Source organism: Dryobates pubescens, chromosome Z (genome assembly GCF_014839835.1).
Source record: "Dryobates pubescens isolate bDryPub1 chromosome Z, bDryPub1.pri, whole genome shotgun sequence".
Lineage (NCBI taxonomy): Eukaryota > Metazoa > Chordata > Aves > Piciformes > Picidae > Dryobates > Dryobates pubescens.
In genome coordinates, this window is record NC_071657.1 from 2,463,794 (window position 1) to 2,535,104 (window position 71,311).

Below are 71,311 nucleotides of genomic sequence, written 5' to 3' on the forward strand. Positions count from 1 at the left end.
CTGTTTGACTAACCTGCCATATCAAATTACAGACCTGAGGAAAATGTGAGACTACAGTGCCAACCAGTATACAATTTCATAACTATCTTGCTTATTTTTAAGTGGCAGTTAAGGCTTCTAATGTGATTGTCAGGCTGTAACTCATTCTTACTTGCTTATTTTACAGCCATCGGATGCTTTGATACTGGGAAAGATAAAAAATGTGGACTGTGTGCTGTTGGCAAGGTAAACGAAGTTTTCTTCAAAGCTGTTTGGTTTTTTGTGGATTTGGTTTTGGGTTTTTTTTATATATATGTATTTTAGGTGAACTGAAGTTTTATTCTGACTTCATCTTGCTCTGTGTGGTTGTTATCCAAGTCCATCAGAAGCCTGTCTTTTGTCTCCTGTACAAACATGATGTTGCAAGGACAGAGATTATAAAAACCACCATCTAGGTTAAGATAAGAAAATCCAGTGGGGTCTGCTGTCCTAGTAAGAGCAGCAAACTGCAAAGCTGCCTGCTCTGCTGGTAGGTGGGTGGTGCCTGATACCCTTAGTAAACCTGTCTGCTCCCATCTCTGGAAATTTCCTTTGTGAAACTGGGAAATGCCCCATTTCCAGATGGACTGTACCTCTGGCACCACTGCTAACTCTTCCAAAGCATTTTATTTGGTTGTTGTATCCTCTAGCTGTTAGCTTTATTGCTTTGGAGGCTGCATCCCCTGTAGTAATTTTTATGCAGACCTCTCTTTCTTGCTGTACTACAGAAAAGACTCTGGAGGCAGGCTTTGCAGATGGGGGCATGAAAATGACACACTAATGTGACCATGGAGAGATGGGACCACTGTGATACTAGATTAAATGCTAACATGGTTCTCAGCAGCTGGACAGCATGGACAAAGCTACCAGCAGCCCTACACAAGTCAGAGTGGTGAACCAAGCCCAGTATCCATCCAGGGATCCCAGGCAGGAGATGGGGCCAGAGACAGGATTGGAGACATGGCTGCAGCATATGTCCAAAGTCCATCGAGAAAACAGGTCTGGAGAGAAACTGCAGCACAGGTCTGAAGGCCATCCAAGAGAATTGTGGGGACAGGAACACTTGTGGCGTAGCTCAGGCCAACCTTCCTTGGGGCCTGAGCTTGGAGATGGGAGCACCTGGGCTCATGGACACCAAGTGTTTGGGTGGAGGCCCGTGGTGTGGCTGGCCAGGACAAGTAAGACCTGGTGGTGCACTCAAGTCCCCAATTCTTTTCATGCCAGTATTTTTCCATTAAGCCACTGACCATTAACCATGTCTGTGACCACCTACCTGTGTGTGGTTTTACTTTTCTTTGCTCATGTATTTTATTACAGCTGGACAACGTTTCTCTCATTTTCTCAAATGAAATACTAAGCCAAGATCTCATAGCTGTGCTGTATCAAAGTAGGCCTTGGACTTCACGTTGGTGAACAGTTTTGACTGTGGTTTGCACAACACTCAACAAGCTTTATTTTGGGGGTTAAGGCACCTGCAGCTCCACTTTGTGTTTTGGGAAAAAGCACAGAGTTGCCTTGAATGACAGATTTTTGTAAAAAAAGTCCTGTATAATACAGAAGAGGATTATGGAAGCAGCTGCAACATTAAACACTAAATCTACAGCTTATCAGACGTGCTAATGAATGCCTGGGAATCCTGCCAGGCAGTGCTTGGTCATGTGTGCAGCTCTCAGTTCCCAGTTGATCAAGTTCTTTAGACCTTTTGGTCTCTGTGGAATTGGGAAACTGAGTTCCTCCTTTCCTCTTACACGGTTGCAAATAATCTGTTTGCTCATTATGTGAGTGATGTACCTCTGTAGTGATGACAGAGATAACACAAAAGCTTGTGCTTATAAGAAAGACTAAGTATTTCCTGCCTTGGTGAAAAGAAAAAAAACACTGCAACAGTGTGAAGTCATTCTTCTAATTTATGAAAGCTGTCAGATCCTTTTAAGAGCAAAGAGAAAAATGTGATGATTCTACTGTTTGCTTTGGGAAGGCCAGAGATTAAAGCAGTGTGTTCATTCTGGTCTTAATTTCCTGTGATGTGTCCCTGTTTTCCGGGTGGCAAAATACAAACAGCACTTCTGAGCTGAAAATTTGTAGAGATCTGAGCTGAGAATTTGTAGAGGTGTATAGAAATCTTACAAATTTGTTGTGGTGTATAGAAGGTTTAATCTGCTATACCTGGGATGTCCGAGTCTGTGGAACTGACTTAGGAAACTCAGAGAAGAAGAAGCTGCTAAAATATATTTGGATTGTATGATCAAGGTTTTCATTGCAGTCTTGGACTCAAAAAGACTTGCATTTAGAAAGAAAACTACACCACTGCTTCTTAAATCAGTAGTTAGGAAAACAAGCTGCACCAGGGGTAGCTGAAATGATCAGTTCCACTTCCAGTGTTGTTAGAGAAATTACACTTCCTGGAATTCTCCTTATCTGGAAGAAGGAAGGTGATTTCAGCCTGGTGGTTTGGGTTGTGTTTTTTTACTTCTTCACTCTTTTGAAACACATGTCTTTGCAGGCATGGAAGGCATCACACAATTATGCCATCAAATGTCAATTACCGTGCCAATATCTGGGCATTAAAAGAAGAAAATTGTTCACATGTGTTAGTGACTACTGCCTGTGGTTCCTTACGAGAGGAAATACAACCTGGTGATCTTGTCATAATTGACCAGTTCATTGACAGGTGAGTAATGTTTAATTGTCCTTAATTTGGGGGGCAGAAAGAAGGAGACGGGTGGGCTTAAACTGTGTAATGACATAGAATCATAGAATCAATAAAGTTGGAAAAAACCTCAAAGATCATCAGGTCCAACCTGTTACCTAATACCTAACACCTCATGACAACTAAACCATGGCTCTGCCTACTGTAAATCAGTTCCCTCAGGTCCCTCTCTGGCTGCTCTCCAGCCACTCTGACCCCAGCCTGTAGCACTGTATGGGGTTGTTGTGGCCAAAGTGCAGCACCTGGCACTTGGACTTGTTGGATGCCATCATACTGGACTCTGCCCATCTGTCCAACCTGTCAAGGTCCCTCTCAAGAGTCCTTCTATCCTCTAGCAGATCAACACCTGCTCCCAGCTTGGTGTTGTCTGCAAATTTAACTGATGATGGACTCAATCCCCTCATCCAAATCATCAATAAAGATATTGAACAGGATGGGGCCCAGCACTAATCCCTGGGGGACACCACCAGTGCCTGGCTGCCAGCTGGATGTGGCACCATTCACCACCACTCTCTGGGCTCAGCCCTCCAGCCAGTTCCTCACCCAGCTCAGAGTGCTGCTGTCCAAGCCACGAGCTGACAGCTTGGCCAGGAGTTTGCTTTGGGGTACAGTGTCAAAGGCCTTGCTGAAGTCCAGGTAGACTACATCCACAGCCTTTCCCACATCCACCAGGTGGGTCTGTGGTGATAGCCTCAGTTCTTAGGCAGAGTGATTGATACAAAAAGTGGTAGGAAGTAGGAATGAGATTACATTCACTTCTAACAGACATGGGAGAAGTACCAGGCTTTGAAGAATGGCCTCAAATAAGCTGAAGTATAGCTTCTTTTATAAAGTCTTGTCAGGAGATCTCCTGTCCTCAGATGTGGTAGAGGAACATGGATAAGAGCACAGGCTGAAATGAGATGGAGAGGTGCAAGAAAGCATAGGAGGAGGCAGGTAGGAAAAAAGCAGGCCTGTACGGAAGAAAGATCAAAAGTAAGAGTGAGAAAAGAGAGGAAATTGTTTTAAACAAAGATAGATGCTAACACCATTTTTTATTTCCTAAGAGTCATAAGGAAGTACATTTTCTCCAAAGTCTCTCTGTTCCAGTTCTCCTCCTTGATTGTCTGATACTTGGAAAAATTCAAGCAAAGTATTGAGGCTGAACACTTTTTTTTTTTTACAGATTAAATCATAGTGATCCTTGTTCTGCCAGCAGTCCTCATGAATGAGTATCTGCAAATGGGAGGAGGATGCTAATGTGGTTATTTTTAATTTCCTAAGAATCATAAGAGTTTTTCCCAAGGGTATCTACTCCAGTCAGTCCTCACCTCTTTTATTATCTGATGTCCTAGAGAAATTCAAGCAAATGAAAATGGGGGGAATGCACATTTAACATCACCAACTGCAGCAAGTATTTTGAAAATATAGTTGCACCTTTTGAAAGGTAAATTTTTTATGAGTGCTTTATAAATGAGCTGTATCTGGAAGTCCTGTTGCACCCAGTTTTAAGTGTTTGGCATGGTTTATGGAGCTTCTCTGAGCTTTTCACAGAATCATAGAATGTGAGAGGTTGGAAGGGACCTCCAGAGATCATCTAGTCCAGCCCCGCTGCCAAAGCAGGATCACCCAGGGTAGTCCACACAGGAATGTATCTAGATGGGTCTGGAAAGTCTCCAGAGAAGGAGATTCCACAACTTCTCTGGGCAGCCTGCTCCACCCTCGCTGTAAAGAAGTTTCTCCTCATGTTGAGGTGAAAGCTTCTACATTCATGTTTGTATCCATTGTTCCTTGTCTTATTACTGCATACCACCAAAAAGAGCTTGGCCCCCTCCACTTGACACCCACACCTCAGATGTTTATACACATTGGTCAGATCCCTTCTAAGTCTTCTCAAGACTAAACAGTGCCAGGTAACTCAGCCTCCCTTCATAGGGGGAAATGCTCAAGTCCCCTAATCATCCTCATGGCCCTCTGCTGGACTCCTCCCCAGAAGATTTCTGTCTCTCTTGAACTTTTGTGGGGCTGCTGGCAATATTTCTTTGCCAACTGAACATGCATACCTAAGTTTGTTCTCTTCAGGTTTTGACTTACTGGCTTTTGTGTGTGTGTGTATGCTTTTTCTTGTAAGAGACAGTAAGTACAGTGTATCTAAATGACTAAGTGTCCTGGCAGGAGCAAGCCCCATATAAAGGGCTTCCTGTTATATTAGAATTGATTTATGAGTGGAGAGCAGCTGTGTTGCTGACAATGGTCTTTTTTTCTTTCTTTTTTTCTCTTTTTTTTTTTTTTTTTCAAGTGTAAAGGTATTAAGGTTGATCACAGATTAAATCATAATTACCCTTATTATGCCAGTAGCACATGGAAATGAGTAATTTTGGTATTGATACTGGTCTTCATGGAAACATGGAAGACTACAGGGTTTGGATGATTTTGGGTAAAGCAGCAGTTATTTTGGCATCATTATCATCCAGCAGGCTCCTTGGTAGGTGAAGGGAGGCAATCTCTGCCAAGCTGTGAATTGCACATGTGGCAAGAAGTAGCTTCTGTCCCAGAGAGCCCGCAGCTCTAAACAAGAAACAGCTGGAATGATTGTAGAGTTATTATCTGCAACGGATGAGGGGTGGAAGTATGGAGAAACTAACTCTTGCAGAGGTCAGGCAGAAAGACATTAACAGAGCCAGGAAATTAACCCAGATATGAAATCTGAGACCATCCTTCACCCAAAATGTCATTATGAAAATCAGCAATTCATTTTGAAGCAACCTAATCTCTTCCCACAGCTTTAAGTGCCCCAGCGCTTGCCAGTCTGCATCATAGCTTGTGAGATGGAAAGGAAATCACAGAGTCACAGCATGATGGGGTTGGAAGGGACCTCTGGAGAGCTAGTCCAACCCCACTGCCAGAGCAGGTTCATTTAGAGCAGGTTGCACAAGACGGCATCCAGGTAGGTTTTGGGTGACTGCAGGGAATGAGACTCTGGGCAGCCTGTTCCAGTGCTCCACTGTCCTCACAGCAAAGAAGTTCCTCATGTTTAGATGGAACTTTCTATGTTCAAGTTTGTGCCTGTTCTCTCTTATCATGTCACTGGGCACCACTGAAAGCAGACTGGCCTCATCCTCTTGACACCCACCCTTTAAGTACTGATAAGCATAAATAATGTAAGTATTTATAATCATAAATGCCATAAATTATTTCAGTGGTTGCACTCAAGTAGGCATAGTGTTACTGCCCAGAAGGACCTAAACAGACTGTGTTGAAAACTGTGTTGTCTCCTGCTCTGGAACTTGATGTTCCCAAAGCAATATTCATGCTGTAGCTGACATTTTGCCAACACCCATCACAGCCACATGGCAGTAGAAGTGTTCTTGTGAGCCCAGATAATCAGACTGGATGAAACTTGGGTTTTAAGAACATGTAACTTCAAACAAGAAGGAAAACAAAAAGGGTTATAGAAAAAATCAGTGTATTTAATGTGAAGGTGAGTGAAAGGACAGAGATTTTTTACAGTGCAGCATAGAATCAGCATAGAATCAATAAGGTTAGAAAAGACCTCAAAGATCATCAAGTCCAACCTATCACCCAACACCTCATGACTACTAGACCATGGCTTCAGGTGCCACCCCTCTTGAACACCTCCAGGGATGGTGACACCACCATCCTGGGCAGCACAATCCAATGGCTAACAACTCTCTCAGTGATGAACTTTCTCCTCACCTCCAACCTAAACCTCCCCTGGCATAGCTTGAGACTGTGTCTTGTTCTGGTGCTGCTTGCCTGGGAGAAGAGACCAACCCCCTCTTGGCTACAACCTCCCTTTAGGTAGTTGTAGATAGCAATAAGGTCTCCCCTGAGCCTCCTCTTCTCCAGGCTAAACAACCCCAGCTCCCTCAGCCTCTCCTCATGGGGCTTGTGCTCGAGTCCCCTCCCCAGCCTCATTGCCCTTCTCTGGACATGTTCAAGAGTCTCAATGTCCTTCTTAAATTGAGGGGCCCTGAACTGGGCGCACAAGGCAGTAGTATCTTGAACTGCATTAGCAGGGGTGTTGCCAGCAGGTTGAGGGAGGTGATCATTCTCCCCCTTTACTCAACACCAGTGAGGCCACACCTGGAATGCTGGCTACTTCATTGGTGTTGAATTATCAACAAGTCATCAGTAATTAAAGAACAAAATATAAATTCACACTGACATCTGTATAAAAAGCAATCTCAGCGTGCCTTGCCTCTTCATGGACACTGAAAGAAAATTCTTCACAGAGAAACTTTAGAGGGTTTAACAACACAGTAATAACTCTACTGGTCTGTGTGACAAAGAATTTTCACAATAAATTTGGCAGCTGTTACAGGATTTGTTTTATGAAGCTATTTTCTGCATCTTCCTGACAGAGCTGAGTCACCCAAGTTAAGTACTTAACTTCTCACTCTTCTTTCTGTGGCAGACAGCAGCAGCAAACTGTAAAGAAAGTATTAAAACAGCCCTGACGAGTCTGAGCTTGCCAGTTGAATAACAGCACTGTAATAACCTATCAGGAGTTAAAGACATGAAAACATTTCTTCCAGATACTTTGTTTAGTTGCCTGTTTCATGGAAGAGAACGATTGTAGCCTGTAGTAGTTATTTCTGGATTTGGAAGTAGGGAAGATACCCTGTAAATATTTTAGTAGTCATTAACAAAATATATATTCTGTGGTTAAAAAATACACACTAATAGGTAAATGTGAAAGAAGCAAAATCACACACACTAGGAGTGATAAAGATCTGCAAAATCAAGCTCTCAGAAATTTGGAAATGCTCTTCAGTATCCACCACTATAAATCAGATCTGTGTCCTAATCTAGACTGAAGTCTGTGTACTGAGGTCCTGTTATGAATGCCACAGTATGCATGCCCTAGGGGAGCAAACTGCAGGTGCTGCCTACACCTCCTACAGCTTTCTGCTCAGTTCTACCTCCTTTCCCAGTCTCATTCATTTCTGCTTCATACCTGAAAGGACAATAATGATGTGTTCCCTGTGGAGAACTAGAGGCACCCACAAGGCACTGATTGGCTTGAGTAAATCCTTCCCACATAGATCTTTACCCTGTGTAGTGCCTGGCATGGGTTAATCACTACAGAAGACAGGATACCTTTCAAGAAAGGTAACCAATTGTTTTTGCAGCTCTAATCAATACTTTATGCATGAAAAAATACATGCCCATTTCCCAGGAAAGATATCCCATTTCTCCTGTAGCACCATGCACTGTTTGGCACAGAGGCCACATGAGGGTCTGGTGGGGGTTGTCTATAGAGCTCTACAGAGGTTAGATGGCCAGCCAGAGCTATAACAGCCCTGGTTCTTAGCTGCTGGCTTGTTACCAGTCCGGTGTTTTCATGTGCTGCTTCTGATCTGCCCCACTGGGAGCATCTCTCTGCTTTCCCTTGATGAAGTTTATGCATCTGGATTATGCACATCTACTATAAACAGCATGGCTATAGGCAGGCACTTGGTGACTTCTATTTTACTGTAAGTGGGCAGTTGTATGACATGCAGCAGCGCTCTGTTGTTAAGCATCCTGTCCTGATAAGAGGGCTGCATACTTCTCCACATTTAAAACTCTGAGATCTAAGGAGGGGATTGTCTTTGAGGAGTGGCTGTTGAGTCCCTTATTTCTTGTTTCCTGCTGGCTTCATGAGGAGTCATTCAGGGTACCTGGGGATGGTGTTGAAACTCATATAATGAGAGGGGCCTTAGGCAGGTACTATTGTTTGCTCTCTGTCTCTTGGTCTTCATGAGACTAGGGCAAGAAAAGCATCCATGATTCTGCAACCCTCATTCTGTCTGCCAGGGATACAGAAAAACTGTATTGCAGCATTGAAAAATTCCTGCTGTTGCACTGTACCTCACAGTTAGGCAAGCAGGACAGATCAGGATGGCCAGCTCCTGACTTGAGTAGCAGGACTGTAGAATGGAGAGGCTAAAAGGTTTTCCTGTGTGCCAGGCATCACTTCACAGATAGCAAGAACTGGAGATTGGTTCAGATCAGCCTAGCAACTTACAGACACATCACACCCTTCCATGCAGAAGAGAAATCCTTGCACTCCAGTGCAAACACTTGTGGTCCTTTGCTTAAAGCAGTCATGTGCCTTACAGTTGTTACTTATTCCCATACACTTGGAATCACAGAATGCATTGGGTTGGAAGAGATTCTTAAAGCTCATCTTGTCCAACCTCCCTGCAGTGAGCAGGGACACCTCCAACTAGATCAGGTTGCTCAGGGCAGGGCCCCATCCAGTGTGACCTTGAATATCTCCAGGGTTGAGGCCTCCACCACATCTCTGGACAACCTGTTCCACTATTTGACTACTCATTGTAAAGAACTTCCTTCTTATGTCCAACCTGCTCCAGTTTCAAACCATTGCCCCTCTTCGTATCACCATAGGCCCTTCTAAACAGTCCCTCCCCAGCCTTCCTGTAGGTTTCCTTCAGATACCGAAATGCTGCTATAAGGGTCCCTGGAGCCTTCTCTTCTACATAATCCAACTCTCTCAGCCTGTCTTCATAGGAGAGGTGCTCCAGCCCTCTGATCATCATTGTGGCCTCCTCAGGACCTACTGCAGCAGGAAGCTAAAGATAGTGGGATTTCTTAATTAGGCCATGCAGTGAGGTGACTGTTCTCTGCAAAGGACACAGGGTGTCTGAAAGGGATTGGTGTTTATGCATGTGTGATCCTTCCTTAGGGCTTTTCTGAGTGAAAGCGACAGACTAACAGCATCTGAAATATTGCAATGCAGGAAGTGGATAATAACTTTTCCCATTTCCTCCAGTTCTAAATAATTCATTAGCAGACATTGGGGGTAGTGGGGGGAGAGAAAAGAAAAATCAGACATAGCAGATTTGCAGCACTTAACTATCCCATAAAGGAAACTTTAATACTAGGATTCCAACTGATTTTAAAAGCATTTTGCATGTGTTTTTGGTGGGCTGATCTCTTTTCCTATTTTATAATATCCTTAAGGCTAGCCTAATGGTTTGTTGGCCTTTTCTTGTGTATTTGTTTTTTATTGATCTGTTCTAACATGTATTTAGAATCGTAGAATCAACAAGGTTGGAAAATATCTCAAAGATCATCAAGTCCAACCTGTCACCCAATACCTCATGACTACTAGACCATGGCACCAAGTGCCACATCCAGTCCCCTCTTGAACACCTTTAAAGCCCATGTTTAAAGCCCTTTCTGTAAATATTTGCAGGTGAGGAGCCACTGGAACAGGTTGCCCAGGGAGGTTGTAGGTGCTCCCTCCCTGAAGGTATTCAAGGTCAGGTGGGATGAGCCCTTGAGCAGCCTGGGCTGGTGGAAGGTGTCCCTGCCCATGGTCCCTTCCAACCCAACCCATTCTATGAAACTGTTGTGTGAGCAGCATTGCCAGTGGAAATGTATTTTCACTGTGGGCTGGACTTAGTTCTTGCCTAGCCTTTTTTCTATAAAGGACAATATGTAACACACTCTGAGGGAAGAAAGGAACATCTCAAAGGATTTCATTCAAGAGGGCTCTTGCCATGCAGTTGGCTGCATTAGCTCGAGGCAATGTATCACAGTATCACAGTACATTAGAGGTTGGAAGACACCTCCAGAGATCATTGAATCCACCCTCCCTACCAAAGCAGGATCACCCAGGGTAGTCCACACAGGAATGCATCCAGGTGGGTTTGGAAGTCTCCAGAGAAGGAGACTACAACCTCTCTGGGTAGCCTGCTCCAGTGCTCCGTCACCCTCACCGTAAAGAAGTTTCTCCCCACGTTGAGGTGAAACCTGTGTTCAAGCTTGAGCCTCTTGTTCCTTGCATTATTACTGTGAACCACTGAAAGAGCTTGGCCCCCTCCACTTGACACTCACCCCTCAGATACTGAAAGACATTGATCAGATCTCCTCTCAGTCTTCTCAAGACTAAACAGCCCCAGGGCTCTGTGTCTTTTCATAGGGGAGATGTATTTGAAGGTAAAGCAGTAGTGAGTAACTTGTCAGGATGGCATGTGGGATGGGTGGCTTCTGCAGCATATTCAACCATTTCCATGCAAGGAAACAATTTCTCAATTGAAAGAAAGGAGAGAGGGGAGAAAAAACAAAGGATTCTTGTGCTTGCTAGTAGCCAATGCATGTGTGTCATCTTTCTGAGAATATGAAGACATCCTGTTCTAGTGTTTTTTTTCTGGTTGAATTCACACACTTGGTTGTTGGTTGTTGTTTTTTTTTGTTCAGGAAGCTCTTTCTCTCAACTTCCACACTTTCAGTGCAGGAATGCAATGATAGGAACAAACTCAATTTTGGCTAGCTTTGTGGTAATTCAGACTTGATTCCTGCCCTCCCTGGAAGTTTACTGTGCTCTTTATTTTTTCCAGAGATTACTTGCCTGACTTCAATTTAGCAGATTTCTTTTGGGTAGAATCACAGCATAATGTGGCTGTTTGTGCCACTTTGGAAGAAATCAGCATTTTAGCATGTTGTTAACAACAGGTTTTCTCTTATTCATTGACAGTGCACTGCTGGAGTTTAACACAGTTTTATGCACTTAAACTCAGTTCTTAAAGGTTTGTACAAAGGCAAAATAGGATTACCAGGTGGTCACTAATATCATACTGATACGTTTTGTTCCCTCCCAGGAATGCTGTGGGTTTGGATTTGTGTACATTTCTTGGTTTTTAATGTTGTTTTGTCCCTGTTCATCTCTCTGAGCGTGTTTTCTCCCTTTTTAGGACAACTAAAAGACATTGCACTTTGTACGATGGGCAGCATTCCACTCTTCCAGGAGTATGTCATATTCCAATGGCAGAGCCGTTCTGCACCAAAACCAGAGAGGTTAGTGAATGTTGTGTTTGTGGCTAGAAATGTTTTTGCTTATGGCACTTATTCATAACATCATAGAATCATGGAATGCTTTGGGTTGGAAGGGACCTTAAAGACCATCTAGTTCAAATCTCCTTGCCGTGGGCAGGGACACCTGCTAGAACAGGTTGCTGAAGGCCCAATCCAAGCTGGCCTTGAACACTGCCAGGGTTGGAGCCTTCACAGAGGAAATCTGCATCTCTTTATTCCTGTTTCTCAGGTATGTTACAATATTAAGGAAAAATCTAACGTTTGGAAAGGCATGGGGAGTAAAAGACCTTGTGTCTCCCTGAGGGAGATAGAGAAGATGTCAGTTAGCAACTTAGATTTCCCTGGGGTCTTAGTAACAGGGCAAAAGGTTTGTATTTATTAGGTCAGAAACCAAGAAAGCAACGAAGCGGACAAAGCAGGAAGGTAGAATTGGGTATTAGTTCCTTTTTCTGAATAAAACTACACCTGTGGTAGAGGCTCTCTGCATACTTAATACAAAGGATTAAATAAATAGGACTTTAGCATTCATAAAAGTTACGATATTGGATTTATGCTTTCATGCATTATAGCAGTGGGTGGAGACTTATGTTAAATGATGATAAATGTAGAAGCAAGCCATATTACAGCAGCCCTTTTATTCTTCTGTTTTTGGTCTTGGTTTTGTCATGTCAAGCTTTTCAGGCTTCAAAAATGTGTTTTTCAGCACCTCTGTAAGTTCCTGGCACAGGGGTGTGGTGAAATATGCCTCTGTTCTTAGACCTGGGGAAGGTGGAAGATTGAGCTCTATATTTTATACTGGTGCTTACAGCATTCCTGTGATCCTGGAGAATTAACCTCCTTGTAGCTTCTGATCAAAGCATGCCATGTCCATCTAAGAGGCTTGCTGTCTGTGCAGTTGGTCACTATCCTGAGCAGGACAGAGCTGCATTGTGAAGCAGATGGCCCAATCTGTACCCAGAGCATGCATCAGTATTGGTACTGCTGAGCTACTTGCCACCAATTCACCTCAGTGTTCTTTTAAGATATTTTTGTTATTTGTCCAGACCCAGTATGGTTCTGAGGTGTCCACAAGCAGGTCTGCAGCAGCCTGGTTGGAGGCCTGTAGCCAGCTGTGTTCCCCAGAGTCAGGACTGGGTGTGGTCTTTTCCAAAACTTTCTCAATGACTTGGATGAAGGGACAGAGTGCACTCTCAGAAGGTTTGCTGATGATACAGGAGTGGCTGACACCCATTCAACCAGACCTGTAGTGGCTGGAGGGCTGGCCTGAGAGGAACCTCATGAAGTTCAACAAGGCCATTAGGTCCTGCAGCTAGGGAGGAACAACCCCCTGTACCAGGACAGGTTAGGGACTGACCTGCTGGAAAGGAGCTCTGTAGAGGAGGACCTGGGAGCCATCAATGTGCTCTTGTGGCCAAGAAGGCCAGTGGTCTCCTGGGATACAGTAAGAGGAGTGTGACCAGCAGGTCAAGGAAGGTTCTCCTGTGTCTCAATTCTGCCCTAGCGAGGCCACATTTGGAGTATTGTGGCAAGTTCTGGGCTCCCCAGTTCAAGAGAGACAGAGAATTACTGGATGACAGCTGAGTGGAGGCTGTGAAGATGCTGAGTGGGCTGGAGCATCTCTGTTAGGAGGAAAGGCTGAGAGGCCTGGGGCTGTTTTTCCTAGAGCAGACTGAGAGAGGAGCTTCTCATTGCTCAGCAGGACCTAAAGGGTAAGGGGAAAGAGGACGGGACCAGACCCCTTTCAGTGGTGCACAGTGACAGGGCACAAAGTGAAATCCAGAAGGTTCCATTTGAACAGGAGCTAAAAATTCTTTGCTGTGAGGGTGCTGGAGCTGTGGAGCAGGCTGCCCAGAGAGGTTGTGAAGTTTCCTTCTCTGGAGAGATTGCAAACCCACCAGGACATTGTGATCCTGGACAACATTCTGTGGGTGCCCCTGCTTTAGCAGGGAGTGTTGGACTGGATGATCTCCAGAAGTCCCAACTGCTACCATTCTGTGATTCTGTGATTGTTAGTAGGACAAGGAAATCAAGATGTTTTACAATGAAGACAAGACATGTTGAATCTCATGAGGAGCCCCACCATTACGTATTGTCCATGTCCATGGCTTTGCCTTTCTTCCACTGAGCTGCAAATTATGGAAAACACTTTACATCTTTAGAGCAACAAGAACCTAGCCACATTGCTCTTACCAAAGGTAAGTTGGCATATAGTTGCTCAGTGACTCATGAGTGTGATGTCATGTCACAGCAGATGCAGTGAGTTTATTGAAAGCTAGCTGTTTGCTTCCTGAACTGAATCACAACCAGTGTTACGGCTGAGGTGCTGGGCAATACTTCTCACTGTGTCTCTTACTATTCAAAAAAGTAGATCTGCACAAGCCATTTCCTGAGGCTTCAGGAAGCATACATCAAAGGTAGTTTTCATTTGGTTGTTAAGTAGCTGTTCTTTGGGTATTGCATGTTTTTGAAAAGCCCAACAGAGAAATGCTCCTTCTGAAGCACAGAAAAAACATTTAGGTACTTCCCAGTCTCACATGTAATCATTATCTCATTAGCCTGTGCATTCTAATCAGCTTAACAGATGTTTTAAAGAATGTGTGGGTTTGAGCTCTTAGTGAGGCTGAAAAGGGATACTTTCACTTCATTTGAAAATAACAGATAAAAGTGTCTTAAACCTCTTTTTTTATCATTTTCCTGGAACTATTTCTGCCCAGTTTATCCTAATTCGGGGGAATTTCATAGATAAATATAATGATAAAGCAAAAAATATTAATGTTGCAGGCTGTTCAAGATTTTTTTTTTCATAGAAAACATCTAAAACTTTTGTATTAAATCACATTGGTGCAAATGGAAGAAAATACTCTGTTTTATTTGGTCTGTGCCCTGTAAACTTAATGAGACTAAATTATCTTTTTCTTATCTGGATTATTTTTTTCACCAGCTGCAAAGTGTTGAGTAAGGTAGGGTGCCTTGGTTATTGCTGCTTGCAGAAACTGGGGTTCACTGCTGCACCTTATAGTGAGTAAACCAGGGTCTTTGTAAAGAGTTTTGGGAAGCTATTTCCCAGCTGAAGTTGCCTACTGATTTATTAACAATGTGTAATTAACTGGCAGTGAATCATATTCAGAATTAGTATCAGCAGTAAACCACAATGTTAGAATCATATAATCATTTAGGTTGGAGAAGACCTTTAAGGACATCAAGTCCAACTGTGTGATCAGGTGTGATCAATATTAGCTTAATTTACAGCATGTTACTACACCTAGACTACTGTGTCCAGTTATGGAGCTCCCAGGACAGGAAGGACATGCAACTGTTAGTGCAAGTCCAGAAGAGGGCCATGAAGATGATCAGAGAGGTGGAACACCTCTACTATGAGACAGTCTGAGAGAGTTTGGGTTGTTCAGTCTGGGGAAGAGAAGTCTCCAGGAAGACCTTCTAGCACATTCCAGTATTTCAAATGATCCTACAGGATAGCTGGAGAGGGACTTCCTACAAAGGCATGTAGCAAGGGACATAGGACAAGGGGTAGTGGCTTCAAACTGGAGAAGCTGGATTTAGGTTAGACATTAGGAAGAAATTCTTCTCCATGAGGTGAGGCACTGGAATATGTGCCCAGAGAAGTTGTGAAGGACGCCCTAGAAATGTTCAAGGGCAGGTTGGAGGGGTAGGAGATCTAGTAGATGTCCCTGCCCATGGCAGAAGGGTTGGAACTAGATGATCATTAAGATCCCTTCCAACTCAAACCATTCTGTGATTCTATGCCAGTAAACACCTACAGATTTCAAAGTGTCTCTCTGTGGCTAATCCCCAGAAGCTCTGCCTTACCCTGACACACATTCACATAGTGCATATTCATGCACAAACACCCATCTCAGCACATGGGGGTTTAGATGCACACCCACTGTCTTCTGGGAGTGCAGGGTGACCTGTTTACATGCATCTACAGTGGGAGATGTGGGTAATCCAGCTTTGTGTGTGCTTGTGCTGCTCCATGTCAGTGAGGAGGAAGGTCATACAGCAAACTCAAGTTATCACTGCTCATTGCACTTGTGTATGGTGAGTCAACCAACCAGCTGGAGTACAGGTTTCTCTTGTGACCTCCTACTAAACCAGGTTGCTCACAGCCTCATCCAGCCTGGTCTTAAACACTTCCAAGGCATGAGGTGTCCACAACTTCTCTAGAAAACCCATGTCAGTCTCTCCACCCTCATGGCAGATTCAGTTCAGGAAGCAAACAGCTTTCAATAAACTCATTGCATCTGCTGTGACGTGACATCACACTCATGAGTCACTGAGTACAAGTTCCTTTAAAACAGTGATCCAGCTGGCACTATCAAAATCAGATGAGTTTAAGATCACTCCTCTTAGTAGGACTACTGATTGCTCTTCCTGGATGAGGAAACTGAAACTTGTCCTTGGGTTTGGATGATTGTAGCCATATGAACCTTGACTGCTTTATATATAAAGCTAATTTAGCTTGTATGTAAGGGTGGTGTTGCCTTTTTTTTTGATGGGACACAAAAGCAGCAGTGCACCAGGGGAATTATTTCCATTTCTTGGTATTGATGTATTTTGCAGGTTCTTATTGAGACTGCAAAGAAGCTTGGGCTCCAGTGCCATTCCAAGGGGACAATGGTCACAATCGAAGGCCCACGGTTCAGCTCTCGAGCAGAGAGCTTGATGTTTCGCAGCTGGGGAGCTGATGTTATCAACATGACCACAGTGCCTGAAGTGATTCTTGCGAAAGAAGCTGGAATGAGTTATGCCAGCATTGCCATGGCAACAGATTATGACTGCTGGAAGGAACATGAAGAAGCAGTGAGTGAGACCTTTTTTCTTTTTCCTCTGGTCCTAAGGGACCTGTATGACAACCTGTAGGTTTTGGGAAAAGATGACATGCTGAGCTACATCTGTTCTTACTTACATCAGTATCACTGAGTTATTCTGGATGGATGTGAAAGTAAGAGGAGAATCAACTGTTGCTGCCTCATTAATTTTCATAAAGTAGCATTTTCACAAACTAGCATGAACTTGTCTCCTCTTGTCTGAACCAGGGAGTCTGTGTGTATGGAGATCACGAGCTCTGTGTGTGAGCTCATCTTCCTGTAGTTGGCCTGGTGTTTTTCCCTTTGCAGCTCTGTGCAGAACAGTGTCTCTGCTTTAGTTCTCCTGCTTGTGTAAGGTACAATCAAGAGTAAGGAAGCTTTTTTTACTGGCTTAAAATATGGCATTTGAAAGCTTCACCTTTGCACTTAGAGATGTGTGAGTTACAGGAATTTATCTGGGTGTTTAATGTATAAGCTATCAACACTGAGAGCCACTACATCAGTTTTATTGTATTTCTAGGTCTCAGTGGACAAAGTTTTAAAGACACTGAAGGGGAATGCAAATAAGGCTACTAGCATACTCCTTACTGCTATACCTCAGATAGGATCCATGGAATGGACTGACACCCTGCACACCCTGAAAGTAAGTACAGACATGGGGCTGATGAATACTGGGGACAGTGTATGCATATATATACATATATATATTCCAAAATCATAGAATTGGTTTGGATGGAATAAAAACTCTTAAGATCATGGAATCCAACCATTGACCTAACACCACCATGGCCATTAAACCATGTCCCAGAGTGCCTCCAGGGACAGTGACTCCACGATCTCCTTGGGCAGCCTCTTCCAAGGCCTGGCCACCCTTTTAGGGAAGAAATTGTTCCTAATATCCAACCTAAACCTGCCCTGGCACAATTTCAAGCCATTTCCTCTTGTTCCATCACCTGATCCTAGGGAGGAGAGACCAACCCCCACCTTGCTACAACCTCTATTCAGGTAGTTCCTAGAGAGCAGTGAGGTGTCCGCTCAGCCTCCTCTTCTCCAGACTAAATAAGCCAAATTTCCCCAGCTGTTCCTCATAGGACCTATTCTCCAGACCAGCTTTGCTGCCCTTCTCTGGAGGTACTCCAGCAAGTGCTTAAATCATAACTTCTGAAAATAGATGCTTCAGCAAACCAAATCCATTCAGGATGGGCAAACAAATTCATGAAGACTCTGACAAGCTTTACTGCAAAGACCTAGCCTCAGTTTTACAAGAAGCCTTACAAAAGGTTAAAAAAAGTTAAGGGCATCTATAGGTAGTTGATGAAGTGTTAGCCTTCACAGCACAGGTGATGAAAATCTATGTGAGCCTTCAAATGAAAAACTTGTACCTCTAGTCAGCTTTAGCTTAGATCTTAGAACAAAAAAGAGCCAAGCAGCATTCAAAATACATTGATGAGGGATTTTTTTTAGGCAGAATATTTCTTTGACAAGAGTTTGTGCACGTTTTGCCTTACCTCTGTTTCAGAGGCATGCTTGAGATTCATTTGAGGTTATAGCATAGAGAGGAGGAACAAAGTTATAGTTTGGATAACTGTTCAGCTTCTCAACCAGGCTTTTGTGACAAATAGCCACTTCAAGACTACAAGAAGCATGAGAGCAACTGAGGATGACATTGAGATGGTGTGGGAGACAGGGAAAGAGAATTTGCAATGTGAAAGACAGAGCAGACAGAAGTAGGCCACTAGTACGTCTGTTAGTGGAAGCAGCAGCAGTATGAATAGGAAGAAGAAGCCTGAACTTGCCTTGTCTCTGGTAACTGTCTCCTCTCTTAGGTTTTTTCTTTCTCTTTTCTGAAAATCACTGTGTTGGCTGAAATTTGAATGGGTAAACAAAGATGAACACAAATGCAAGTCATGCCTTCATATACCTGAAGTTCAGCTATCAGCAGAGCTGCATGTGCTGTAAAAATCTTTCATGTCTTTGGCTGGGATCAGATTTTCAGTTTTGTTTCCATTGTGGTTCTCTTCTCAGTGAGTCATCTCTAGTTCAGTAAATGTCCTAGAGGGGAGACATATTAAGCAAAATTCACCCCACCTTTTAAGTATATTTGAGCAGGTCAGATTTGTGAAGGTCCAACCCAAACCCTTAAACTGAGAGTCTTTTGCTAGTTCTCACTAGAAAACCTATTTTTCAGTAGGAGGTCTTGGATCAGGTGTATGATCCTTCCTCACCCCATTATCAGAAACAACTATTTTAGTGTCCCCACTATACATTTGTGAGAGGTAACTGACATTTCACTTTCACCCTTCACAGTCTGTAGGAAGCTGTGTCGTGGATGGATAAGGGAGACAACAGAATCAGCATTCCTCCTCCCCTCTAATCCATATAAAACATTTTCAGAGGACCAGGACACACTTTTTGTTTGATACAGATGCCTGACTATACAAAAACCTCCAGAGCTTGAGCAAATAACCCAAGCAATGTGCCAGATATTCCTTATCTACTTTGATCACCGTAGCACACAAATAGGTTTCCCAAGTATCTAATGATCCTGGAGGATCTACCTCCAGTTCTGTCAGGTCTGCTTCAGTAAGCAGTGTCCTATTGCTTTCCCTTCTGTGATAGTCTTGATTCTTCCTTAAGAGTGAAAGAGGAGATGACTGAAGTGAGCTGGCCCTGGGTTTGCAAGGCTGCCCTTCAATGAATGCTAAGCCTTCTTTCAGCTCATTGTCAGCTGTTGAAAACACCAACTCCAGTGCTTCCTCCAGCTCAGTCCCTGAATTACTGTTTTGATGAAGTAGAATGTGGGCTCTTTGCTGAATGAAGTAAACCAGCTAGTGACAGCAGACAGTTTCAAAAGGTAGCACATGTAGTATATTCTTTTTTAATCTTTGTTAGGAGAAGTTTTGATGAAAGAGGAAAAACTGTCTTTTGGAGAAGAATTTTAACTCATAACAAGTGGGGGAATTGAGCTCTGTACCTTTGTTGCATTGAAGTTCAACCCCATGAGAATCTGGAGAGTCTCTAGTGGAATGGTAAAAGAAATCATGTGTTAGAACTGATTTTTCTTGCATCATGGGTGCAACATCAGCTTGTAGTAAAGTGTCAGAGATGCTGTGAAGAAACCTGCAGGTATTTCCTGTCTGTTTTTAACTTTTCTACCAGCCAATGTGAAATGATATTTATCAGACCTCTGAATACAACAAATAACCTTGTACTTTGATAAGAGAGCTGTGCTAGGTGAATACTGTGGGACAGTTTAGGTGGGTAAGGTACCTATAGATGCATTTCACAGAATCACAGCAAACATCCAGTTGGAAGAGACCTCAAAAGATCATCCAGTCCAGCCTTTGACCCAGCACTGAAGGGTCAACATCAAGCCATGTCCCTAAGCACCAGGTCCACACACTGCTTAAATACCCCCAGAGGTGGTGACCCCAGCACTGCCCTGGGCAGACCATTCCAATGTTTGAGAAACCTTTCAGTGAAGAAATATTTCCTAACATCCAGCCTGCACCTCCCCTGGTGCAGCTTGAAACCATTTCCTCTGGTCCTGGTGCTTGGCACCCAGGAGAAGAGGCTGCCCCCTCCTCACTCCAACCTCCCTTCAGGGAGCTGTAGAGAGCAATGAGGTCTCCTCTCAGCCTCCTCTTCTTCAGACTGCACACCCCCAGCTCCCTCAGCTGCTCCTCACAGCCCAGGTGCTCCAGGCCCTTCTCCAGCCTTGCTGCCCTTCCCTGGACATGCTCCAGCCCCTCAGTGTCCTTCCTGCAGTGAGGGGCCCAGAACTGAGCACAGTACTCACGGTGTGACAGTGCTGAGCACAGGGGGATGATCACCTCCTGTCCCTGCTGGCCACAGTGTTTCTAACCCAAGCCAGGATGCCACTGGCTTTCTTGGCCACCTGGGCACTGCTGACTCAGGATCAGTTGAATATCAACCAATACCTCCAGGTCCCTCTCCAAGTTGCAGCTTTCCAACCACACCTCCCCAAGTCTGCAGCTCTGTTGTGACCCAGGTGCAAGACCTGGTCCTTGCCCTTGTTGAACCTCATTCAGTCAGCCTTAGCCCTTTGGTCTGACCTGTCCAGGTCTGCTGCAAGGCCTCCCTACCCTCTAGCAGATCAACACAGCCACCCAGCTTGGTGTCATCTGCAAACTTACTGAGGGTGCATTCAGCCTCTACCTCTAGACTGTTGATAAAGATATTAAAGAGGACAGGCCCCAGTACTGAACCCTGGGGGACACCACTACTGATTGGATGCCAGCCCAGCACACTTCATCATGGACATACTTGAGAAGGGTGTTTGATATCTAACAAATTGAACAGCATAAAGCTTTTTCAGATATTTTTTTCTAATCTATCACAAACTGAAATAGATTCATAAATTATGTAGAGCTCTCATCTTGTAAATACTCTTGAGTCATTTTCTTTGTTCAAAAACTGTCTTGATGAAACTGGTGAGCATTACTTATGTGAGTAGAGTGAATTTGCCTCAGGTAAATAAGGTGGAGGAGGAAAATTCATCAAGGTTTCACTTCAAGTGTAGCTGAACTATAGCCCATGAGCCTGAAGTCTTGAATTTAGTGTTCTGTAGTAGGAGGGTTGTTCTCAACACCAATAAGTTTGTTACATAGGTTTAAAAAGTCTTAATGACAAGTCCTTGAACTGACTTATTAATCACAGAATCACAGAATTATTGAGGCTGTAATAGACCTCTGGGATCATCAAGTCCAGCCTATGACCTAATCACCAACACACTGAACAGACCATCACAGTATCATAGTGTATTAGGTTGGAAGGGACCTCAAGAGATCATCGAGTCCAAGCCCCCTGCCAAACCAGGATCACTTAGGGTAGTCTGCACTGGAATGCATCCAGGTGGGTTTGGAAAGTCTCCAGAGGAGACTCCACAACCTCAGTCTGTTCCAGGGCTCCATCACCCTCACTGTAAAGAAGTTTTTCCTCATGCGGAGGTAAAGTCTTCTGTGGTCAAGTTTGCACCTGTTGTTCCTTATTACAGTGCACCACTGAAAAGAGCTTAGCCCCCTCCACTTGATCATCACCCCTCACATATTGATAGACATTGATCAGATCCCCTCTCAGCCTTCTCCAGACTAAACACACCAGGACTCTCAGTTTCTCTTCACAGAGGAGATGCTCAAGTTCCCTAATCATCTTCATGGCTCTCTGTTGGATTCTCTCCAGCAATATTGCACAGTGTTGCAGGTGTGGTCTCACCAGGGCAGAGTAGAGGGGAAGAAGAACCTCCCTAGACCTGCTGCACTCATTTGTCTTGATGCATCCCAGGATCTCATTGGCTCCCTTGGCCACAAAGGCACATTGCTGTCCCATGCAGAACTTGCTGTCCCCTAGCACTCCAAGGTCTTTCTCCATGGAGCTGCTTTCCAGCAGGGCAGCTCCTAACCAGTCCTGGTGCCTGCTGTTATTCCTCCCCAGATGCAGGACCCAGCACTTGTCCTTACCGAGCTTCATGAGGTTTGCCTGCAGCCAGTTCTCAGCATGTCCAGGTCATGTTGGATGGCAGCACAGCCTGAGGGGTGTCAGCCAAACCCCGCAGTTTGGTATCGTCCATGAACTTGCTGAGGGTTCACTCAATGCCTTCATCCAGGTCACTAAGCCACGTCACTAAGTGCCACATGCAGTCTTTCTTTGAACACCTCCAAGGACAGCAACTCCACCTGGGCAGTCCATTCTAGTGTCTGATTCCCCTTTCCAATCCTGTTCAGTATCTTTATTGATGATCTGAATGAGGGGATTGAGTCAATCATCAATAAATTTGCAGATGACACCAAGTTGGGAGCAGGTGTTGATCTGTTAGGGGGCAGAAGGGCCCTGCAAAGGGACCTTGACAGGCTGGGCAGATGGGCAGAGTCCAACAGGATGGCATTCAACAAGTCCAAGTGCCAGGTGCTGCACTTTGGCCACAGCAACCCCATGCAGAGCGGCTGGGGTCAGAGTGGCTGAGAGCAGCCCAGCAGAGAGGGACCTGGGGGTACTGGTTGATAGTAGGCTGAACATGAGCCTGAAGTGTGCCAAGGTGTCCAAGAAGGCCAATGGCATCCTGGCCTGCATCAGGAAGAGTGTGGCCAGCAGGAGCAGGGAAGTCGTGCCCTGTGCTCAACACTGGTTAGGCCACACCTTGAGTCCTGTGTCCAGTTCTGGGCCCCTCAGTTTAAGAAGGACATTGAGACACTTGAACGTGTCCAGAGAAGGGCAACAAGGCTGCGGAGAGGACTCACGCACAAGCGCTACGAGGAGAGGCTGAGGTTGTTTAGCCTGGAGAAGAGGAGGCTCAGGGGAGACCTTCTTGCTGTATACAATTCCCTGAAGGGAGGTTGTAGCCTGGTGGGGGTTGGTCTCTTCTCCCAGGCAACCAGCACTAGAACAAGAGGACACAGTCTCAAGCTGTGCCAGGGGAGGTTTAGGCTGGAGGTGAGGAGAAAGTTCTTTACAGAAAGAGTTGTTGGCCATTGAAATATGCTGCCCAGGGAGGTGGTGGAGTCACCATCCCTGGAGGTGTTTAGGAGGAGACTGGATGATGCACTTGGTGCCATGGTTTAGTAGTCATGAGGTGTTGGGTGGCAGGTTGGAGTTGATGATCTTTGAGGTCTTTTCCAGCCTTATAGATTCTATGATTCTAAGTGCTTCCTAACATCCAACCTAAACTTTCCCTGGGGCAGCTTCAGGCCATGCCCTCTTGTCCTGTCACAAGTTATCTGGGAGAAGAGCCTGACCCCCACCTGACTACAACTTCCCTTCAGGTAGCTATAGTGTGATAAGGACCCCACTGTGTCTCCTCCAGGCTAATCATCCCCAGCTCCCTCAGCCTCTTCTCACAAGACTTTCCTCCAGCCCCCTCACCAGTCTGGTTGGTTTCCTCTGGACCCACTCCAGCTCCTCAGTATCTTTCTTGAATTGAGAGCCTAGAGCTGCTCACCAGAGTCCAGTACAGGGCAGAATGCCATCCCTGCTCCTGCTGGCCACACTATTCCTGATCCAGGCCACGATGCCACTGGCCTTCCATGCTACCTGGGCACACTGCTGGCTCATGTTCAGCACTTCCAGGTCCCTCTCAGCCAGGCTGCTCTCCAGCCACTCATCCCCCAGTGTGCAGCGCTGCATGGGGTAATTGTGGCCAAAGTGCATGGCCTCTGCCCATGGACCCAGGCTGTCCAGGGCTCTCTCAAGTGTCTTCTTACCTCCCAGCAGATCAACACAATGTCTATAAATATCTGAGGGCTGGGTGTCAGGAAGGAAGGGACAGGGACAGCCTCTGCTCACTTGTGCCCTGTGATAGGACAAGGGGCAATGGATAGAAACTACAGCACATGAAGTTCTACCTCAACATGAGGAAGAACTTCTTCACTGTGAGGGTCACAGAGGACTGGAAGGTTGTGGAGTCTCCTTCTCTGGAGACTTCCCAGCCCTGTCTGGATGTGTTCCTGTGTGACCTGCGCTGGATTCTATGGTCCTGCTCTGGCAGGGCAGTTGGACTCAAAAGATCTCCAGAGGTCCCTTCCAGCCCCTAACATCGTGCGATGATCCTGTGACACTCCCTTGTAATGCTTTTAACTTTTGTGGTGTTGGAGGAAATGGGAGATGGTATGCACACAGAATGAGTCAGACCTCTTTGTAACCTAAATGTCATCTGCCTTTATGTTGAGCTCTGCTCTGTGTTGGTAGAGGAATCATTCATCTGCTTGAACTCTCTTTCAGACAACAGCGCAGAGTTCAGTCATCCTGCCAAAGCAGTAACAGCCTGGATGGACCCTGAAGTTTCGGTACTCACAGTGAAGAGGGGATCACTTTTGAACTTCCAGAGGACAGAATGTCTTCAAAACCTGTCTTCAAAAAGATTTTTTTTAAAAGAAGGAGTAGATGTTGACCAGTGATGATGCATAAGGCAACTTTTGTAGTCTTTTATCATGCTTGATAGTGCCTCAGATGGCTAAAGTTAGATGCTGAGTATGTGTTAAACTAGGAATAGCTTTACTGCCAAGCTGGGTTAGACAGTGGCTGAAGAAAGAGGCCAGTAGCTAGCTGTGTTACTCTTTTTGTGTTACTCTTCTTTTTGTGTTACTCTTCTTTTTGTGTTATTGATGGAGGCCAGGCAACACTCCGTTGTGTTTCCATCAGATAAGATCTTAGAAAGCAGATGCCCAGGGAGGGGATTTGCTTTGCTGGTTCTGCCTCCCTCCTTTTGGCAAGGCAAGTATTTACAGTTCACTCCAGAAACGTGCCAGAGAAGCTGAACAGAGTTTCAAAGTAAAATTAGACTGGTTTTGTACATTATGCTTTTTTTTTTTAATGCCAGTTATTTTTGTCCAAAATCAGTGGGTTTTTTTTTTTGTGGCGTGCTAACAGACACGGTTTAATGATTGTGGTGGTTCTTTCACAGCGGCAGTGGTGTCATGAATGAATGTTCTCATAAAGAAGTACTTAGTTCATGCCTAAACCAAATTTGTGCCTGAAGATATACTTCTGTGACTTACAGAATGGGACAGAAAAGTCCTTTGCTGCAAGTGTCCTGAACACTCTGCTGGCCTTTTGCTGCGTCGTGGGTCTGAGCAAACACCTCTGGGTTCAGTTTCTGTTCTAACTGGCAGATGTGCTCAAGTGCTTTGAATGTATACATTTCACACTTTTTTTTTATACACAACTTAACCAATAAAATAATCTGCTGCTGCTTGTCTAGCCAATAAAGCAAATGAAGCCTATGGTACTTCAAACAGAGTGGAAATCGTGGTTGGTTTGTTTGTTTTCCCCAAGTTTACTTCCTAGTCATTAAAGAATGGATTTTGCTTGTCTGACAGGGACTTTTGCTGTTCATGGAGCAAGTTGGTAGAAACATCTTGTGAAGATGGCTTTTGGAAAGACCACTTCTAGAAAATACTGTGCTGGTTGGAGCTTCAGGCTCTAAGTCTCTGAGACAGCAAGGAATGCTGAGGCAGGAGTGGATCAGAATGCCAGCCAAGCCAGGCAAGGGGGAGGATTAGAGACATGAAAGGTATGGATGGTTAAATAAAATAAAACTAATTTGAAGTAAAAGGGGGAGGGGGGAAAGGCAGGTACACATGGTTTTTAGCTTGCTAGTCTTGTTCTTTTAGACACCTAGTCATGAAAACACTTAGAATTGGGATTAGTCTTCCTCACAAAACCAATAAAGGTGCTTTTCAAGAGACTGTGGAAAACAGCTTAACCAAATTTCATATTTCAGAGTGGCTTTTTAGAGAGCTTACATATTGGGTTTGGGCTGAGCTGCAGGTAATTCTCCTCAAAGCAGGGTTTCACCTCAACATGAGGACAAACTTCTTGACAGTGGGGGTGGTGGAGCACTGGAGCAGGCTGCCCAGAGAGGTTGTGGAGTTTCCTTCTCTGGAGACTTTCAGGACCCACCTGGGTGCTCTCCTGTGCAGACTGCCCTGGGTGATCCTGCTTTTGGCAGGGGGGTTGGACTCAATGATCTCTGGAGGTCCCTTCCAACCTCTAATGTACTGTGATACTGTGAAAGCTTCTTTCTAGTGCTGTGCTTTGCAGTGCTGTAGCTGAGTGTTGGTAACACAGCAGTGTTTTGGCTACTGCTGAGCCAAGCATCCAGGCTGTACTTTTCCAACATTTCCCTGCCCCGAGAGTGCACCAAAGGGCCACAGCTGGGCCAGCTCACCCAAACTGGCCACAGGGCTATTCCATGCCATATGACATCAGGTCAGATACAAGCACAAAGTGAAAGAAGGGGGGGGGGGGGGGGGGGGGGGGGGGGGGGGGGGGGGGGGGGGGGGGGGGGGGGGGGGGGGGGGGGGGGGGGGGGGGGGGGGGGGGGGGGGGGGGGGGGGGGGGGGGGGGGGGGCTGTTCATCCATGGTGGCTGTCCTCCAGAGGAACCAGTAAGTGTAGAGAGCCCTGCTTCCTGAGACCAACCAAACTGCTTATGGGCAGAAGAGACTAACATCTCTCTCTGCTTTTGCTTCTGTACAGTCTGTTGCTTTGCTTATTATTATTAAATTGCTTCTATCTTATTACTGACTTTTGTTATATTTTCCCCTCTCCCCTGTCCGTCTAAGAAGGGAAGTGATAGAGCAGCTTTGGTGGGCATTTGGCCCCTAACCAGGGCCAAACCACCACAGCTTAGATTGCAGGAGCCAGAGCTTGAAGCTTGACAGGAGGAAGACTCTGCAGATCTAACATACCTGTATTTGGCTAAATCAAATGTCTGGCCTTAAAAATGATCTTGTTACCTTTGTCCCCTAGCCACTGTTAGTGAGACCATTAAGTTCATATTTAGGTGCTCTAAGAGAAGGTTTTTTCTGGGTTTCCATTTTCAGTCCCCTTTTGTGTTTTGTTTTTCTCCATCCTGTAGCAATATGTGAAGATAATTCTAATGTTACTTCTATACTACAGTATCACAGGAGAGCATGACACAAGCAGGTCCATAATTAGTGGGATCTGTTAAGTCACATCTATTGTAAGTTCTTTGTCTTCATATGCAGGGCTAGGTAATAATGCTAAGAAAGGATGAAAGAAGTAGGCTGCATGACCACATCCACAGACTTGCAGTCAATAGCTCAGTGACTAAGTGAAAACCAGTAACAAGTGGTAAACATGGGGTGAGAACTATGAATTGCCTTCATCAAAGATGAGACAACTGAGTTGAGTTTGCAGATGGCACTGAGCTGAGTGGTGCAGTTCACACACCTGAGGTGGTATGCCATGGTCACGCAGTGTCTTCTGTCGTTTTACACAGAGAGAGTGATTGCCCATTGGAGTGGGCTACCCAAGGAGGTGGTAGAGTCACCATCACTGGAGGTGTTCAGGAGGAGACTTGATAGGGTGCTTGGTTGCATGGTTTAGTTGGTTGGGTGGTGTTGGATGATAGGTTGGACATGATGATCTGAAGGTCTCTTCCAACCTGGTTTATTCCTATTCTATTCTGTTCTATTCTGTTCTATTCTACTCCTATTCTATTCTATTCTATCCTATTCTATCCTATTCTATTCTATATAGCATCACATAGATACAGCCAGTGTAGACATGGCAGAATATAGATATGGCAAATTCATAGCACATGCACATTTAATTATTTCTCTCCTGATGCCATGAACCTCCAGGCAGTAGGCCAGGTTGTGACACAACCAGGTAGTGGAGGCTCTCATCACCAAGCACTGGACTGACATCATCTCACCCACCCAAGCCTTTAGGAACAGCAGCACATCCTTCAGCTTGCACCTCATGCAGACTGCCATCTCACTTCTCCTGTACAGAGAGAGAAAAGAAAAGTGCTCATCTCAGATCCCTTCTTACAGGGGCAGGTACTTAGCTCTGGAAGCTCCTGACTCCTATTCCTAGGTAACTTGGATCTCTTCATATTAGTCTCATTTCACACAGGTGAACTCCCTGGTGACTGGGAGAAGGGAAGCATTGCACCCATTTTTAGAAAGGGTCAAGAGGCAACTACCACCCTGCCAGCCTCACCTTTGTTCCTGGGAAGATCATGGAACAGATCCTCCTAGAAGCTACAGTAAGGCACATGAAGGACAGAGAGTGGCTTTGCCAGAGGCAAGTCTTGCCTGACCAACCTAGGGGCCCTCACATTCTGTGACTGTGAAATATCTTGCCCTCCAGATTGGAGGAAGATGGATGTGATGAGTGGAAGTCCAGTGGATGAGGAGTTGGCTGAGTGGTCACATTTAGAAGGTAGTGTTGAACACATCAGTGTCTGGGTGGAGATCAGTGACCAGTGGCATCCCACAGGCTTCCACAGGTGGACCTGTGCTGTTTAGTATCTTCATCATGGACATGGAGAGTGTCATGGCAGAATAGAGACAGGGCAGATTCACAGCAAATATTTATCTTGATTCCTTCTGATGCCATGAACCTGCAGGCAGAAGTTTGGCAGAGACATGAGCAGGTGGTGGAGGCTGACATCGCCTAGCACAGGTTGTGACATCATCTCCCTCACTATAGCACCGGGCATCAGCAGAACCTGGGCCAGTCTGGCTCGTGTCTGGACTCTGACCACAGTCACCAGTGAGGTCTGGAGCTTAGAGCAAGGCTTTTGGTGGTGACCTGGTGGTGCTTTGGGGCTGCCATCAGTAGTTCTGGGTGTCTGTCCCAAAGCCACAGCTTGTGTTTCCTGGCCCTGTGTGGGTCAGGCTGCTGGGCACTGCAGGACGTGCCTGCAGCAGCAGAGGTGAGCTGGGTGGGGAAATGTCCCCTGGGGCAGCCATGAGGTGCATGATAGATCTTGGGGAGCTGGGAGGGTCTTTCTTGAAGGACCTGAGTATTTCTGCTTTGCTAGGACACCAAAGTGACCGTGGTCTCTCTCTTTTGCAGCGTGTCACACCAGGGAGGGGGAGCACCTTCCTTGTCCTCAGCTCTTTGCAGCCTGCTGCAAGAAGCCAGCATATCTGAGGAGACACAGGCACCTGCCCCATCTGCCATGGGACTCTGAAGGGTGCTGGCATTGCACAGCCATGCCAGCACAAGTTCTGCCTAGGCTTCATACCTTGGCAAAGAACACACCAAGTTGCCCATCCTGCAGAGAGCAGATGGTGACAGTCAGGTTCTCTGTGCGGGGAGAAGATGACTACCTGGAGCATGTCATCACACCCCCAGCACAGCCACCCAGTGCCAGCAGCCAGGCAGACAGAGCTCCTGGCAACCTGGGCAGTGGCAGCCCCCATTACCCTGTGGTGTCCCCTCGGTCCTCTCCACAGGGGATGCCCTACTTGGGAGAGCAGGGGGCTGCAGAGAGAGTGGCCATGGCTACCATGGGTGGCCTCCCACGTGAGGTCTGGACAGTCCTTTTCTGCCACTATCAGCAGCTCCTCTCCCCTGTGCTGCCCTGGCTGCACTGCCTCCTTCAGAGCATCTCTGAGGGACAGTGGTGGGTGGCAATGGCAGCAGAAAAGTTCATGCTGCAAGGCCTCTGCTTCTATGGGCTGGACAGGGAGGCCCTGGTCCTAGCCTGGAGGAGGACTCAGCACCATGGGCTGGTCAGACTCATCGAGCATCGAGGCAGGGAGGGGGCCTGGGCACTCCTACACTCGTGTGCTGCCAGCCAAGAGAACATCAGACCTGCAGTCAGCCACAGCTCCACTACCTCCCACACAGGGACTGCTGCCCCTCAGCTGGCCGCCTCCAGCAGCTCTGCAGGCTCCATGGTGCAGGAAGCAGCCACAGCTGCTCCTTGCCCTGAAGAGCAACAGCAGCCCCAGGAGGAGTCAGGGCAGGTGCCAGGAGCAGGTCCTTCTGCCCAGGACTGCAGCCACAACCTCTCCAGCCCCGACCAGGGCAGAGGCTGCTCAGCTGCAGGGACCAGATGGCCCCCAAAGAGGAGATCCCCTGGCGCCCAGGACTGTCCCCAGCCACGCAAGAGGCCGCCCTGCCGGCAGCACCAGAGGGCTCCATCAGCCTGTAGCCTCGAAAAGTCAAATAAATTCCTGTTTCTGTGACACACTCTGGGCCTGCTGCTTTCTCCTCCTTCTCCTGCTGCCTTTTGCTGCCCTCCACACCTCCCCCTGGCAGGCACCAGCCTGCTGGGGGTACAGCCATGAGCCCCTGCAGCCCCCGGGCCATGCCCAGGGCCTCTCCTCCCACAGCAGACCTGCTGCAGCCACACACCCTGGTATAGCAGGGCAGTGGCTGAGGGCAGAGCTGACAGGAGCGTAGCTGCCCTGTCTCAGGCTCTATGCCCTCACCCTGCCTTCAGTCGCTCCCTCTGCCCAGCTTCCCACACTTCTGCTCTGCTCCACATTGTCTCTGCTGTTGGACATCAGCCAGGGGAATCTTAGAATCATAGAATCTATAAGGCTGGAAAAGACCTCAAAGATCATCAACTCCAACCTGCCACCCAACACCAAGTGCATCATCCAGTCTCCTCCTAAACACCTCCAGGGATGGTGACTCCACCACCTCCCTGGGCAGCACATTCCAATGGCTAACAACTCTGGGAAGAACTTTCTCCTCACCTCCAGCCTAAACCTCCCCTGGCATAGCTTGAGACTGTGTCCTCTTGTTCTAGTGCTGGTTGCCTGGGAGAAGAGACCAACCCCCACCAGGCTACAACCTCCCTTCAGGGAATTGTATACAGCAAGAAGGTCTCCCCTGAGCCTCCTCTTCTCCAGGCTAAACAACCTCAGCCTCTCCTCGTAGGGCTTGTGCATGAGTCCTCTCCCCAGCCTTGTTGCCCTTCTCTGGACACGTTCAAGTGTCTCAATGTCCTTCTTAAACTGAGGGGCCCAGAACTGGACACAGGACTCAAGGTGTGGCCTGAGCAGTGCTGAGCACAGGGCACAATGACTTCTCTTGCTGCTGGGAGGGCACCCAAGGATGTACCCAGAACAGGCAGGGGCATCCAAGCCAGAGGCAAGCCATGGCTCACACTGTTTTCTGGGGTCAGAAGGATTTCCACCTGCCCAAGCCTTTACCAACAGCAGCATGTCCTTCAGCTTTGACATCATGTATGTAGTCATGCCATCTCACTTCTCCTTTGGCCAGCTGAGAAAGGGTGAAAAGCTGGACACAAGCTGGCACTGTGCGCTGCCGGCCCTGAGCCACTCATGTCCTGGGCTGATCCCCAGCAGTGTGGGCAGCAGGGGTAGGGAGGGGATCTTACCCATCTGCTCTGCTCTCCTCAGGGCCCACCTGTGGTGCTGGATCCAGCTCTGGAATCCTCAACCCATTAAAGACATAAGTCTGCTGGTGCAGGTCCAGAGCTGGCCACACAGGGAAGGAACCACTCCTTTGAGTAAAGGCTGAGAAAGTTGAGATTGTTTGGCTTGCAGAAGAGAAGGGTCCCAGAAGACTTTTTTGCACCTTGGAAACTTATAAGAAAGATGGTGAAGACTTTTCAACAAGTCCTGTTGTGACAGTCCAAGGGACAGTAGGTTTAAACTGAAAGAGGGAATTCCATCTGTGCTCATTGTGCAGATGGAGTCCTCCATATAAAAGAAAGCATGCTGCAGTTACCTGGGTGATTAATTTTCTGCTGGCCTCATGGGGTGACAAAAAGGAAAGCTTGGGTCAAGTTTTCAACTGTGGGTCTAGAGGAGGCCACAAAGATGACCAGAGGGCTGGAGCACTTCCTCTATGGGTACAGGCTGAGCTTTGAGGTTGTTCAGCCTGGAGAACAAAAGGCTCCAGAGAGAACTTAGAGCAGCCTTCCTGTACCTGAAGGGAGCTATGAGAGATCTGGAGAGGGACTTTTGACAAGGGCTTGGAGTGATAGACTGAGGGGCAATGGCTTTGAGCTGGAAGAAGGAAGATTGAGGCTGGAGATGAGGAAGAAATTCTTTACAGTGAGGGTGGTGAGATGCTGGAACAGGTTGCCCTGGGAGGTCATGGATGCCCCCTCCCTGTAGGTGTTCAAGGTCAGGTTGGATGAGGCCTTGAGCAACCTGGGCTGGTGAGAGGTGTCCGTGTCCATGGCCAGGGGGGTTGAAACCGGATGATCTTTCAGGTCCCTTCCAACCCAAACCATTCTCTGATTCTGTGATTTAGACTACACAATGGGAGCAAACTTTTTTTCTCTGAGAGTGATGAAACACTGGCCCTGGTTTCCCAGAAAGGTGGTAGATGCCATGTTGCTGGAACATTGCAAGTCAGGTTGGACACTTCTCTGAGCAACCTGATCAAATTAAAGATGTCCCTGACTCTGCTGATGAACTTCAAAGATACTGGCAGTACTGCAGGTATGATAGAAAACAAGATACAGATTTAAAGTCCTGCATCAATAAAGCCAAGCAGAAAGCAGTGGCCATTCTTAGTCTCAAAATATCTCTGGTTTGAGAAGAGTGAATCAGCAACCCACAGAGAGAGGAAATTACCTCTCTTCTGTCTGACTGATTCCCCATGGCAATTATTGGGATTTTTTTTACAACCATTGTTCTGTGCATTTGCTGTGATGGATTTTTAGTGCCTTCTTCTGGCACATCACGGTGACACTGCTCCTATAACATAATACCAGAATCAATGGTGACAAATGCTAGCTTGAAGTTTGTGGAGAACCACATCTTGGCCTCCTTCTCATTCTTCCATGGAATTGTCCTAAACTAACTTATTGATTTGTGTGGCCTAAATGCCTTCAAGGCTTTTGGAGACAAGACATCACCCCCAAAGACGAGCAGAATCAGCTAAAGAATGGGTCAGCCTCTCCAGTTCCTGTGCAGGACGTTTTGGGGGGGGATGGAAAAACACGGTGAGCACATTAGAAGCAAATGCTGAAAGCCTGATTTTCTTGCCCATGCATGTGGAGGAGAGACTGGATGGAAGTGTGTGACTGTAAGCTGCACACATACACGAAGCAGGAGGCATGCCAGAGCTAGACATGGACTGTTAAATACACCACCAGTAGCCAACTGATTCCTGGTGAAACCTTCCACTAGGCCTCAAAGGAAATGCTGCAGCTTGAAACTGCATGAAGTGTGCAGATCCAGGCACACCAGAAACAGATGCGTCACCATAGGGCAACTTTAGCATGCAAACGACAAATGCAAGAGGAAGACACACACCCACTCACAGGAGCTGTTGTCCAATTATGCTTCCACTGGCATTTAGTAGGAGTTCTGCTTCATCTTGGCTCACCTCACAGCTGACAGATCTCCTTCTGCTTTGACTGAAGAGACTTCATGGTCTCGACTCAGGAGCATTCAGTCTCAAACCCAAGCCAGCATCCCACATTTACTTAACAATCATTTGCTTTCTCTGGATGTGGAGTTGTTTGGATGTTGTGTTTTCCTTACATTAACTATCCAGAACTCTTAAAGTCAATTTCTCTTGGAGGACATCTCCATTTAATCTGCTCAAAGCATCCTCCAGTGTGTGTGCCAGCAAGTGGAACATGCTGAATCCAACGCAATGTTGCAGGTTCAGGCTTGGCACAAACTAGATTGTGAGGCAGGCCATGACATGTGCCCTTGTTTCTCCCTTTTCTATTTCCTCTAAACCATTCTGTACAGCCTCACCATGGATCTAACTTGCTATCATGACATTGCCCACTCATATCACACCTTCACTTAGCTAATCCTCAGTGCTGCTTCATGCCAAAAGCATCTGAAGCATCTCTCGACATCAACACAGGTGGCAGGTGACATCAGAACTTAGTTTTCATATTACTGCTCAAAACAGACCCGAGAGCAGTTGGGCTTCCCAGAAATGCAACCAGTAAGAGAGGGTTTTGTTTACTGAAACCAGCTGAGTATCAATAAAGGGAGAGCTATTAATTCAGGAAGTGCTGGGTGCTGGGCACAATGGTCCCTCGAAGCCGGAAACTCTGGCTTAACTGCTTCAACAGCTACTTCCTCTCCCCACTGTCATTGTAGCACTGGCTGGAGCAGGACAGTGCAGCAGAACTGAAATTAGCATTAACTGGAACAGGTTGCCCAGGGAGGTGGTAGAAGCCCCACCCCTGGAGGTTTTGAAGGCCAGGCTAGATGTGGCTGTGAGCAACCTGCTCTAGTATGAGGTGCCCCTGCCCATGGGTTGGAAGTGGATGATCTTTGAGGTCCCTTCCAACCCTGACAATTCTATGACTCTATGTTTCAATCACTCTTTTGCACAAGTGTGCCATTGCCCAGGTAGGTAGCTGTCAAGGTTTCCAACATCTTTGCTAAGAATTTGGCTCAAGTAATTACTGTGTGACCAAGCGTGCTTGGAAACACCTGATCTGTCTGAGCCTCGGGGTTGGTGAGAAAGTCCCCCCACCTGCGTGAACTGAGGACACTACAAAGATTCCTACATGGAATTATCCACAGGGATTTGGTGGGATTTTTTTCTGCTCCCTACAGCACAGCTTAGGTATGGTGGGTTGGAATCACACACACCCCCCTCCCCCCTCAAAATCAGATTGCCAGACCAGCTCAGCTGAAAGCAGATGCAGCTACGTTTACAAGCACAACTACAATCTAGAAATATGGAATGCAGTGAATAGGTAGAAAATACACAATATTGACATGTATTTATAATTTATGAACAACACAAGAACCACCTGTTAGGGTGTGCTCCAAACCCCCTTTCCCCCATCTCCATCAGCGGAGGTTTGAATGGGGAAAGACAAAGGCACGAAATTGCCTTCCAAGGTGTGAAATTGCCTGGGGACAGGTATTCAGCACTCATTCTTCCTGCCAGGGCAGAGGCTTCTTCCCCGTGGGGGTAGTCCCCTGGGTTTGGGAGCTATGCTTAAACGGTGTGCTATGCACCCATTATACATCGGCTTTGGACACCTTAAATAGAGTGGCCAGAAAGCGATCTGGGCTCTCACCATCATCCTGCTCCTGCTCATGTTCTCGCTCTGGCCTTCATCTTGCTCTCTCCACTCAGATCTGGCTTCTCCCCAGACCCTGCCTGCCGTGGAGCCTGCAGCTTTCTTGCCGTGCTGCTGCTCACAAGTTTCCCCTCGTAGCAGCTGTGTCTATGGATGCTTTGATTCTGGCAGGTCCTTTTCCTTTAGATCTTGCTGCATTATCCACAAATGGGATTATAAAACCTGCAGTTCCTGCAGCCTGCCACTGAGGAGAGGCCCTAGGGATTGCTGCCAAATTCCTGCTCCATCCCGGTGAGTACAACCTGGCATTCCCATCGGCTTTCCCTAAGGTTCCTGGCTTGCCTCTGGCTTGCCAAGATGGGGACAGGTGTTGATCTGCTGGAGGGTGGAGAGTCTTTGCAGAGGGACCTCGACAGACTGGACAGATGGGCAGAATCCAACGGCATGAGATTTAACACATCCAAGTGCCGGGTTCTGCACATTGGCCACAACAACCCCATGCAGTGCTCAGGCTGGGGTCAGAGTGGCTGGAGAGCAGCCAGGCAGAGAGGGACCTGGGGGTGCTGGTTGATGGTAGGCTGAACATGAGCCTGCAGTGTGCCCAGGCAGCCAAGAGTGCCAATGGCATCCTGGCCTGCATCAAGAACAGTGTGGCCAGCAGGTGCAGGGAGGTCATTCTGCCCCTGTACACTGCACTGGTTAGGCCACATCTTGAGTCCTAGGTCCAGTTCTGGGCTCCTCGGTTTAGGAAAGATGTTGACTTGCTGGAACGTGTGCAGAGAAGGGCAACAAAGCTGGGGAGGGATTTGGAGCACAGCCCTGTGAGGAGAGGCTGAGGGAGCTGGGGTTGCTTAGCCTGCAGAAGAGGAGGATCAAGGGAAACCTTCTTGCTGTCTACAACTACCTGAAGGGAGGTTGTAGCCAGGTGGGGGTTGGTCTCTTCTCCCAGGCAACCAGCCCCAGAACAAGGGGACACAGTCTCAAGCTGCACCAGGGGAGGTTCAGACTGGATGTTAGGAAGAAATTCTTCACAGGGAGAGTGATTGCCCATTGTAATGTGCTGCCCAGGGAGGTGGTGGAGTCACCATCACTGGAGGTGTTTAGGAGGAGACTTAATAGGGTGCTTGGTGCCACGGTGTAGTTGATTAGGTGGTGTTGGATGATAGGTTGGACTCAATGATCTTGAAGGTCTCTTCCACCCTGGTTTATTCTATTCTATTCTATTCTATTCTATTCTATTCTATTCTATTCTATTCTATTCTATTCTATTCTATTCTATTCTCAGTGGGGTGAAGCTATTTTGTGGCTTAGCCTTTTCCACTTTCTGAATTCTCTAAATTGTACTAAAGTTGCCCATAAGCATCCTGGTAGAATTCACAACCAAATAGAACCTGTAAATAATTTAATACCTAACAATTTTATGCCTAATTTGGGGGTGGGGTCTTGGGAAAAATAAAGATAATGGTGTTTTTATAATTGCCCCCTCATTAATTCAGCCCCTATCAAATCACCCCCCCCTGGACAAAACCAGGGGGTTACCAACAGCTTCCCCCTCTTGACTTCCTTCCCCACCCCCTGTACAAGGGAAAAGAGAGAGGGAGAAGAGAAGAGCAGAGAGTAGCTTATTAGTACTTAGCCACAACAAGAACGCAGCCAAGGTCCACAACAGCCAAGCTAAAGCTACCAGCTAGTATCTGCTAGAGTGAAGAAGCCAAGAAAAAGGGAAAGTTAGTTTATACAACTTACTTTATGTTAGTTATCAGGCCAATGGGATTATGTAGACTTTATTTTCCCTTTCACACCCAAAGGTAATTTATTTTGCATTCTACCACTTTCTACTCAATCTGTGGGAAATTTCTTAGGCATCAGCCTAAAACAACCACAGTAGGTTGGATGGTTTGAATTGATGACCTTAGAGGTCTTTTCCCACAGAAACAATTCCATGATTCTACAATTCTGTGATGATCAGAGGACATGGAACAGTTGGTGCAGGTCTAGAGGAGGACCAGTCCAGAGGAGGACCATGAAGATGGTCAGAGGTCTGGGGCACTTCCCCTGTGGGGACAGGCTGAGAGAGCTGGGGCTGTTCAGCCTGGAGAAGAGAAGGCTTCAGGAAGGCCTTATAGGAACCTTCCAGTATCTGAAGAGGGGCTACCAAAGGGCTGGGGTGGAGGGGTTTCACAAGGACTTGTTGTGATAGGACAAGGGGCAATGTATTTAAGCTGGAAGGGGGCTAATTGAGGCTGGTTATTAGGAAGTCAGCATGGTGAGACACTGGAATAGGGAAGTTATGCATGCCCTCTCCCTGGAGGTGTTCAAGGCCAGGCTGGATGAGGCCTTGAGCAATCAGCTCTAATGGGAAGTGTCCCTGACTATGGCAATGGGTTTGGAGATAGATGATCTTTCAGATCCCTTCCAACCCAAACCACTCTATGGTTCAACGTTTCTGTAGCATACTGAGAGATGCATGCATCCAAAAGAAGAACATCTGCAAAGAGACTAGTCCAGAGAGCTGGTTCACCAAACTACATGCAGAAGTTACTTTTGCATCTTATGTCATTCAGCAACAGTCTCTAGAGAATCCCAGCCTACACAGCCATGAAAAACTAAAATCAGTTATATTAATTAAAAATTTTTTTAAAAAAGGTGGAGAAACTTTTGGATTACACTGAGATTTATTCCACATGAATTTAAAACATTTCCCCCTTTCTAGTGTTGCTACTGAGATAATGAGGTATATTGTCTCAAGTACAAGTGCAGGCTGGGTGGAGAGTGGACAGAGAGTAGTCCAAGGAGAAGGACATAGGGCTGCTGCTTGGTGATAAACTGGTCATGAGCCACCCCTGAGCCAGCCCTGTCCTGGGCTGATCCCCAGCAGTGTGGGCAGCAGGGGCAGGGAGGGGATTCTGCCCCTCTGCTGGGCTCTGCTGAGACCCCTCCTGCAGTGCTGGGCCAGCTCTGGAGTCTTCAGCACTGACAGGTGCTGGAGCAGGGCCAGAGGAGGACTCAGCAATGCTGGCAGGGCTGGAAGGGCTCTGCTGGGAGGCTCCAGGCTCTGAGAGGAGCTTGGTCAGCCTGGAGAAGAGAAGGCTCCAGGGAGACATTCTAGCAGACTGTCAGTATTTGAGGAGGGCCTACAGAATAACCAGAGAGGACTTTTTACAAAGGCATAGAGTGACAAGATGAGGAGTGGCTTCAAAGTGGAAGAAGCTCCATTTAGATTAGACATTAGGAGGAAATTCTTCTCCATGAGGGTGGTGAAGCACTGGAGCAGTTGCCCAGAGAAGCTGTGGAGGCTGCAATCCTGAGAGTGTTCAAAGGGAGGTTGGATGGGGCCTTGAGTAAACTGGTCTGTAAGGAAGTGTCCCTGCCCATGGCAGGGGAGTTGGAACTGGATGAACTGAATTTAAGGTCCCTTCCAGCCCAAAGCATTCTGTGATTCTGTGATCTTGCTCTGCTCTGAGAAGAAGACTGAGTCAGAAGATTCATTGTGTCATTCATGCCTGCCCAAAGTCTCTGGAAGCAGGTTATGTGTTTAGTGGTGATCACAAGAGCAATGGTGTTATTTCTTGCTGCTTAGTTTCTTGAGAATAAAACTGCAAGTCAATATGAAATACAGATGCAGAGTCAAGTGTGAGCCATCCTTACTTACAGAGAGTATTTTTATTCTCTTTCTCAGTAAAAACACCAAACTAGTGTTCTCTCCTATACAGTTTAACTAAGGTCAAGAGATCCAAGGGGTCAGTTGTATGCTGAGAACAGTGACTTGATTTATTGTTCATTTACAAGAATTACCAGAAAATAGACAATCCAGAGCTTGGGGGTTAGTTTTTGGCACCAAGTCTTTTTTTCCTGTAGAAATAAGGTCATTTCCAGAATTAGTTCAAGACTGCTGAAATCTAAGTTGATTGTATTTTGGAGTGCAGTTCCAGGGCAGCTGGCAGACTTTGTTTTTCACAGCTGCTGTAAGGAAAAGCCCTTTCCTCCCACCACTTGTCCATGCTGCCCTGTTGTGCTGATGCTGTATTGCACCCTTTCATGATGCACTGTAGCTTGCTAACAGGATGGAAGTTCTTCCATTTTGAGGAAGGAACTGAATCTTTGGGGTTTTTTCACTAGTTCTGTGAACTGATGAAACTGAAAGAGGAGTTTAATGTGCATTGGGGCCAGAACAAAAATAAGCAGCAGGGAAGGGTAGGAAAGATGGGGAACAGCAGCCCCATCAGTACACCTGATCACAGAAGGGGCAACCTCTTCCAGTATCTCACCTATGTCCCATCTTAGGGCAGGCACTCATGGAATGAGATTCTTCTGCACATTCTTTAGCACAAAATTATTCAGCTTGATGTTTGGTGAAACAGTTTTGCCTTGCTACCAGTGAAGGGAGCTGCAGGAATCCACAATGAAAACCATCACATGTGCAAATGAAGGACATTCATAAGTCTCACACTCTGTGGTTTATTAATTAGTGCTTTACAGGGAACATCTCTTGCACAACCTCCACCACGTAAGAAGGTTCTGAAACATGTTGTATTTATTTCCATGCCACAGTCAAACTTTTGAAATCACTGTTTTGCATCTGTCTGAAGATAAGCTAACAAGATATGCCTGTAGTAGGGGGAGTTTGGTGGTAGAAGTTGCTCTCCCCTAAAAGTAGGTGTTAGAAGACAGTAGAACCTTCTCTGTCTTTGGACCTCATCCATATTTGATACAAATTCTCCACGCCAAGAACCTTGGCTTTACTCTTCAGTTCCTTTTCTGGCCCTTAGGTTGCTTGGAGCCTAAGGTGAAAATAGACATACATAAACCATAAAGAGCCACCTTAGAAACAGAATCAGAATAATTAAAGTTGGAAAAGATCCCCAAGGTCATAGAGTCCAACCATGTTGACCCACCACTGCCAGGTCACCAGCCAACCATGTCCCTCAAAGTTAGCAATGATCAAATGCTTGACCTTCAGAAGCAAAGAATGCCCTCTCTCCCACAATCCCTAGCAAACAGGGCCCACTGTCTAACTGCAGGAGACACTGCTCATCAGCCATGTGCCTTGGATGTCTGCAGGCACAATCTTGGTTTTAGAAGCCAAACAAAACCATTGACCCAGGTTGGCATTGGGTAGTGGTAAATATCCTTTGTGTGTCCTTTCAGGATTAGGTAGGCTCTGGCATGCTTGTATCCCCTTTCTCCAGGCACCTCTTCCCCATGCTGGACCTGCCTCTTTTTCCCCTGTTTTGGACACCCTGTGCCTCTGCCCCATCCTCCCAGGTCTCAGCACTCCTCTTTTCTTAAGTTTTTACCCAGTCCATGCTGTCAACAACCAGCACCACACAGGAAAAAACCAAATAATTATGCTTATCTAGGGACTTTCCCCACCTTGGAGATTAAAATCTTATGTTCTAGATTACTGCTGTCATCTCCTCAAGTGACAATGTCCTTCCTTGTTCAGAAGTCAGATGCAGGAGGCTGCTTCCTGAGAAGAGTGACTATACCAATGGCAGCACGAGGTACCGCCAAGTTTAGTGGTAGAAGGCAGGGTACTAACACCATGACCTCTGCTGATGCTGTGAACTGAACTCCAAGTGCCTTGTTCCCTTCATCCTTTGCTTAACCTTCTCCCTGGCTGCACAGACCCTGGCCAGAGCAGGAGCTTCTCACAGCCTACCCTCATACACAAGTTTGCTTCACTACCAGAAGCAGTGCTGGATCTAGCGGCAAGCACGTGTCCTTTTGTGTGAGGCAACCTGAAGCCTCTGTTTGCAAGGTTCTTGGTTTTCAGTTCCCAAGGACCACCTCTCCTTTCACTTCCCCTTCCTGGGCTTTCTCCAGCACAGAAGTATTTTCTTAGCAAGTGATTCTACAAAAAGCAAGCAGATACATATGAGCATATGGCAATAAAGGGAGAGAAGTGTGGAGAAAATTTGTCCTCTGGTCTTTTGGGTTGTTTTTTTTTCCATGGGGAAAAAGACTGTTCTGCTTTAGCTTCTGTGCATACAGTATCTTAAAGTATTGCTAGCTCTTTTTTTCTGTAAGTAAATAAATAAATAAATGGAAGAAATGGTGACATACTTCAGTGAGTGTCAGATTGGGATTGATTGAGAATAATCTAGAACCACTAGCTATGTCATACCTCATCTCTAGTGCTGAGAGTGAGTGCCCCATCACAGCTCACAGTAAGATGTGAATGTCCTCAAGAGGTCCTCTCCCCAGTGCCAGCTCCTGTAGCATTCCTGTCATGCCTTCAAGTTTCTCAGTGTCTTCTGTGAGGGTTCTGAGTCTTTCTATTTTCCTGCTGGGACTCACAGTGCTGGAGGCTTATTTCCTAGGTAAGATGGCAATGAGGTTAAAGTATTTCATAGAATCATAGAATTGTCAGGGTTGTAAGGGAAATCAAGGATCATTCACTTCCAACCCCCCCCTGCCATGGGCAGGGACACGTCACACTACAGCAGGTTGCTCACAGCCACCTCCAGCCTGGCCTTCAAAACCTCCAGGGATGAGGCTTCCACCACCTCCCTGGGCAACCTGTGCCAGGCTCTCACCACCCTCATGGGGAAGAATTTCTTCCTAAAATCCAATCTGTATCTACCCAGTTCAAGCTTTGCTCCATTCCCCCCAGTCCTATTACTCCCTGACACCCTACAAAGTCCCTCCCCAGCTTTCTTGTAGCCCCCTTCAGATATTGGAAGGCCACAAGATGGTCTCCTGGGAGTCTTCTCTTCTCCACATTATTCATTCAGGAAAGGTCAGATGATGACTTTCTTTCCTAAAACTCTCTGTTTTTCACTTCCATGAGGCTTTCAAAGACTGAATGTGACATGTAAAGCCCATGGACCCCTAGACATAATAAAAGTAGGTGAATTTAGAGGGAATGGTACCTGTTGTAAAGCTTGGGAGTCATGATCAAAACAAATAAATTTCCAGAATGCATAACAGAAAATGCTGAGTGAGGTGATTCTCCCCTTCTACTCTGCTCTGGTGAGACAGACCTCACCTGCAGTACTGTGTCCAGGTTTGGTACCCCCAACATGAGAAGGACATGGAACTGAGTCCAGATGACATTAGAGTGGGCCCAGAGCAGGCCACAAATGACCAGAGAGCTGGAGCACCTCCCCTAAGGGAACAGGCTGAGGGAGTTGTGGCTATTCAGCCTGCAGAATGGGAGACCTTAGAGTAGTCTTCCAGTACCTGAAGGGACCTACAAGAAAGCTGGGGAGGGACTTTTTACAAGGGTTTGTAGTGAGAGGATGATGAGGAATGGCTTTGAGCTGGAAGAGGGGAGATTTAAACTGGATATTTTGAATGAATTCTTTACAGTGAGGTTGGGGAGAGACTGGAACAGGTTGCCCAGAAAGGCTGTGGTTACCCCCTCCTCCCTGGAGGTGTTCAAGGCCAGGTTGGACAGCACCTTGAGCAACCTGATCTGTTGGACAGGGTTTGCAATTAAATGATCTTTAAGGTCCCTCCCAACCCAACCCATTCTATGATTCTATAATTCTATGAGTTACACCTGAAGGCATGTGTATTAAATACAAAAGCTTGACCAAGGACACCAGAATGGAAGACATCTAATCAAATTATTTATAACAGTTTTATTAGATGGTGAGATTCACACACAATTGAAGGGTATTTTGTAACACATGGTGCTGCTGGCTCCTTGTAGATCTTTGAGGATCTACAATGGAAATAAAAACAGGATGAAGTTGCCTCTTCAGTCTGATGAACCTGTTGGGTTTGTTGTTTTGTTTTTTTTTAAAGACTTTGCAGAGACAAAAATGTTATGAATATTTTTTCACAGAAGCTGGGCTGAATATGTGGAGGGAAAAACCTTCTCTCTGCACTTTCCTAAGCGGTGCACACTCTCTCTGTCCCTCCCTAGTAATGGTGGCAGCACTAAAATGGAGTTGCTTGCTCCAGCCAATACAACTGTTCACAGAATCCCAGCATGTTGGGGTATGGACAGAACTTCTGGAGATCATCCAGTCCAAACCCCTGTTCAAGCAGAGGCACCCACAACAGGTTGCCCAGGACCACAATGTCCAGGTAGGTTTGGAATTTCTCCAAAGAAGGAGACTCCACAAGATCTCTGGGCACAGCTCTCTCTGCTCCACAGCTCCAACACCCTCACAGCAAAGAATTTTTTCCTCCTGTTCAGATGGAACTTCCTGGGTTCCAATTTGTGCCCACTTCCCCTCGTCCTGTCACTGGGCACCACTGAAAAGAATCTGGTCCCATCCCCTTAACCCCACCCTTAAGATAATGATCAGAATAAATCTTCTCTCAGTCTGCTCTCTTCTGGGTTCAGGCACTTACCACACGTATGTGAGCTCTGATACCTCCATGTGTAACCCCTGTCCCTAAAACTCCTCTCTTCTTCTCTTCCTCTTCTATTCAGATGGCTATCCAAGGAATTTTTGGGCTTGGGCATCTCCAAGGTTCTTTCAGGAGGTAGGGAGAGGCTATGTTGAAACCCTGTGGGCATCCCGGTATGGATGGGCTATTTGTACGGAGACTTCCTGGGGCTCTTCTCCTCCTTCCCATGGGAAGGAGGCGGGGGAGGGCGGCGATTCTTCGGTGGAAAGCCCGGAGAAGACGAATGGGCAGGGATGCTCCGCAAGGCTGAGCTGGGTTCCTGCCCGCGTTCAAGCCGCGGCAGAGAAACAAAGACTTTTCGCCTCTAGCGAGGCTTTCAGGCTCTTCAGGGGTGGTGATCTGCACCCTGAGCCAAGTGCACTCCTCAGCACCGGGCAACGAAAAATAAAACCCGCCAAATTCACAACATTTCTGCGAGAAGCGAAAGAAAATAGCCCGAGGACTCTTCCTTGCTCCGCGGCGTGTGCTTGCAGGCAAGGGAAAACAAATTAACAAAAACTTAAGATCGTAAAGTCATGGAAAGGTAGGAAATGCAGCTGAGCGTTCCTGCTGCTCTCCTATTAAGTAAGAATCACAGAGTCATCGAATGGGTTGGGTTGGGGGGTGGGGTAAAGATCATATAATTCTAACTAGAACTGAGGAGGGACATCGGCAACGAGAGCAGGTCACTCAGAGCCCCAAACAACCTCTTTCTGGGGATGGAGGTTTTCCAGCACCTCCCTGGGTAACCTGGGCCGGTGTCTCACTGCTCTCAGCATAAAAACAAAATAAAAATGTAAGGAATGAGTGAGTTTCATGGATGTTTTTCACCCCGAGTGTGCGTCTGCATGAAAAAAACAAAATCACTTGCGTGTGTGGTGTGTGGCTGTACGCCTTCAAGCACAGACCGAAAAAGGCAAGCAGGGAACAACATCGAGAGAAATAACAACGCCTGACACTGAGCAGTTTTGCGAACAGAACCGTTTAATAGATGAACACACGGATTTGCTGGGGGTTCGGTTTTGCTTTTTGAGCCAAACTCCTCATTATTATTCTGTTGAACGGTAACAGGAATTTCACCGAACGCAAGCGTATGAACATCGGGCACAGGATGAAAATCGTGAAGGAAAAAATCGTGAGAAAAGGTCGGGATCAGCGATTTGGTTTGGGTTTAGCTTTACCCCCGCCCCAAACATCTGATTTAGAGGCGTGGAAGAGCTGTTCTAAAAAATTGGCTCCTTTGCCAAGACGTTCAAATTGTGCAGCAACCAAACGGTTGCCAGCTGGGTTTGTGACCAAATTGTTCACTCTGTCACAGGACAACGTGTGGCAGGATTTCAAGGCATCGCTAAAAGGCAACGCCTTTCAGGGCAGTGAATAAAACCAGTACTGTCGTGAATAAAACCAGTACTGTCGTGAATAAAAACAGTATTCCACGTAGATGAAGGTGAGCGTTGTAGGGAGGCGAACAAGCCCCCGAAGGAAACGGAGAGTTCTCACTTCTCTAAACCGCATCAATTAAACAATAAATGAAGGGGTGAGGGGGAGGAAAACCTACGGCTTTGATTTTTGGTTCATTTGCCCCTGGAGATCCCTGTCCTGCTCGTCCTCCCCGCGCTAAGGACCTGCCGAGGCGGGGAATAGGAAGAACGGGCAGAGGTCCCCTCGGTTGTTTGAGGGTTTTTTAACTGGTTCTTTACGCATTTTATTGTTTTTTTTTTTCCTTAGAAAATTCAGCAGCAATGGCAGAAGCAAGAGGCGGGATGTGTGGGACAAGCTCCGGGCTGAAAGGGGCAAAGGAAGACTCCCAGGAGCGCCGAGGGTGGCAGTGATGGAAGTGGTGGACACACCCGCAGGAGGACAAGGGGAGAGGGTCTCAGCGAGCGACAGCTGCAGCGGGGAGGTGGAGTTGGTCAGCGCTCAGCCCCCTCGGCGGGCGGCCCGGCTCCCGGTGCGGCGGCGGCGGGAAGGAGCGGTGGGTTCCGTAGGTAGCAGCCCACCGGTCCATGGGGACCGCCCTCCGCCACATCGAGGGGAAGGCGACCGCGGCCGTCGGGCAGGTCAAAGCGGGCCCCGGCGCGGTGCAGGACCGCCACGGTCTCCAGGAAGCCGGAGCGGGCCGCGTCGTGGACAGGGAAGCAGCCGGTGCTTGGGTCGGGGCGGTTGGGGTCGGCTCCGAACTGCAGCAGCAGCTCAGCCACCCGTGGGCTGCCCATCATCATGACCTGCGGGGAGAGACAGCGTCAGCGCCGCGCAGCTCCGCAGGACATCGCGGGCGCGGAGGGACGCGGGGATGGGGGCGAAAGGCTGCGGGACTGGGAGGCGAGGAAGCTGTGGGGCTGGGGGATGTCTGTGGAGCAGAATATTCCTGAGTCAGCGCTTGGAAGCGGTGACTCGCATAAATGCACGGGGCTGCACTCCACGATCCGCGCGCGTCCCTTCCCACCGGAGTTCTCTTGTGATAAAGTATTAGCTGCCGTGGGTTTGAATTCCAATCTACTGCGTCTCAGCAGGTTCTGCCGCATATTTTGTGCCATTTGCACATGACGTGGCGTCCTACGTATCTGTATGCTCTGTTCCAAAATTCATACCGTTTACAACACCATCATATCCTGCATATCTTCATGTTCTGATCCACGTTTTACACCATTTTTATATGCCATGGTAAACTCCATATCTGTATTTTCGCTCCCGCATTTTATAGCATTATATATATATATATATATATATATATATATATATATATATATATATACACTGTGGTATACTACACATCTGTATTTCCCTTCCATATTTCATACTATTTATATATGCCGGAGGTAACTACATCTCTACAAGCTCTGCTCCATACTTTAAACCATTTTTATATGCCGTGGCATACTACATATCTATATATTCTGTTCCATATTTGATACCATTTGTATATACCACGGTATACTAAGTATCTATATGTTTAGTTCCACTCTTAAAATAATTTTTATATATAATATATATATAAATATAAATATAGTGAATATATATGTAATTTATATATAGAATTATATATATATGATTTTACATTTATTTTTATTCCACATTTTACAACATTTATCTATCTCTCTATATATGATTTTACATATATTTTTCTACTCCACACTTTATAACATTTATATCTATATACACACTATGACATACTACTTGACGACATATTTTGATCCAGATTTTATACATTTATATATACTGTGATTGATATATATATCATATATATATATACTCTTCCGTATTTTGCACTGTTTATGTATGTCATGAGGTACTATATATCTATAAGTTCTCCACATTTTATACCATTTATATATGCCATGCTGTACTAAATATCTCTATGTTCTGCTCCACTTTTAATACCATTTATATATGCTATACTACATATATATATATATATTCAGTTCTGCATTTTATACTATGTATACATGCCATGCTGTACTAAATATCTCTGTTCTGCTCCACTTTCAATACCATTTACATATGCTATACTACATATATATATTCAGTTCTACATTTTATACCATATATATGCCATGCTGTACTTAATAGCTCCATGTTCTGCTCCACTTTTAATACCATTTATATATGCTATACTGCATATATATATTCAGTTCTGCATTTTATACTATGTATACATGCCGTGCTGTACTAAATATCTTTATGTTCTGCTTCACTTTTAATACCATTTATATATGCTATACTGCATATATATATATATTCAGTTCTACATTTTATACTATGTATACATGCCATGCTGTACTAAATATCTCTATGTCCTGCTCCACTTTTAATACCATTTATATATGCTATACTACATATATATATATATTCAGTTCTGCATTTTATACTATGTATACATGCCGTGCTGTACTAAATATCTTTATGTTCTGCTTCACTTTTAATACTATTTATGTATGCTATGCTATATTATACTATATATATATTCAGTTCTACATTTTATACTATGTATATATGCCATGATATACTAAATATCTCTATGTTCTGCTCCACTTTTAATACCATTTATGCATGCTATACTACATATATATGCTATACTACATATATATGATATATATATTCAGTTCTACATTTTATACTATGTATATATGCCATGCTATACTAAATATCTTTATGTTCTGTTCCACATTTTATGCCATTTATATGTGCCACAGCTTATTACATATCTATATTTTCTGTTTCACATTTATATATGCTGTGTTGTGGTACATATGGATATATTATGTTCCATATTTTACACCATTTATTTAAGTTGTGGCATGCCACATATCTCTATGTTTTATTTACTATACATTTTTTCTGATACCGTGTACTACATATCTCTATGTTCTGTCCCACATTCTATACCACTTGTACACGCCCTGATGCCACTCTGCAGTGGAATCAAAAGCAGAAGCTTCTAGAAAGACCTGGTTGTGCTCAACTGAACAAAACAAAACAAACAAAAAAATCCACCAAAAACCCCACAAAAAAAACACTAAACCAAACCGAAATAAAACAAAATAAAACAACAATTACACGAACAAAACATACTAAAAAAGAAAAAGAAAGGGAAAAAAATATCACTACCCACAAACCAAAAAGGAGCAAACAAAAGCAATAGCCAGGCAAACAAAATTAAATTATATTTGAAATTCTTCTTTCCACAGTTTCACGGTTATAAAAGTCCATATTTAGTGGAATTTTAATCTCCATAAATTGAGTCTTGACACTAGAAAAGACCTCGAGGCAACAGGTTTCTTCATTCTGGGTGGGAATTGGTTGCAAGCTGCAGATATTTGGGTTTGTTTATAACAGAAAAATAGGTTTATGACTTTAATAATGTGCAAGTTCATAATATATAAATTCTTAATGTGAAAAATCTTGGTGTATAAATTCATGATATCTAAATTCGTGCAGGAGATAAGTGTTTCAGGAGGACAGAGATCCACTCGTGGCAGCCATTTTGCAGAGTGTTGGTGAGGGAAAGAGAATCAAGGCTCGTTTTCAGAGCAGAAAACTTAGAACAATGCACAGTGCTGGTGAGGGAAACAGAATCAAGGCTCACTCTGAGAGGAGAAAACAAGAAAATTCCACAACACTGCAGAGTGCTGGTGAGGGAAACAGAATCAAGGCTCACTCTGAGAGAAGCAAACCAGAAAACTTCACAACAGGGCAGAGTGCTGGTGAGGAAAACAGAATCAAGGCTCACTCTGAGAGGAGCAAACCAGAAAACTTCACAACAGGGCAGAGTGCTGGTGAGGGAAACAGAATCAAGGCTCACTCTGAGAGAAGCAAACCAGAAAACTTCACAACAGGGCAGAGTGCTGGTGAGGAAAACAGAATCAAGGCTCACTCTGAGAGGAGCAAACCAGAAAACTTCACAACAGGGCAGAGTGCTGGTGAGGGAAACAGAATCAAGGCTCACTCTGAGAGGAGAAAACAAGAAAATTCCACAACACTGCAGAGTGCTGGTGAGGGAAACAGAATCAAGGCTCACTCTGAGAGGAGCAAACCAGAAAACTTCACAACAGTGCAGAGTGCTGGTGAGGGAAACAGAATCAAGGCTCACTCTGAGAGGAGCAAACCAGAAAACTTCACAACAGGGCAGAGTGCTGGTGAGGGAAACAGAATCAAGGCTCACTCAGAGAAGAGCAAACCAGAAAACTTCACAACAGGGCAGAGTGCTGGTGAGGGAAACAGAATCAAGGCTCACTCTGAGAGGAGAAAACCAGAAAACTTCACAACAGGGCAGAGTGCTGGTGAGGGAAACAGAATCAAGGCTCACTCTGAGAGGAGCAAACCAGAAAACTTCACAACAGGGCAGAGTGCTGGTGAGGGAAACAGAATCAAGGCTCACTCTGAGAGGAGAAAACCAGAGAACTTCACAACAGGGCAGAGTGCTGGTGAGGGAAACAGAATCAAGGCTCACTCTGAGAGGAGCAAACCAGAAAACATCACAACAGGGCAGAGTGCTGGTGAGGGAAACAGAATCAAGGCTCACTCTGAGAGGAGAAAACCAGAGAACTTCACAACAGGGCAGAGTGCTGGTGAGGGAAACAGAATCAAGGCTCACTCTGAGAGGAGCAAACCAGAAAACATCACAACAGGGCAGAGTGCTGGTGAGGGAAACAGAATCAAGGCTCACTCTGAGAGGAGAAAACCAGAGAACTTCACAACAGGGCAGAGTGCTGGTGAGGGAAACAGAATCAAGGCTCACTCTGAGAGGAGCAAACCAGAGAACTTCACAACAGGGCAGAGTGCTGGTGAGGAAAACAGAATCAAGGCTCACTCTGAGAGGAGAAAACCAGAAAACTTCACAACAGGGCAGAGTGCTGGTGAGGGAAACAGAATCAAGGCTCACTCTGAGAGGAGCAAACCAGAAAACTTCACAACAGGGCAGAGTGCTGGTGAGGGAAACAGAATCAAGGCTCACTCTGAGAAGAGCAAACCAGAAAACTTCACAACAGTGCAGAGTGCTGGTGAGGGAAACAGAATCAAGGCTCACTCTGAGAGGAGCAAACCAGAGAACTTCACAACAGTGCAGAGTGCTGGTGAGGGAAACAGAATCAAGGCTCACTCTGAGAGGAGAAAACAAGAAAAAAATCACAACTTACAAGAGTGTGAGGACCCTTTTCACCTGGTATTTGAACCTACAGCAGAAACAAAACGAATAACTTTCTTGGTGCCTTTCTCAGTAAGTCCCTTTGGAAAAATATTTCTTTTAACATGGGTAAAGTGCAAAGACTAAAATGGCCGTGCAGCTGAGCTGGTGAATCATTATACAAATGGCTTCAAAGGAGAACCAGAGAAACTTTTTTCCGTTTCTTTCTGTTCTCTTTTTCTTTTTTTTTTTTTTCTTTTTATTATTTTTCCTTTATTTTCCTTTTCTTTTCTTTGTTTCTTTCTTCCTTTCTCTCTCTCTCTCTCTCTCTCTTTTTTTCCTTTTTTTTTTTAATCAAATACACCACTCCAGTCTAAGATACAGCACAAGAATCATTCAATGAACATTTTAATACTTCCACTTCAAGGACTGTTGACTGATAAAACACCCTTCGGGCTCTCAGAATGCCTGGAAAGCCGCTCTACCACAGATTGGCGCTTCAAATACCTATTGATCAGTGCCACGGCTATCGAGGGAGGGGGAATATCGAGGACTAGTAACACAGACCTAGTTTCAAGAAATAACTTCCACTCAGCGACGCCCTATTTTCTGTCATTCTTTCAAGTGAATGTATTAAGGGGATCCCACTTGTATTTCTTTTAGGAGTAAAGACTCATCAAGGCGAAAGGAACGAGACCCGTTCAAACAAACAAACAAAGAAACCAGAAAGGTGGATCGGAGCTCTGTTAGCTCCCCGAGTTCGTTTGGAAGGGGATGTTATAATCCCGTTTCTCCTTCCGAACACCTTTAAGTATAATTCGTTTGCTTCCAGCAGCGCCCCTCTCACCCTATATGGCATCCGCAGAAGGGGCGAGGGTTCAGGAAAATGGGGCGTCCGCTTCCCATCATAACAATTAAAAAAATAATTAACCCCCCCCAAATCCACTCCACTCCCTCTCCAGCAACAGCCCCCGCAGCCAGCCAACACCTCCTCCCCCTCTCCCCCACGCCCCCCATCCCGCTCCCCAGCGCTCCGTACCTGGAGCGGGGTCCTGCCAAAGGAGTTGATCCCGTTGGGATCCACACCCGCTTCTAGAAGCATCCGCACCTCCCCGAGGTCCCCGCGGGCAGCTGCGTTGCACAGTCGGTCACTGGAGCCCTCAACCCGCGGGGACCTCTCCATCGCCCCCCCTCCTGACGGACCTGTTTGGTTCTCCCTGCCTTTCTGCCTGTCCTGTCAGGGATCTCTCCCGTCTCAGCGACGCGGCTCCTCCTTCCCGAGGGCAGCGGGCACTTCCCGCCCCCACCTTCCCCCCTCCGCCCCCAGCTCCGGTGCCCCCGGACCCCGGGTACGTCCCCTGCGCACACTCCGGGAGGGGCAGGGCGCTGCAATATCCCGCGCCGCCAGCTCGAAGCTGGGAGGGCTAAGCGGTGCTGGCGACAGCGGTAAAATCCGCCTAAAACTCCTGAAATCTCTCCCTGTACTCGCACCCTGTGCACCCCCTCCCTCACTTGGGGGGGGGGGGGGGGGAAGGGAGGGGGCGGCACAGGGTGGGGGGTAGTGCGAAGAACTGCTGAATGGCAGCGATCTGCTCCCCAAAATGAGAACCGGGGGCAGCTCAACACCGCTGGGGAGGGCGGGGGGGAGGGTGTGCTGAGGGGGTGCGCGTGTGAGAGATTTCATGCAATCCCCTCTGCAAGAGTGCGGGGCGGATGACGCGGGAGCTGCTTCCCCGCCCACCCCAACCCTCAGGGCGGCTATGGGTGCGGGAAGAGGAAGAGAATGGGGGCTGCAAAACTGTGCCACACATCTTTCTCCGCTTCGGGGAGGGTTCAAGGCACAGCCCCACTGACAAACGGCTCCTCCGAGCTGGCAGCCGCTGCACCGGCCCGGGCAGGTGGGAAGGAGCCCCGTGGTTATGTTGCGTGGGGAGGGTGGGAAGTGGCGGTGGGGGCACATACACCAGAGCCTTGCCGGGACAGAGAGGGACTCTTTTGCGAAGGATAGCTTTGTTTTCTTCCTTCTCAGAGGGGTTTTACCCTGCCCCGAGGCCTCGGAGCGGTGGGTCTGGGTCCATCTCTCCGTCCTGCCGCTGGCCAGGATGGGTAGGCAGCCCGGATGAGGAAGAGAGCTATGCCCGCAGGAAGTCTGAGATCCACCTCACGGCACCCGGCAAGACAGGGCCGCTGCACCCCAGCCCTCTCACGGTCAGGAATATCTCAGGCAGATCCATCTGCATTAATGTACGGATCCATTCTGGCAGCCAGAAGCTAGGCACCCCTTGCCTTGCCGCCCGGAAACCAAGCACCTGACTCCTTCTCTTGCTTTCCGCCCTCCCACTCATGCCTGCTGGACAAAGCTCCCTTGCCACCCACCCTTGCCACCCCCCCCACAATCAACCCTCACCCCATCGAAAGGAGCCCGGACTTTGACCCAGGACCCACGGAGCCGGGTAGCACCCATGGCTTGAAGGTTGGGGGTTTTCACCCAGCTTCTCCGAGCTGCGGGCAGAGCTGAGTCAGCGACAAGGGAGAGGAGAAGGGATTGAAAGCTCTTGCACCCCGCAGGGCGATGCGGGGAGCGGGAGCTGCCGCAGAGGTCAGGCGGGGAGGGAAGTGAGCAAACGCAGAAAGCAGATTAAGGAAGTTTTTTAGTTGTTTGTCCTCTTTTTAGTTGCAGAAATCCCTTGTGATTGCCTCAGAAGCATAGAATACTTGCACCTTTGTTACCTTCGGCCTTAGTGTTCTTTCTCCTCGTCCCCGTTCCTCCCTGCTCCCCACCGCCTCTCTCCCCAACAGCAGCCCTGTGCGGTAAAAGCGGGGGGGAGGGAGGGGGAGGCATTTTATACATCTGTGTACCTCTAGCCGCAGGGCCGAGGCATCTTTGGATGAAGAAAAAGAAACACCAAATTCTCCCTGCGTGGATACATCAGACATTCACTAGAATTTCCCCTTTTGGAGGCTTGCTGAGCCTCCCTCACCCTGATTTTTTTCAGGGGAAGGGACATTGCAAGAGCAAGTGCTACATTTTTGGAGGAGGAAGGGGCTTGGGTGGGGTAAGTTACCCCCTCAGCAAGAACCTGTGGCGGGCCATTAAAAAAAAAATAAAATTACAAAAATCAGTTAAAAGGATATTTTAAAGGTGAATTTTTAAATTAGAGATGAGGAGCAAAGCGTCCTCCTCCCAACAGGTAAAATGTGCACCACTCCTTCGTGCCCTCTATTCCTTAATGCCGGCCGTGTAGAGATAAACCCAAGGAGAAAACCTCTTCGTTTATGTGTATTGGGTGCCTTAAGACTTCAAATCAACAGTGAGGCACAACAGGGTTGCTGTCCAACCTCGCTTTCTGTAAGACAGTGTTGATTGTGCATTTTATGTATGTGTGTGTAAATATATATACATGTAAACATGACTTTTTATGGATATCTAAGTATATAAATATAAACATATAAATTACATATATTTTTAAAATATTAGATATTATTATACTATATGGCCAGACTCGACCAGGCTCTGAACAACCTGATCCAGTGGAAGACATCCCTGCTCACTGCAGGGGGATTGGGCTTGATGACCTTTGGGAGGTCCCTTGCAACCCAAACGATTCTGTGAGTCTATATACTCTCACATGTCAACGTATTTGTGAGTGAAGAGGTCACTAGAGGAGCCAGGTGGCCTCTCTGCATCACCCTCCCTTCAAAAATTTGTTTAAATGCATCTCCATCCCAGATAAAAATTATTTAAATACATCTCAAACCCTGATAAAAAAAAATCTTTAGTTGTGTCTCCATTTCTGCAAAAATTCGCTTAAATGCATATTCATCCCCGCTAAAATCTATTTAAATGGACTTCCATCCCTTGGTGTGTGTGTGTGTGTGTGTGTAATATTAAATTCTTTAATGCATCTCCATCCCTGCTAAAATTTATTAAAGGCTGTGAAATTGCAGAATGGCATAAACCAGCAAATATGGTCTCCTGATAATGACCACTGACCCTCCAAATCAACTTACCAACCCAGCAGGCCATAACAAGAAAACACCTACTTTAAAATTTACATTGTTGAAGCCATGAGAATTTTTCTTTCTTCTCCTCCCCCGCCCCATCACAATCGCGCATCCTATTTCTGCACAATTCTGGTGCCAACAAACCACCTCATATTCAAGATAAAAACATAAAAGACTTTCAAAAACCAAACACAAACCCAAAACTAAACCGGCAGGGTTGTGCCTGGAGTTAGGGCAGTAACAGGCCAGCCCGCGGTAATGGGCTGCGGAGAGTGGCCTTTGTATTACACTCGGGTTTTTGGGGAAGGGAGGAAAATACATCTCCCCCCAGCGAACTTTAATCCAAGACATTTTCCAGGGAGAAAAAAAAAAAAAGAAAGAAAAAATAAAAGAAAGAAAGAAAAGAAGAGAAAAAGAAAACAAATATTTAGAAAACCAGCCCACGTTAGCAACCTCCTTATGTCGCATTTCTGCTACTTATTTCTTTTTCCTGTCTTCTTGAAAGTCACCTTTTAGCCACACAGATCATCATGACAATGAAAAAAGGTCGGTTTTAATCCTGCAGGACGGCAATCCTGCAAGCAGTTCTGACGATCGCATGGAAGACAGAAAAGGTAATTTTCAGTCACCCAAATCAGCCATTTCCCTCTCAGTTTGAGGCTGACTACCCTTTTAATATCTGGAAGGCATTTCAAAGCATTTACACCAGTTGTTTCATCGACTAGAAAGCATTTTAACTAATAAGCTTAGGGGTAAATTAAACAGTACAATGAGGCAGACTATAGAGAACATCAGATTAAGATTTCCCTGCCTGTGAAAAGGAAAAAAGAAAAATAATAGAAAGTGAGAAGGGCAGGGATAGGGTGTGCAATGAAGAATATGTACAGAATTATCTTGATTTACAATTAAGCGAAGACAAAAATCCAGCCCGCCCCTCAAAACCCCCAAAAAACAACCAAACCCCACGGCCAATTCAACTAAAATTAAGCAAAAAAATATTAAAAGAAATAGCCAAATACTGCCCTTCCCTCCGCTTAAAAATGCCATCATGCTGGCAAAGATCATTATCCACATTGCACATATTCAGTGAGAACAATGAAATCGAGCACTTTAGTTTTAGAACTTGAAAAGCTGAGCCATAAAGCTGGTTTTGTTTATTATTTTTTAAAGTATAAAACAAAGCAAGCAAACCAAATCCCAACAAACAAACTATTAATAAATAAAAACATAAAAAGAAAAAGCCCTAAAACAAAGCAAAAGGGAAAAAATGAAACACAAAGAAAGAAACACAAACCCACCACAACACTCACGCAAAGCAGAAGGAAAAAAAAACCTCCAACCCCCCCCAAAATTCGAACAAGCGAACAACCTGAGACATCAACTAATGAATACTTCAGTTTCTGTTTTCCAAGTGGTGTGAGAAAAACCTGTTCACAGCGCACAGCCCCAAATTAGTATGAAAGTATTTTTTTCCTTTTCTTTTTTAGTGTTTGTTTGTGGTTTGTTTTTTTTTTTTGGGGGGGGGGGAGTGGTTTGGTTTTGTCTTTACAGAAACCCTCAAAAAACGTAAAATATGCATTATTTCGGACCTTCGCTTTAGGCTATAGAGCCGTCGGGAAGTAAAACCACCCTAATGGCTCTGGAACGACCCTAATGTCTCTGGATAATCACCTAACAGTACCAAAGGCAATTAAGTTAGCGCATCCGTGAGGGTAAATATTCCTTTCTCTTAAAAACAAAACAAAACAAAATTAAAAAAAAAAAAGGAAATAAAATGGAGTTAAGTGGTATAACATGAAATAAAACAATAAAATTAAAATAAAACATAATGATAATGATGATGATAACAACAACAAAGCAACAACAAAATGAAATGCAACAAAACCGCAAACAGAAAGCACAAAGCAAAGCAAAGATAAATAACAATTAAACACCCAAGAAGCGGAAAAAAAAAGGAGAAAGTCTTCCCCATCGTCCTAAGAATTAACCGGGTTTAGGTGATGCACGATAAACAACTGCCTGGGCAGGCGGCTCCAGAATCGGCTCTTTCAGCCCCTTTTGGAGTGTTCCTCCCCATCTCGGTCCCACTCCGGGGTCAGCAGCAGCTTCGTGGATGCAGTTTCTCTTACACTGCTCGAGCAGTGCGAAACTCTCTTTGTCCCGTAAATTTCACTGAGCAAAATAACTTTGAACAAAGCTTGAGACCCGTCTCTCTACACAGGAAATAAAGGCAAAAAAAAAAGAGAGCTGTTTTCTTTTTATTTCCAAACTTATTCCCCCCACACTCCCAAAATAATTAGGGGGAGGCGGGAATATTTCCATCTCATTCGAGTATGCGACCACCTCCTTTCATCAAACTGCACCACAAAATGATCTGGATTTGGGGTTCGCCGTCTCAGAGCTGCCAAAACGTTTATGCACTGCTTTTCTGACTGCAAAGTTGTTACAGAAGGAGTGTGGTGAGGAAAAAAGAAAAAAAAAAAAAAGACAAAACCCCATCTTATTTTTTTTTTAACCTAAACACACATCCTTATTTATTCCCCTCCCCAGCTCCTTCAGAATCAGATTTTCAGCAGATTTCAGCGACTATTATACACCTAAACTGCACTTTAGCAAAACTAGAGATAAATTAAAAAAAAACCCCAACCCCAAAACCCCAAAATGAAATAAAAACCCAGAGGCACTCACAGCAAATGTAGAAATAAAAAGGGAGGGGTGTGGGGAAATACTGCCACACTGCCTGATCCACGAGAAGGTTTCCCCTCTGCTACAGCGAGTTTGCTTAGAGAAAATCTGCACCTTCCTACATGTGTTTTGTTCTGTTTTGTTGTATTCGAGATTTGTGCATTTTTAAGTCAGCCAGGGTTCACAGTTTCTTTTTCTCTCAGGTAGTGTAAAAATGAAGAAATTAGGCCTACCACAAATGCAAGAAATGAAGGATGTGGAAGTAAGAAAGAAAAATGGATGTTGTGGATGGGCTTTATGTTTTTATATATATATATATATATGGCTGGATTTACATTTTGGTATTTATCTATACACATACACGTGTATCTCCCTACACTCGATATTCATAAAGCACTGGAACTGATCTGAATAGAGGCTGGAGCAGGTGAGCTGTGAGTTAATTGCTTTATCCTCACACCTCCTGTCCACACTCGAGTGAAGGGTTTAATTTTAACATATGTACAATTGTATTTTTATCTCATTGTTTTTACAGCTCTCTCCAGGCAATTTTTTTTTCCCTCCCTATTTTGTTTTTATTTTTTTTTTTGTTTACTGCCTCTGCCCTCCTCTCCAGTCAGTGCTCTGGAGTCCCCTAACCTCCCCCTTAACAAGGATTTCACAGAACAATCCTCAAAGCCTCATGAAAATTAACACTCGCTTTAATTTCCACTGTGTGACTGACGATCTGTTAATGACCGAGGCCTGTACACATCCACCACAAAGCCGATTTTACATCCTGCAACCAGGAAAAGGCCTCTAAAATCATCCCAGCTTCGTGTGTCTCTCAAGATCTTTTATACATGTGTGTGTGTGCATGTGTGGGTATGTGTGTTTCTATTATTCTTTCTGATGCTGCTCGGCTGCTCTGACCCTTATTGCACATATTTAAGTAGCAGTAAAGGAAGGTGAAGCAGGCCATGTGTATGTACCTATTTATTTACTCCACTGTCAGACAGCTGTGTGTAAAATAACTCGGGACACAGTGGCCATTTTCTCTCTTCAGAGCGAGAATTATGTTGCTTGCTCGCAAGGGACTGCCTGTAAATGTTAGCAAGGGGTGACGAGTTTGCTTGGTTTTGGTTTTATAATTTTTTTTTTTAACCCCCCCCCCCCTTTCTCCCCCCCCATTTCTGTTCCCAAATAAGAGTAGAAAGCGAGCAAGCAAAAACTTCTCAAGGGGGAGTGGGAAACCGAAGCAGAAACTAGATACAGAAACTTTCCAAGAACCTGTCGCTTCCTACTGCCTTTAAAAACAGAAAATAATCATGACGATAATAACAATAACAATAATGCTAATAATCGTGCGAATAATGCTAATACAAATACTACTCCTAATGATGATGATGATGATGATGACAATAATAACCCCAGGCCTGCACCAATCCCACGTGTTCCCGGTGCAATCCCAACCCCTGGCTGGCAGAAGGACCGAGCAGTGCCCCCTGGGTACCCGGGGGTCCCGGGGATGGTCGCTCTCTCCGCGACGTCGGCAGACCCCGTCCCTATCCCTCACCCGAGCATCCCCGGTCCCCGGGGCGGGGGTGCCCTACCTTTGCTGGTGGCTCCCGCGGCGGATCCTGCGCAGGATAATCACCAGAAAGGCCAGGGGCAGCCGCAGGTCCCTGACGACGCGGCGGAGGAAACGCCAGCCCGGTGTCCGGGCCCCGCGCAGGCGGTGGGACCGACGAAAGTGGACGATGTACTTTTTCCGAGGCCTCATCACTGCAGGGAAGCCTCCAGTGTGCAGGGCTAGAAATACCTTGCCGGGGGGCCCCCATCGGTGAACCGGCCCCTCTCACCCTTCGTTCATTGGAGCGGATTTTCTTTGATTTTTTTTTTTTTCTGGTGGGTTGGTTTCTTTTTTTTTGGTGAATCGTATGTTCTTTCTTTTTTTTCTTTTCTTTTTTTTTCCTTCCCTGAGTCGTCTTTTTTTCCCCCCTTGCCTTTGTTTTCCCTTCCTTTCTTTCTTTTTAGTTTTTTTTCTTCTTCACTTTTTTCTTTTTTTTTTCTTGATCTGCTTTTTTTTTTTTTTTTCTTTTCCGTTTGACCAATTTCGACTCCATATTTTGCCTCACCTTCTCTCCCTCCCCCTCCCCCTCTCCCTATCTCCTCTGCCTTTAAACTCCTCCCAGAATGATGGCTCCCGCCTTCGCCTCCGTCGCAATACGGGGACGGAGGAGGCCGCCGGCCTCCCCTCTCCTGCCACCCTCTCTCTCCAGGGAGCACCAGCACCAAACTGGTGTGGGGGCTGGCCAATCGCAGGGCTCTCGCCTGCTTTCAAATAAAGCCTTGATGACATGTCCTTGCCCCTCCCGCTCCCCACTCTGTCCCCTCCACACACACCGCCTCCCGCTCCGTTCAGCGGCGGCGGGGGTGTGTGTGTGTGCGCTTGAGTGGGGGGGGAGGGGGTGCGTGTGTCATTGGTTGTTCTCTCGGTTTTGTTTTTTTTTTTCAGTTAATTTCGACCCTTCGCGGGGCAGGTGCTGCGACAGCTCATTGCACCGCGACCCGCTCCTGTCCTCTAGCTGGGGGTCCCGCTGCTGTCCCGGGAGGGGTTCGGCTAGCGGATCCCTGCCGCTTTAAAAGCAGAGGCCAGTATTGGCCCGGGCGAACAGCTATTTCCTCGTCACATGGTCATTTGAACGCGACGCGGGGCCGTTGCGTAGAGAGAAAAAAAAAAAGAAAGAAAGGAAAAAATACCCAAACGGATTTCGCCTGCACCCCCCCCCACCCCGCCACCCCCAGCTCCGGTGACCGAAGCAGGTAATTAACTGTTTTCTAGCCCTCGACCTTCTCCCCTGCCGTGCTCCGCGGTGCAGAACCTCTTCGTTTTCAGTTTGGAGGGTGAGTTTTTGGAGCGGTGGGGAGGGCAGTGAAAGACCGGCTCAAAATCCTCTGAGCAACCTGCCGCCGACTTCCCTCCCGGGCCGGTTACCGGAGGGGTGCTTAGCCCACAGCTGGTGCTGAGAGAGGCCCCAGCGCCCGGCACATCATCTCTGGGGCAGCGAGGTAGGGGTACCCCGCTCCATCCCACTCCCCATTCCATCCCTTCCCCCTGCCCTGTAGCCCTTATGCTTGCGTATCTCTCCCTCTCCCGGGGTGCCGAGTACCTGGTTGCAGGGACACCTGGTGAGTACGGGGAGTGTCGGTGCTGCGGGCACATCTTCGCTCTCCGCGGGGCGGTAGGGTCTGGCTCGTCTCGGTATGGTTCGCACGGTTGGTAAGTCTTTGGCACAGCTTGGCAAGGCCCGGTAGAGCTGGGGTTTTGCAGAGACCGGCAGGAATCCGGTAAGGAAGGCTCCGAGGAGGGAGGGGGGGAAGGCAGCGCGGCATTCTTTCGGTGAATACACGCGTATGCGACACCAACCCCCACCCCCCCCTAACAAACACCTCCTTCTCCCGGCTGGACAAACACCGATGCCAATAGATATTCCCTTCTTCTTCTTCCTGGGCACGGATTAACCCTAACAACAATGGTAATAAAGAGGAGCCTGTGATGGTTTCTCCTGGACCGAGTCCGAATTCAAGGCTGGGAAATGGATGAAATCAGCCATTTCGAAAGGAAAGCAGCTCTTTCATAGCTGCCCTTTTTTTTTTTTTCCCCTCCCTACTTTTAATTTTTACACCCCCCACCCAGCCCCTCCCCCCCGTACTTTTCTTCTTCTTTTTTTTTTTTTCTTTTTTCCTTCCCCCCCCCCCCCCTTATGTTTTTTTTTTCCCCTTTCTTTCCCTTCCCCCCCCCCCCCTCCCCTTTCCCCTCTTCTGGAGACAGCTCCACCACATGATAAGGCAAAATGGAGAGCAGTATCTGCCTGCTTGCCTAACTGTCTGAAGCAGGTACAAGAGCGGAGGTGGGAGGATGAAGCGGCAAGTTTTGGCAATAGAAACCAAACAGCCACCAACGCGAATGCATGGGCGAGCCGGGACGGGGAAACTACAGGGCACAAAACCTGCTGCAGAGGGATGTCTCTCTGTCATGTCTGTCTGAGTGCACATACACTCAATTACAGCTGCGATATCGAAAATAAAAAGCACGAGTCATCTGCCGCCTTTGAAGGCAGCGTTGCTGCTGTTCGTTGTTAATCTCTGTCCTTTTTCTCAAGGAGGATACGCTGCTACGATAAAAGGTGCCTATGAAAGCTCCTGCTACCAGGAGGGATCAGCGTCGGGGACTACCATTCCTCACAGAGGTGAGCATCCCGCACATCTCCGTGGGCCTGGCATGGATGGGGAATCCTAACCCTCGATGTGAGGCAGATTTAGAGCCAGCAGGCACTGAGCGTTGGGTTTTGAGAGCTTGTCAGCCACACGAGGTCAGCTTCAGATAATAAGCAATTTCTTTGCCAAGTTTATGCGTTATTTATAATTTATAATGGGTAAATTATATGTGGATGTGCCAGTAATAAATACATTAATACAGAATCTCAGGGCCACGAATGGGTTTAAGTTGGAAGGGACCTCCAAAGGTCATCTAGTCCAACCCCCCTGCAGTGAGCAGGGACATCCTCCATTAAGTCAGGTTGCCCAGAGCCCTGTCGAGCCTCACCTTGTTGTTGCTATTGTTTCATAAGCCGTAAAGGAAACACATTAAATATTAAATCGAATTCGGCTCTTCGGAGGAAAGGACCTTTTAAAAACCGGGTACTGATCTCACTGAGGTGGAAGCCCCGTCGATGAGACCTTTACTTTTCTGTATTGAGGATGGCCAGGCTCTAGCCTTGCCCTATCTCTTTGTCTGCTGCTCATCCCCGTTCCCTCAGGCATGGGATGAAAGGGCTTGGCTACTGCTTCCCCATCGCTGTCTTTGGATCACTTATGGTTGCACCAGGATCAATTTGAGGAGAGGTTATCATCTCATATTGCAATTTAATATATTTTCTGCTCGAAGAGAGGTATAAAAGATATATTCCAGGCATTCTTATAATAAAGAAGTATGAATATAGACTAAATATAGTGTGGAAATTTTTTTTGGCACCTTTTATATTTGTGTAACATAGCTGTAATTAAACATTATTTTATAATATAAACTATAATAATATAGTTGTAATTAAATATCTATATAGCAAATCAATAAGCAAATACAGAGAGTTGATAGATAATTAACATGTTTTGAGGTATAAGCATGTTATATATGTTTTCATACGGGTATTCCCTAGAAGTACAGCATAGATAAACGGCATAACTACTCGTTTACAGAATGCCAATTGATGCGAAGTAATTAAAAATCGTTCTTTGTATGAAATTGTGTTGCAATAAATAACATATTCCAATACATCACCTCAAAGTTTGCATACTAATTTTATCTTTGGGAGTATCTGGGAGCTGGACACTCGGTAGGAATGCAAAACGAAGAGAAACCTTTTTTTACCTTTCAGTTCCATCTCAAGATAGCTCAGTCACGGATTTGCCATGGGAAACGAGACCTGAACGCTCTTGCTTCCTCCTCCCCATCCCTAAGGAGAAGAGGGTGTGGGCATAGCCCAGAGTGGGGGCCAGCCGGCCTTCCACTGAGGCGTGGAAGCACCGTCCTCCCCTCATTCCCCTCCCCCGCGCAGCTTTGCCCGCAGCATGCCGGTGGGGCTGCGGGAGCAGCGCGGGCTGAGATGCGGCGGTACCGCGGGGTGCTCTCATCCCAGCATCAGTGAAGTATCAGTCCGTGAATTGTCGCTCACCCAGTTATCGGTCAGTTCGTTCCTCCTCCAGCAGCGCAGCCTTTACAAGCAACCACTTGTTACAACAGCTTGTTTCTTTCTGTACCAATCGTGCCGCCTCCGAGCAGCTCAGGAAACCCTGGGGCTAAGATGGGGCGTGAGATTTTTCTGACTTTTTTTTTTTTTTTAATATATATAATTGCGTGCTGCCTTCCTTATTGCAGCCGCCGTGATTACTTCAAAATAATGCTAAACTTTCAGCCACTAGAGGTATAAAGTTGGTAGAATATCTGTGCAAAACACCTATTACTTCACCTACTACGCGAGGGTGACACCGGGCTTGCAGAGGCGCAAATAGCTCCCTGTTTTCTCCTTACAGGTTCTCTGCGGGCAGCCTTCGTGGAGCAATACCCCTAGGGGCAGGCACAGACGTGCAAAGGATCGTACGTAGTTTGAAGAATCATAGAATGTTAGGGATTGGAAAGGACCTCTAGAGATCATCGAGTCCAATCCCCCCCATCAAAGCAGGATCACCTAGGGCAGGTCACACAGGAAGTATCCACGTGGGCTTTGAAAGTCTCCAGAGAAGGACACTCTACAACCTCCCTGTGCTCCAGTGCTCTGTCACCCTCATTGTAAAGAAGTTTCTCCTCATACTGAGATGGAACCCGTTGTTCCTTGTCCTGTCACTGGGCACCACTGAAAAGGGCCTGGCACCTTGGCACCCACCCCTCAGATATTTATAGATGTTGATAAGATCCCTTCTCAGCCTTCTCTTCTCGAAATTAAACAGCCCCAGTTGTCTCAGCCTTTCCTCATAGGAGAGATGTTGAAGTCCCTTAATCATTTGCCAAAGCCACAATAGCACTGGGAAGCCTTAATTTCCCGCTGTCCCTGCGGTTTCGCCAGGGAGGGGCAGAGAGCCTTCACAGAGCCTGGCGTCCGATTGAACTGGATTCTGAGTCCGTTTGATGTGGAGATCAAACACTGGAGCCCCTCCCGACCCCTTTGGATGGGGGGAATTGAGAAGTGCGAGCTGGGAACCCTGGCGAGAAGGGTGAAACTAAAAGTCCAGACACTGTACTGTCAAAATGTTATCAAACTGGGTTTATTGAACCACTTCTGCACCGGGTTTCTCCTTCATATTAATTTATTTCACAGTATTTGGACACTCGCGTAAAAAAACCCGAAGAAATCCTCCCCCCTCCCCAGCCAAAAAAAAACACAACAAAAAGCAATAAACCAAACCCCACGACAACAAAAACCTCCAACCAAATAAAAACCCCCATACACGCAGAATCATCACCACCATCATCAAGAGCAACAACAACAATAACAACAAACGTGTGTGTGTGTGGAGGGGGCTCAGGGTTTCGAGTGCAATGTATAACGTGCAAAACCAACATATATAACATATGTATCATATATATCCCGCTACTCCTTCGTGCATTGCGGCAGAGAGATGCAATCCGTGGGGACCGTTCACAGCGCCTGCGCGCTCTTCGGCTTCATGTCTCCCTCAGGGGGGCAATAAATTAGGGAAGGGCCGCGCCCAGGAGGAGGAGGATGGACAGGGAGGGACGGCGGGTGCCGCAAGTAGCAGCCCACCGGTCCGTGTGGACCCCCCACTGCCACGTCCAGGGGAAGGCGGCCGCGGCCGTCGGGCAGGTCAAGGCGGGCCCCGGCGCGGTGCAGGACCGCCACGGTCTCCAGGAAGCCTGAGCGGGCCGCGTCGTGGATAGGGAAGCAGCCGGTGCTTGGGTCAGGGCGGTTGGGATCGGCTCCGAACTGCAGCAGCAGCTCAGCCACCCGTGGGCTGCCCAGCATCATCACCTGCGGGGAAAAACAGCATCAGCGCCGCATAGATCCCCTCTGCTTCGACCCTGCAGAACCGTGGGTCGCCCGTAGAAAGACAGCGGGATACCGGAGCCGACATGAACGCGAATAGCACGGACCCGGTGGGAGGGCTGAGCATCCCGGGGAGAACCCCGAGGTAGATAGCACTGATCCCCCGTCGGGACTGGGGGGCTGCTCCTTGCGGGGGAAGAGACAGACGTGGGGGGTGGGGACTGGGGGTAGGGACTCGCTTTTTTCCCCGGCGCAGTCCCGGTGATGTCCAGGGCCCCTTTGCAACGACCACCGCGGAGCAGTCCCTCTTTCTCTCGAGACACTTTTCCAGGAGGCCACTGGAAAGCAGACACGCGTGTGCAGGGTATACGCATGTGCAGGGGATACGAGTGTGCAGGGAACCCGTCCTCCCTGAAGTGCAGCTCTTCCCTCGCCCTCAGAAAAGATCCAATACGCTCCTTTATCCTGAATCCCTTTGCCCAGGGCAGCACCACAACGCCCCAGAGCCCTCCCATTGGGGTTCAGAGTTTCCCAACCCACTTTTGCTGCAGCACGATCAGCGCGGGGGCTGTCTCCTGCGCCAAAGTGCAGAAAAGTAAGAGACAAAACCAACAACCAAAACACGCCGGAGGACGGCATCGGAGACCTGTTTCAAGCGAAATGCTGCACCGACATTTTGTAAGAGAGAGTTTTGCAAGCACTGGGCACAAAACTTAAAATATAGCTCCTCAGATTATCCAACTTTCGTTTTAACTAAAAAAATAAAAAGTATAGGGAAAAAAAACAAAACCTCGGCAAGTTTGAAACTACCTCGGAAATTAACTCAGAGTTATGAATCTCACATCTACTACTCCTCCAGGCTATTTGACTCCTCCATACCTATGGATTCAAGTGATCGTAAAATGTGGGCAGGCTGAGCCGCACAGGGACTGCAAGCTGCCTGCACCTGGAGGTTTCTCCTCGTCAGGTTCAGTGAATGCGCCGTGGGAGCCAGTGAATACACTCTATTTTTTCGTGGGAAAGTAAAAATACTAATGGGCGTATAAAGCAGACAGACGCGGTATGATGGGAGGGCAATTCTTTCTGGAAAGGTGACTCGTTACTTCTTGCATGTTTATTGCGAGATGAGCATTAAAGTTCTCGGGTTTGAGTCATCCTATCTCAGTTGGTTAAAATAAAGTCCAGGGTTGCTAAGACTAAAACCTCGATCAAAACCTCGACTAAAACCAGGACCAAAATCCTCTCTGTTGCGGCCGTCACAGACTTTCTCCTTTCCAGAAACGCAAGAGGAGCCGCTACTCCACGCACCCCCTCACCGACTGCAGCCGTCGGCAGTCGGCCAGTGCCGGGAGGCTGCCCTGGGGCTACCGCCGCCGCCACCGTTCCTCGGTCACGAAGGAGCCGTTGCCCGCTCCTCTCCGGCTTCCCTTACCTGGATGGGGGTCCTGCCATAGGAATTGACGGTGTTGGGGTCCGCCGCGTCGTCCAGCAGCTCCTTCAAGCGCTGCAGGTCTCCGCGGGCAGCAGCGTTGGCCAGCTCGTCCGCCACCGGGGTTACCGGGACTCCTGCCCACCCCGCCATGCGCCGGACCGCCCCGGCTTCACTGCCGCAGGCGGCCGGGAGACGCGGAGCGATGCAGCTCTCGCAGCCGCTCGGACACCCCGAGCTGCCCGGGGCTGGCAGCGATCCCAGCACCCGGGGTGGTCCCTGCCCATGGGAGCGCTCGGCCTCGCCGCTCTGCTCCTCCCGGTAGCACTCAGCACCCCGGGCAGCACGCTCCCCGCCGCCGGGGCCGCTTTCACCTGCGAAGACGGGGCAAGAACTACCCTCTGCTTGTTTTCCCGGCACAGCCGGTACCTCTCCGCCCCGGCCCGCCCCTCTCCGGCCGCGCCGCGCTCGGCCTCGCCCCGACGCCTGTCACCGTCACCATGCCCCGACAGGGCGGAGCACCCTGCGCTGCCCTCTGACGGCCGGGAGTCTCCATGTTTCTGTTCTTAGTCCTTCCCCTTCCCTTTCCCCTTCCCCTTCCCTTTCCCTTTCCCCTTTCCTTTTCCCCTCCCTTCTTTGCCTCTCCTCTTTCCCTTCCTTTTTCCATCCCCCTTCCCCTTCCCATTTCCCTTCCCTTTTCCCTTCCCCTTTCCTTTCTGTTTCCCCTTTCCCTTCCCCTTCCCTCTTCTCCCTTTTATTTTCCTTTTTCCCCTCTGCCATTTTCCTCCCTTCCCCCAGCCCTGGGATCTTACCCTGTGCCTGATAACCCCTAGAAAAGAAGGCAGGGAAGGGATAGGAATATAGGGACAAAGGGAGTTAAAGTGTTTATTTAACCAGAAAGGGAATTAAGGAGGAGTGTGGTCCCGAGACAGTCTGTCCGGTCTCAGCAGGGTGCTGTTCCCATCCCTGGAGCCGCCTGCTGCCACCCCTCCTTCTCCCTACCCCTAGGACGAGCTGCGAGCTTCCCGAGTGGTTTTAAGCTGACACAGACGCTCGGCAGGGCGCCAGGCCGAGACTTTGAACCCTTCCTCCAAGCCAAGGCCACAGAGCCCGGGCGAGTTCTCTTTGGGCACGCAAAGGCGTCTGCGCAGCACCGTGCGGCGGGACGGGGCAGGACCGGGCGAGACGGAGTGGGATGGGGCGGGAAGGGGTGGGAAGGGGCGGGACCGGGTGGGAAGGGGCAGGACCGGGCGAGACGGAGTGGGATGGGGCGGGAAGGGGTGGGAAGGGGCGGTACGGAGTGGGATGGGGCGGGACGAGTCGGGGGGGGGGGGTCGTGCAGCGATGGCAGCACCACGGACAGCTCCCGCCCCGTCTCCAGTCGTCCCGGAGCCGCCCGAACTCCGGGACATGCCCTGCCGCCTCCCTGCTGAACATCGGGGTCGGGATGCCCCTCACCGCTCCAAGATGCTACCTTGGACATTTCCCATCACCTTGAACCACTGCCTCAAAACATCCCCCGTCACCCCAGGACATCCCCTTGCCGCCTCTGTTCTGACCACCGGGCAGGGACACAACCCTCCATAACTCCGCCCTGAAATACCTCCCCTCACCCTTGAGCCACCAGCCTGCGACTCTCAGACCCACTGGCCTGGGACACCACCCATCACCTTCAGCTACCATGCTGGGATAAACCCCCACACCCCGCCCTGAGCCACCAATCTGGGAACATCCCCTTCACTTTGAGACACCAGGCTGGGATACCTACCACCACTCCGACCCCCTGCCCCAGGATACTCCATGTCACCTCAAGCTGCTCATCACCCCGGGACACACCACTCTATGCTGATTGTCATCTTTTGTCACCAACTGTTCTACAGGGAAACACATTGCAGGGGTGAGGGGGAAATTTTCTCTTGTTGAACCCACCGAGTCACAGTACCAGGGAAAGGTGCACATCTCCAATACCTGCTGTCCTTATCAGGGTGACTTAACCTTATCAGGGTGACTTAACCTTATCAGGGGAAACTATGGTGTTTAAAAAAAGCTCTCCTTCCTCATTCCCCCTCCGCCCCACCCCGGGTCTGCCAATATATTAACCTAGTTATCAATGAGCAGGAAAGAAAGTTATTTGCAGGTTGGTCGTAGGTTTGTTTTCTTGTAGATAACATCCTCTGGGGTGTTGTGTTTGGAGTAGGAGGTTCTGTTCTGGGCTGGGTCTCTTTCTCTGAGGAGGAGGAGGAAGACAGACAGCACTGGTGAGGTGACATTCCCTGCCCAGATCAGAATAAACATGCAACTAAATCAGAGCAGAAAAATGTGCTGGGTTTGGATTTCTTCCAAGTGGAAGTATAAGCACCAGCTCAGGTGTAGTTGTCTTGTTTTAATAGCCTTGGCACTACCTGGGGAATGGATTTTCTCTTTTTACCCAGTTGTTCTTCAGGTTTTCTTTCCAACAGAATGGCCACAAGCACTAGAAAACACTTTCAGCCTAAAGGTTGCTTTCTGACTCTCCCTGTAGCGACCAACAAATGGGGTGTGTGGATGTGTTCCAGAGGGAATGAAAGGTTTCCTGGGTCTTATTGTGTGTGGTGTTGTGCAAAGAGCTCCTCACTTAATTCAAGAGGTTTGTAAGTGCTCTTGCAAAGAAGTGAAGTGTCATGAAAGTGATCTGATTCCTCACCTTAGCACAGGAATGAGACCTCTGTCACTCTCTTGGGAAGTTTGCTGTCACAATTCTACTCTATATTGCCATCCTCTGCTTTTTAATCCTTTGTCAGTCATGCTACCCGCTGTTCACCTGCATCTTTAGAGAGTCATAGAATGGTTTGAGCTGAAAAAGACCTTTAAGACCATCAAGACCAAACATTACCCCAGCACTACCAGGTCACCACTAAACAACGTCACTCAGAACTACATCTACATATCTCTAAATTCTTTGAGGGATGATAACTCCATTACTGCCCTGAACAGACTGTTCCAGGGCTTGATAATCATTTCAGAGAAGACATTTTTTCTTGTTGTCCAAACTAAGCCATCCCTGGTGCAACCTTCCCCCCTACCCCCACCCTGAATGTTAGGGGCCGGAAGGGACCTTGAAACATCACCCAGTCCAACCCCCCTCTCAGAGCAGGAGCACCCAGAGCAGATCACAGAGGAACACATCCAGGTGGGTCTTGGAATATCTGCGGAGAGAGAGACTCCACAACGCCCCTGGGCAGCCTGTTCCAGTGTTCTGTCACCCTCAGAGAGAAAAAATTTTCCTCTTGTTTCCATGGAACTTCCTATGCCTCAACTTCTACCCATTTCCCCTTGTGCTGTCATTGGGCATCACTGAGCAGAGCCTGGCACTCACCCTCTACATCTTTATAAACATGAATGAGGTCACCTCACAGGCTCCTCCTCTCCAAGCTACAGAGCCCTCAGCTCCCTGAGGCTCTCCTCATACAGAAGATGTTCCACTCCCTTCATCATTTTCGTGGCTCTCTGCTGCACTCTCTCAAGCAGCTCCTTGTCCTTCTTGAACTGGGAGAAACAAGGAGACACAGTAGAGGTCTGAGGCTCTGGTTAAACCCCACTGTTAGTCAGGCAGGTTTCTGTGCTGCTGAAGGGACCATAAAGAGGGAAAAAACATAGGGTGGAGTTTCAGTTTCTGCCTAGGTTGCATCCCACTTTTGAATATGGACTGATTTTTCCTTTCTTTCTTAATGAATTTGTTAACAAGTTTTGTATTATAGGTACAGTGCATGCTGCCAAAACTATCAGGAAGGAGCTCTAAAGGCAGAATGAAGGGCTGAGGGCTGAGTTTTGAGTATGACTATGAATCAAAGACAAACAAAACATGGGGGAGAGGAATGTAGTGGATCTGACTGCAAGCATCCAGCATTTATGTATGACTGATGGTGGGATGGTGTTTGGCATTTGGGTTATTTTATTTACCTGCAGTTTTTATGCACAGAAGCCTAACAAAACAGGATAATAACAGGGTAATTCCTGTTAACTTGTTTGCAAAGTGTTTATGCAAGTAAAATAAGCTTCAGTGAAATGTTGAACACACACTGTATGTGCAGTACCCATGCAACTTGTGCTTTGTAGAGTCCATACTCACTGCTGCTGAAATGTGTGTGCTGGGTGCATCAGGTACTGTGATATCTTCCCTACGTTTTTAAGACATGATTTAGTCTCTCTCTGTGCTCCACTTGGCTTTACTGGAGTTTCTCACTCATGCCTTCTGACTTGAAGGATATGATTTATACAGTTTTGCATGTAGTTAAATGCTCTGTTTCATTGGCAAGACTCTTTTCTGGTTAAATAATTTTAGGGGATGCTTATTATTAGGTCTATAGACAGCTGATAATGAGGATGGACTGAGATAGTTTGGGTTGTAAACCTGGAGAAGAGAAGGCTTCTAAGTAGACTTCCAATGTTTGGATGGGGCTAAGGGAGAGCTGGAGAGGGTCTTATTATAAAGGCATGGAGTGATAGAATGAGGGCCAATGGCTTCAAGCTGGAAGAAGCTTGATTTAAGCTAGGCATTAGGAAGAAATTCTTCGCTACAAGGATGGTGAGGTACTGGAACAGGTTGCCCAGAGAAGTTGTGGAGGCTTCAATCCTGGAAGTGTTCAAAGGCAGGTTTGGACAGGGCCTTGAGCAACCTGGTTTAGTAGGAGATGTCCTTGCCCACGGTGGGGAGGTTGGAACTAGGTGATTTTTAAGGTCCCTTCCAGGCTAGACCATGTTATGCTTCTATGATTTACATCCTCCACGGTAAAACAAGACTAATGAGGGGAGCAAATCCAGTGTTGCATAGGCACCAGATTTGCTGGAGCTGGATAATGGTTAGACTCAATGATGATAAAGCTCTTCCACAACCAAAATGATTCTATGATTCTGTGTACAAACAGTTTAATCCTCAGTGACCTGGTTTTCTATGCAAGAATATCTACATCCAAAATTCAGTTACAAGAACACTTTCATTGTTCTAACTGTCATGATTATGGACAAGAAAGGAGATATGGTGTGGTCTGGAAAGGCCTACCTTTATACTCTGCTGATTTTTAAAACTTCATGACCTTGGACTTCAGATACATTGGGCTTATTTTTAACATAAGAACACAGATACTTTCTGTACACAGAATAATGAAAGAGATCTTCCTTGCAATTTATCAGGAGGGTCAGTGAAAGGTGAGTAGATGGAACCATAAGTGTGTTTTAGCATGAAACAGACAAGCTCAGCAAATCCAGAGTACCTTAATATAAAATGTTCTAAAAAAAGCTTAAAATTTGTGAGCTGGCAATGCTGGAATTCCAGTGATTTAGATAAGACATCTATGATTACATCAAACAGAATGGGATATTTTATAATACATTTATAGCTGAGGTGATTTTAAGCAGCAAAGAAAGTATAGAATCATAGAATTGTTTTGGTTGGAAAAGACCTTAAAGATCATTAAGCCCAGCCATTAACATGCTATGCTGTAATGCCTTATGGTTTTGTTTATGGTGTGGTTTAGAAGGAAAATGGCCTCAAGTTCCTCCAAGGGAAGTTTAGAGTTACTGGAAGGTGACCAGAGAAGGGCAAGAAAGCTGGGGAGGGGTCTGGAGCACAAACCCTATGAGGAGAGGCTGAGGGAGCTGGGGTTGCTTAGCCTGGAGAAGAGGAGGCTCAGGGCAGACCTTATTGCTCTCTACAACTACCTGAAGGGAGGTTGTAGCCAGGTGGGGGGGTTGGTCTCTTCTCCCAGGCAACCAGCACCAGAACAAGAAGACACAGTCTCAAGCTGCACCAGGGGAGGTTTAGGCTGGATGTTAGGAAGAAGTTCTTCAGAGAAAGAGAGATAGTCCATTGGAATGTGCTGCCTGGGGAGGTGGTGGAGTCACCATCACTGGAAGTGTTTAAGAGGAGACTGGATGAGGCACTTGGTGCCATGGTTTAGTTGATTAGATGGTGTTGGGTGATGGGTTGGTCTTGGTAATCTCAAGGGTCTTTTCCAACCTGGTCTATTCTATTCTATTCTA

The 71,311-nt window shown here is 47.0% G+C and overlaps 2 protein-coding genes across 2 annotated transcripts; both read right to left on the reverse strand.

Annotated features, from left to right (window-relative positions):
* Positions 1-44,924: 44,924 nt before the first annotated feature.
* On the reverse strand, positions 44,925-58,200 carry LOC128899464 (cyclin-dependent kinase 4 inhibitor B-like). The gene is made up of 2 exons (XM_054178725.1): positions 57,916-58,200; positions 44,925-45,236 (listed from the first exon to the last, which is right to left on the reverse strand). The coding sequence occupies exons 1-2, from the start codon at positions 58,141-58,143 to the stop codon at positions 44,925-44,927; spliced, it is 540 nt and encodes a 179-aa protein (XP_054034700.1). The 5' UTR covers positions 58,144-58,200.
* Positions 58,201-63,498: 5,298 nt separating this feature from the next.
* Positions 63,499-65,795, reverse strand: LOC128899465 (ankyrin repeat domain-containing protein 54-like). Its single transcript, XM_054178727.1, has 3 exons — positions 65,723-65,795; positions 65,297-65,667; positions 63,499-63,849 (listed from the first exon to the last, which is right to left on the reverse strand). Exons 1-3 carry the CDS (start codon positions 65,793-65,795, stop codon positions 63,499-63,501), a joined length of 795 nt encoding a protein of 264 aa, XP_054034702.1.
* Positions 65,796-71,311: the final 5,516 nt, after the last annotated feature.

Bases quoted from the DNA above. Each gene is read 5' to 3' on its own strand.
- LOC128899464 (XM_054178725.1), bottom strand. From the start codon at position 58,143: ATGGGGGCCCCCCGGCAAGGTATTTCTAGCCCTGCACACTGGAGGCTT. The intron at 45,237-57,915 runs GTAGGGCACCCC...CTCTCCCCGCAG, and splicing joins CGCGGGAGCCACCAGCAAAG to GTCATGATGATGGGCAGCCC.
- LOC128899465 (XM_054178727.1), bottom strand. From the start codon at position 65,795: ATGGTGACGGTGACAGGCGTCGGGGCGAGGCCGAGCGCGGCGCGGCCG. The intron at 65,668-65,722 runs GTACCGGCTGTG...CCGTCTTCGCAG, and splicing joins GGGCGGGCCGGGGCGGAGAG to GTGAAAGCGGCCCCGGCGGC. The intron at 63,850-65,296 runs GTAAGGGAAGCC...TTTTCCCCGCAG, and splicing joins ATGGCAGGACCCCCATCCAG to GTGATGATGCTGGGCAGCCC.